This window comes from Sciurus vulgaris (assembly GCF_902686455.1).
Source record: "Sciurus vulgaris genome assembly, chromosome: 18".
Classification (NCBI taxonomy): domain Eukaryota; kingdom Metazoa; phylum Chordata; class Mammalia; order Rodentia; family Sciuridae; genus Sciurus; species Sciurus vulgaris.
In genome coordinates this window covers 14825605-14886229 of record NC_136479.1, presented here as the reverse complement: position 1 = coordinate 14886229, position 60625 = coordinate 14825605, and the positions used below count along the sequence as shown (strand labels likewise).

Here is a 60625-nt window from a genome sequence, read left to right as displayed (position 1 = left end):
TCCTACCAGATTGGAGTTCCAGGAGTTTGACTAAACCTTCCAAAAGCGATCAACTGATTGGCTTATGCTGCATTTTGGCACAGTGAGAAATAGATCCAACAAGATTATCCCCAGATTTCCACAAGTGACCTGCTCACTCAAGCAGTTGTGTTGGAAGAGCATCCTCCACGGGCTCCTTTCCTTTTACTACCATAAAGGTTGTTTAGCAATCCATGTGATTCCACCCACTTCCTTCCATGTGGCCCCACCCACTTTCTTCCATGTGGCCCCACCCACTTCCTTCCATGTGGCCCCACCTACTTCCTTCCATGTGACATCACTCATTTCCTTCCCTGTGGTCCCACCCACTTACTTCCTTGTGATTTCACTCACTTCCTCCCATGTGGCCCACCCACTTCCTTTCTTTTGGATCCACCCACTTCACTCCTCTTCCGCCAGTCACCCTCCATTTTTCAGCTGCAGAAGTCTCATAATTCATCTTTCCTGCCACTCTGTACCTCTCTTCTTCCCCCCACCAAATTTCATATTCATACAAATGCTGGGGTAATCTTTTAAAAAACCACAGCTCCGAGGGCTTCCAACTCTGCCATTTCAGCCCCATAGTGGCATCTTTATTGCTTTTAGGATAAAATTCAGTCTGCTTACCTATCTGCAAGGTCCTGGATGGTTCCCCCCTGAAGAGCTCTTCTCCTCTTCCTGCTATCTCACTTTCTAGGCCCCAGTCACACTTCTCCTCAATTCTTTGAACAAACCAAACTCTCCCTGCAGTATTCCCTTTGCCTGAGATGCACTCTCCTCAGAGTACACTCCCCACCCCCACCTGGCTCTTCATAGAGCTGCATTCATCATTCGAATCTCAGCGCAGTCATTGTCACCTCAAAGAAGCCCTTGTGGACACTAATATTGGACTATTTAATACTAATATTTGAACTATATCATTGGGCAATTGTGAGCTGCCTGTTCCCCACTCCCTGACCCAGGACGTCAGCCCCATGAAAGAGGGCACGTGTCTCTTCTTTCTTGCTGTGTTCCCAGTACCTAGGATTCTGCTTGGTACATAGCCAATGCTCACTAAATGTCCATGGACCAAATACCTATCTCAGGCAGCACCCTGTCTCCCAGAGAGACGTGATTTCATGGTCACCCCAAAAGGAAGAGATGAAGACAGTGTCTTCAGATCCAAATCAGAGCCTGTATTTGTTTCCTGCCGTTGCTCTGACTAACACAGACTTCATGGCTCAGCAAAAACACAAATTGGTTGTCATAGAGTTCTGGAGACCAAAAAACACATTTCACTGGGCTAAGTCATCACGATGGCTTCCTTCTGGAAGAATCCCTCTCCTTGCGTTCTCTAGTTCATGGGTGCCGGCTGCATTCCTTGGTTTGTGGTTCTACCCAGGGATCACTCTGACCTTTTGTTTCATCCTCACTTCTCCTGCTTCCTATGATTCTGCCACCGAATCTCTCTTATGAGCGCCATGTGATTGATCCAGCCTGCCCGGATGATGTCTCCTTCTCAGGACCCTTAGTCACACCTGCACAGTCCCTTTTGTCCCATAAGGCAATATTCCCAGGTTCCAGGGATCAGGATGTGGCCATATTGGGATGGGGGTCATTATTCAGCCCACGACACACACCACTGATTTGTGTCATTCATTTCAGCCTGTTAAGACATCTGTTTAAAAATCAAGAGGGGCATTAATTTAGGGACTGTGGCCTCTGTAAGTCGCCTGGCCCCCTCTACTTCCCACCTGTCACCTGGGCAAGCTCTCCCTGTCCTGTTTTCTGACTTCCAGAGCCCATTTCCATCCCGCCCCACCCCCAACCTGGCCTGTCTACATCCGGACCAAGCAGGGGACAGCCTGGGGCCCTGGAACTTACCTGTGCCAGGCACCCTGACATGGCAGGTGTTAGTATTCAGGACACGGTGCAAGGCTCACCTGCTTCCACCTTAAGGCCAGGTCCACGGAGACTGCTGAGACTCGGTCACGTGGAACAGCTGCTGACCAGCCACGAGCCAGAGCACAGGTGTGCACCTGAAGTCCTGCAGGTGTGACTGCAGCCTCTAGTACAGATGGGGAGGCAGTATAGGTGCAGGGGGCAGGTGGCGTCCCAACACCCACGGACAGCTCCTTCTAATCTCTTGTGTTCTGTCTGATCAGTTTTCTGACCCTCCATTTCTTACCTTCACTCTGCTGAAAAAGACCTAAAAATCACTTGTCATTCTAGGGCCCTTTTATGGCTGAGCATGGATTGTTCTCTACCCTCAAGGAGTACAGTCCATCGGAGGGGTAAATCAGAGTGGGGTTTAGGGTTGAGTCTGGAGTTAGCTCTGACTAGCTGTGTCATCCTGGGAAAGTTACCCAGCCTCTCTGAACTTCGGTCCTAGCTCCTCTAACAGGGGTTGCTGTGATGCACTCTTTCCCATGACAGATTTAAAAACACACTGCGTGACATCCGAGAAGCACTTGGTAGGCAAGAGCTGTGCTGATTATTAACATTAAGTCTCTTGTCTGTGTTTGAAAGTTGGAGAGAAGAGTATTTCAAGAGATCAAGCGAGGTTCATGCAAAAGCAAGTATTTAGTGAACACTGCCCTGGAAATAAGGTGGGAAGTATCGATGGCATTTGGAACACGGGGATCTTGGATGGTCTTGGTGAGCAAGGTCAACGGAGCTGGCTGTCCACAGGGCATCTAGCTGTGATGGAGAGAGAGTGCACACAAATCCTTCAAGACATTTGGTGATGAAAAACAGCAGAAAGGGCAGAAAACGGTGGCATGGGTGTGGGATGGGAGGATGGTTTTTGTAGAAGGGGTGGCAGATGTGGACACTCCAGGAAGGAGAGCAGAGTGAGGAGCCAGGAGGAAGGGTTAACGGAAGGAGAGGACAGGTCATCGGAGGACCTGGGCAGAGACCTGTCACAGGCAGGGCAAGGTGATCTTCATCCCAAGAGAGACGTAGGTAGATGGGGAGGATGAGGGGGCCTCAGCTCAGGGGCTCCAGGGAAGTCTGTCATGGCGTCCCCAAGAGGAGGGGTGGGGAGAGAGGTCTGAGGAGAGTGGGAGACACACTGCAGGGCGACCCGACTGGGTTGACAGAGGACAGCGCTTACTGTTTTAAAATGTAGGTTCTGTTCTTATTCAGGTGTGGTGAGGCCAGCTGGGCAGAATGTTGCCAGGGGAAAGATGCCTTGTTAGGCTCCTGGGTCCCGAGAGGAGGGGACAAGCCAGGCCGTGGAGGGGAGGGGCTCACGGGGAGGTGCAAGGGGAACACGGTGGGTCAGGACGCACAGGGCGGGAGAGAGCCTTTATTGGGGTGTTTACGCGAGGAGAGGGAGAGGCCGGTTCGAGGTCAGAGATGGTTCCCTTTTTGTGTTCCAGTGAGATCTGGGGCATGGGACCTGTGTCCACCTTTCTGGTCCCCAGCTGGCTCATGGGGTGACTAGAGTGGTAAGAGAGCCCCTGAGAGTGAAGACCCATCACGAGGCAGGTGGGCGCAGGCTCCGAGTGGCGGGCTTGCCTGTGAAAGGCCCCCTCACAGGCAAGGTGGTGGCCACCTCTGGAAGCCAGCTGACTATCCCAGGAGAGCTGCCCCCATGGCCAGCCAGGCACCAAGGTGTGGAGCTCGAACACACAGACCTGAAAAGACTCCAGCGCCAACCCCCTTCCCCCACCCAGGCAGCTCTGGAAGCCACTGGAGTGGCCAGAGTTAAACCCCTTCAGGACACCCAGCCCGGGGTACGTGGGGCCTCCCCAGAAAGGCCCCAGCTATTAATGGCTAGTTCCAGAAAGAAGAATAATTGGTAATTCAACAAACAAAGGGATGATAACATCCCTCGTCACCCAAGAATTGCCAAAGTGAGCAACAATGAGACACTTCTTCTCTTTTGGGCAAAGATGAGAAAGTTGGCCAAAATAAAAGCAGCCCTGCCCGGGGCTGGTGAGTCCTGCGGTTGGGTCTGGCAACTAATTTCTAAGTACCTCTGTGTGGTGCTCTTTGGGAAGAGGTACCCATATTCTTATTGCTGTGCCAATATTTTGACTCAGAAATGCACTCTTGTGCAATCAGCCTCAGGTGTTGATCCCAGTGCTAAGGACTACTGCCTGGGACGGAACAAAGGAAGCCCCCCAAAAGTCATTGAGGTGGTCCTGGTTCTATTTCCTGCTCAGCCCAAGTTCACAGATGTTCGATTTTTCTCAACATGATGACATCCTCTATTCCACTGACTTTCAGGTTGCCACGTGGGACTGGGTCAGGAGACATAGCTCTCAACTACTCAGCCTCTGTCATTTTCTACCTCTGTGGTTGTCCATCAGCAAAGCAGCATTTGCAGAATTTCCACCAGTAAAACCATCCGTGTGACTTTACTCACATCATCTCCATTAACCATCACTGCATCTCAGGAGATGGGCGATTACATGTTGTGGACAAGGAGGTCGCAGTCAGGGAAATTAAGAAATGAGCCAGCTGGCACACCAAGATGGCAGACCTAGGATTCAGACCGGCAGGCCCCCAAGTCGGGGTCTATTGAAATCACAAAGTTATTCCTCTCCCAAGGGCCCTCCGTGCTTTGGAATTCAGCTTTCTTGTGTTTCAGGATGGATGGGGTCCAGGGACATCTGAAGTGTCTTCTGCCTCTGATTTTCTACCATTCTTGGCTCTTCTCTTGCTCATGCCTGGACCCTCGAGGAGCTGGCTGATCTGGTGAGGACAGAGTGAAGGAAGGGCATCCTCCCCAGGTCAGGTGCCCACCCAGCAGGGACAGCGAGCATCCCTTTTATCCTAAGGCAGCCTGGCTTCAGATGCTGGCATCTGCCTGACTCTTTGGGTCCACCCCGTCCTTGTCAGTGACCAAGAAAAACCCTGGGCACTGCCTGCCCAGTTAATGTCTAACTCAGGAATCTCTTGATGTCAAAAGGTGCAAAACAGAGACCTTGTATTTCCAGGCACAGTGTGACCCCAAGGTCAGTCATTTGGTGTCTCTAGTAATTAGGGGAAAAACAAACACCTCGCAAGTTTGAAAAAGGCAAGCATTTTGCCAAAAGAAAAAAGAAAATTTCCACCCCCAAGGAAAAGATCTCAAGAAATAGAACCAGAGACTAATTGGAGGAGAGAGTGCCCACCAGCAGCGAATGTGTGTATATAAACAAGAGGCACACACTGTGACGGGACCAGCCCTTCCCGCCTGGCTTCAGGTAAGGCACCCTATGGCTGGCTTCTCCTGGCCCAGCATCTGCCCCATCTCGTTTTCTGTTTGAGGGAGGTGGGAAAGGAAGTTAAGTGTTTGGATACTGGGGATTTAAGTCATTTCCCTGCTGATTATTGGCTTCATGATCTGTGGCAAGTCAGTCTCCTCCTCATGGAACCAAAGTTTTCCTATAACAACAGCTATTATTTTTCCATGCATCTGATGAATAGTTAAGCATCTACTAGGTACCAGGCACAGGAGATATGGTAATGAGCCGACGTGAAATTCTTTTTAATTAAATAATAGAATATGTCAGCAAGCAATGCACACACTAAGGATAAGAGTAGTTTGATAGAACGTGGATTGGGTGTGTGTCTGTGTGTGTGTGTGTAGGGGGGGTGCATGTACTTAGTCACAAAGGTCTGGAAAACATGGCTCTATAGAACACAAGTCATTTGAGGACAGGGACTTCTCAGAACTGAGTGTGGCACATCTGAGACACTCGATTTGTGGAAGCAGAGACCTCCATTTCAAAGATGAGAAAATCCAACCTCAGTAAACTGAAATACCTTGTCCAAGGTCACACTGGTAGTGACTAGCCACACAGGGATTTCAAACACCGTTGCAGACTCAGTAAAAATTGGGGTAATACTAGCATCCACCTAGGATTATTTCACCAGTTGGGTGTCATAATAAATGCTCACTCTAGAAACATTGTAATGTGTTGTGGAGGTTGATCATCTCAAGTCATTTCTCTACCATACTTGAATTACATGAAGACATGGATTCATCATGTTTCTTGTTCTCCTTGGCACCTAGCTTGCTGTTTGGCACATAGTAGCTACTCAATAAACATCTGTGGAATGGATCTGAGCAAGCTGAATATTTCCAGGCAGGGCACCAGGAACTGGCTGTTAAAATCCAAAGCTACCCCGTCTTGCCACTTTGTGCAAATGAGAGATTCAGTTCTTCAAAATGCCCACTGAGATCTGGGAACCAAGGGCGGGTTGTGGTTGGGAGCAAGGGTGACACAACAGAAGGGACACGCACCAAAGCCAGGGCTGCCACGCTGCACAGCATCTGTCATCCCCATAAGTGACTCCTCCTGGGGCTGTGCAGCTTAACCACCAATGCTTTCCCCCCGAGTACAGAGAGGGCGTTAGAACCTGCATTTGTCCCGTCCGTCTGTGATCACGGGACTTCTGGTATCTGAAACAGGGAGGAAATCCCAAGGGGCCAACCTGTCCTTGCCTTAGGGCCACTGTTCCCAGGACCAGAAGCAGCTGTGGAACTACAGACAGGATGGGGCGTCTGTTCTCTCTGGCCTGGTTGCTGATGGTCATGGTAGCAACCCCTTGGTTCATCAGAGCGGTAGCCACTGACTCCTCGGAAACAAGTAAGTGTGTGTGTGTGTGTGTGTGTGCGTGCACACAAGAACTGCACAAGAACTGCAGTGTGCCCTTTGTGGAAGCAGTCTTACTCCCTCTCCTATCTTGGCTGGGATTTCCACAGTCTTTATTCTAAGTCCATTTCTTAGACTTCAATGTGCACGGGACTCACCTGGAAATTTTGCTGAAAGCAGCCGGGCTCAATAGGTCTGGAGTGGGGCCTGACACTTTGAATTTCTTGCAAACTCCCAGGTGATACTGATCCTGTGGTCCCTGGACCACACACTGAATGCAAGGAGCTGGAACATGGCTAAGGCCTGCCAACACTTGACTTCCCCTTTCAGCCTTAAAAGGCCATTCCGTGGGTCAAGCATTGCCCTTACCCACCTTCAGCCTCTCTTCTGAGCACAGCAAATTAGATTGTTGGGTCACAGTTAAGAGCACACCCTCTGGTCCTGCCATCTGCATGTGTGTCATGGCTCTGCTGTTCCCAACTAAGCAGGGGACTTAATCCTTCTGAACCTCAGTTTCCTCATTTTTAAGATAAAGATAAGTAAAAACAGATTCTCAAGGGGCCACTGGGAAGGATTCATGAAGACAATGAATGAAAAGTGTATGTCCTGCTACTTGGATATAGTAAGTGCTCACTGAACAGCAGCTCATTTTTTTAAACTATTATTTTTTGTGGAACAATGTACAACGGCCCTGCTAGGTGGACTTGGGGAGGTCTTCAGAGAGGCTCATCAAGCAGGAAAGGGGACCTGGACCGAAGGCATAAAATGTGCAAAAGCCAGGAAGGTCCTAGCAAAGCATGGGGAATTCTGTGCATTGTCCCTTTGGATGTGGGACGGCGTGTCAGGAAGACGATGTGAAGGCGATGCTTAAGGTAGAAGGATGGACTCGCGGCAGCTCAGACATCATCAGGGAGATTTGGGAGGAGTCAGCAAGGGTGAAAGAACATAGGCTCCTTGGGAGGAATCTTTGGTTGGCCATTAGCCCGGTTGCTCCTGCTCTGAGGCTGGGCTCTTCTGTCTGCAGGAAGGTGCTCTGAATGTCACAGCAATGCCACCTGCATGGAGGACGGGGTCGTCACGACGTGCTCCTGCCAGGCGGGCTTCACCGGTGACGGCCTCGTGTGCGTGGACCTGGACGAGTGCGCCACTCCGGGGGCGCACAACTGCTCGGCCAACAGCAGCTGCGTGAACACGTTGGGCTCCTACGCGTGCGTCTGCCCGGACGGCTTCCGCCTGACGCCAGGGCTGGGCTGCACCGACGTGGACGAGTGCGCTGAACCCGGGCTCAGCCGCTGCCACGCCCTGGCCACCTGTGTCAACGTGGAGGGCAGTTACCTGTGCGTGTGCCCCGAGGGCTACGCAGGGGACGGCTGGCACTGTGAGTGCTCGCCCGGCTCCTGCGGGCCAGGGCTGGACTGCGTGCCCGTGGGGGGCGAGCTGGTGTGCGCCGATCCGTGCCGGGCACACCGTATCCTGGACGAATATTGGCGCAGCACCGAGTACGGGGCTGGGTATTCCTGCGACACCGACCTGAGAGGCTGGTACCGCTTCGTGGGTCCGGGTGGCATGCGCCTGGCGGATACCTGCGTGCCTGTCCTGCGCTGCAACACAGCCGCGCCCATGTGGCTCAACGGCACGCACCCGTCCAGCGACGAGGGCATCGTGAGCCGCACGGCCTGTGCGCACTGGAGCGGTCACTGCTGCCTGTGGGACACGCCCGTCCAGGTGAAGGCCTGCGCTGGTGGCTACTATGTCTACAACCTGACGGCGGCCCCCGAGTGCCATCTGGCCTACTGCACAGGTGAGCCAGGCCCCTCCTCACCCATCCTAGACAGCAAGAGCCCTGCAGGGGACAGGGGCGCGTCTTTGCTGACACTCCGTCTGTCTCTCTCTGGACCTTGCAGATCCCAGCTCTGTGGAAGGTACCTGTGAGGAGTGCAGTGTAGACGAGGACTGTGTATCAGATAATGGCAGGTGGCGCTGCCAGTGCAGACAGGACTTCAACATCACTGGTAAGGACGGTGGAGAGGAGGCGGTGTGTTGAGAAAGCGGTCAGCGACTAGGGGAGGGGACATTCCCAGGGGGATGGGGCCCCTGTGGCTATGACCCAAGGGCTAAATATCCAACCTGAAAAGGAAAGGTCCCCTAAGACCCATTAAAACGGGCAAGAAGCTCTCCCTAGCTCCCTGTGCCCTTTTAGTTGGCTCCAAAGCTCCCGGGGATTGGGGACCTCACACTCGGTCTTCCTTTTGAGGCCCCCACCCTGCAGTGGGCATGCAAGTTGCTGCCACCATGTGGCTAGAGGCTGCCCTGCAGCTCAGGCCCCACCATCTGGATCCTGTGCCTGGGCAAGGCTCTGGCCCTCTCCGCTGGCTCGTGCTTCCCAGATTTCAGTCATGATTTCTGTCACAGCCCGGTGCCCATTTCACAATTCTGCTGTCTCCACACATCCAACCGAGGCTGTGAATTCCATTACTACTACTTCACATTTTAAAATTTGTTCTTATTAGTTACACGTGATAATGGAATGCATTTTGACATATTGTCAACTATGGAACCAACTAAGGTGCCCCTCGACAGATGAGTTTTATTATTAACCAGTTTTCTTTCAAATTGAATCTCATCTTCCCATTCATTCGGGTCATTGGTGGTCACTAACACGTTTGCAACTTAGTAACACTTTAGAAAGTTGACTGTAAAAACAAATCAGCAAAAAGAAAGGTATCTCAACAGTACTATGGTAAAGCAATTTTCTAAAAACACTGAGAAATTAAGATGTGCTTCAGCCGTTGAACGTTCTAGCTGGTTGTCCTTGCCTGAGCCTAAGGCTTGTTCCCTGTTTAAGAGGGGAAGTGACAAGTATGTAGTAATAAAGACATGAGCAGCGAGAACTGTCCCCTTCAGGTAGAGAGAATGGAAAGAAATTGTAGTTAAATTTCCCTTTCCTTTTTCTTTTTAAAATTGGATTCAATGTTACTTAATGCTGGACCACCCAAAGACCCCCAGACCATCCCGTATTTTGCATTCAGCCTGCCCGTAGGGGGATGTAGGCTGTATGGTTGGTCCTTGGACCTCCCCGGGATGCTCAGATGCAGTCTTCTGTCCCCATCTCTCCAAGAGGAAAGCATGACACGTCAAGGATGAGCACCCCAGCTGGTGCCCAGTCCAGCCGTCTCGACCGGACCCTCGGGGACTGCTGGGCACCTGCACTGCACACACAGGGCCCCATCCTGTTCTTCCTGACTTTTCAGATCTCTCCCTCGTGGAGCGCAGGCTGGAATGTGGGGCCAACGACATCAAGGTGTCCCTGAGCAAGTGCCAGCTGCGGAGCCTGGGCTTCGACAAGGTCTTCATGTACCTGCGTGACAGCCACTGCTCTGGCTTCAGGGAGAAGGGCGAGCGGGACTGGATGTCTGTGGTGACCCCCGCCCAGAATGGCCCCTGTGGGACTGTGCTGACGGTACGCCCGGGTCAGCCTGGGGCAGGGTCTGAGTGCTGCCTGGCTATGCCCCGGGTCTGCTGCTTAGCGGCCGTGTGAGCATCCATGAGTTCTTTAGCCTGGCCGAATAACTGAATTGGAGCTAACTGAGCATTGTCACTGGTCAATGCATCTGAAGTGATTAGGACGGTGGCTGGGGCTGAGTGCCCTGAATACATGTTACCTTCAAGTAAAGAGGGGATCCAGGTGATAGGTGCCCACTTTACAGATGGGAAAAGTAGGGTCAATGGCAGTGATTGCTCCCAGCCAGTAGGGGTCAGCGTTGGGACCAGAAGCAGGTCTGTTGGCTTCCAGTGGCCCCCGGAGGCAGGGTACCTGGAGAACCAGGACCTTGCCCACAGAGGCCTCTACGGATGGGGCCCAGAGGTGAAGGCTGAGTAAGAAGCATTTGCTTCTTTCTGCCTCCCTAATCCCCTGAAAGAAAAGGAAAGAAACAAAAAAAGAAAGAAAGTAATTGATTGTCATTTGCCAAGGACGCAGTGTGAAATTCCACTAGTGATGACTTGCTGTACGGTCTTAGTCTTCAAATGAGGAAGCTCCAGGTACTGGAAAGAGGCCAGGGTTCCTAGCTCCCCTGTGCTGCAAGAGATTACTCAGTCACTTGGAACCTCTGTCTCTTCATTCACCAAGCAGGGCTGCAGCAACCCTGCCTCCTAGTATCACTGGAGAGACTAATGCAGTGAGGCGGAAGAGCCTTTAGCTCAGGGTCTGGCACGTGCCTTGAGCTCATAAATGCCTGCTGCTGTCGTGACTTTTTATCAGAGAGACCTGGAGGGCAGCTTGCAGGTGGCCAGAGACAACCTGTTTCAGCACTGAAGTCTGACTAAGATGCTCTTGATTCTTTCTCCCACTCCTCACCCTCTAACACACACAGAGGAACGAAACCCATGCCACCTACAGCAACACCCTCTTCCTGGCGAATGAGATCATCATCCGCGACATCAACATCAAAATCAACTTTGCGTGTTCCTATCCCCTGGACATGCTGGTCAGCCTGAAGGCCTCCCTACAGCCAATGGTCAGGTGCGGCCAGGGAGGGGCTCCAGTGCACCTGGACAGCCCCACCCATGACCCCTAACTCATAGGCTCTTCTGCTCTGCCAGCTGACACCCATAGGGAACTGGGTTTGAGGGCTGGGAAGCAGGGTTGCTTCGTGGAGGAGCCCAGCTAGGAATTCTGGAGCCAGATTCAAGTTCAGCCTCAGTTGCATTTTAACCAGAAGTCTCTGGGGGGTGCACACCCCCTTTCTGGATGTCAGATGTGGGTTGAACAATATTTGTACTACTTTTCTTGGGAGGGCAATAGTGTTCTGCAGATATGAATCAAATATTAGAGTCTCTGGCTTTTCAGAGAGGTAGGATGGTTGGACTGGAGGGAAGGAGGGCGAATCTCGGAGTCCCCATGGAATCTCAGTGCCCTGCTATGAACATGGAGAAAATCATATCCTATATTTTGAGCACAGTTTCCCTTCTCTGTAAATTCAGAATGTCTGATTAAAGGGCATTTACGAATTATGCTCTTTGGAGGTGCCTTGGTGGGGTGGGGGTTGCTTGCAGGGACGAGTCAGAGAATTCCAGAGAATTTTAAAAAAAGAATTCTCTTTTTTTAAAGAGAAAATGCTGTTGCTAAATAAAATGGAAAGTCTTCCAATAGGATGATTCACAGGCTGATGATGCTGACATTAAAGGGATAGTTATATTCATAATTAGCATTTATTGAGAGCTTACTATATGTCAGATAAAGTCCCATACATGGGACATCTCATTAAAATCTTATAGTAGCCCTAAGAAATGTAGATATATTATGATTATTCCTTTTATACTGATGTGGACAATGCGGCTCAGAGGCGTCCGAGTCATTTACCCAAAGTCGAAAAGTCTAGTAGGTGGCAGAGCTGGGATTCAAACATCGGGTCTGGAGCCCCTGCTGGAGAGTGACCTTCACTTTGAGGCTCACCCATGGTTACAAGTTCTCCAGGCCAGCCAGACTCAGGGAAGGGCTCTGGGCACAGATGAGGGTGTGCGGCTGGCTGGAGGAAGAAGATTGCTCACGCCAGGCTGTTGACAGGAGTACCACGTGGACAAGGTGTGTCCTGGAGCAACCTGGTCATGTCCTAGGCCTGGGAGGTGCCGGGGAGCCAGGCCTCGGCCATCAAACCTTGTTTGGGTTTGAGCTAGAACTCTCGCCTGTGACTGAGCTTCAACCTCACTGAGTGTTCTCATGCACTTTATTTCACGTGACAGCGTCCTTTGAAGGATCGCCCAGTGAAGTTCACAGTAGGGGGACTGTGTTCAGTGAGGTCACCCATAAGCCATTTATAAAACCCAACCTTCTGACCTCCGCTAGAACGTCACCCTGGAGCTCTGAGACTCAGGTCTGCCCTCCGGATGGCCCTTCACGCTTAACCTGCTGTTAAAGGAGGAAGCCAGGTGATTTCCTCCAGAAGCTGTGTGAGCCATCTTGAAAGCTCAGAGCGGTTGTAGCAAAGGCCACCAAGTGAGGGACTGGGCATGTCTCTCAAAATGCGGTCTCTGGACCCGCAGCGTGGGCGGCACTGGGAACTTGTTAGAGATGCAGAGCCCCGGGCTCCCCTCGCACCCAGTCAGAACCTGCTTTCCAGCCAGACCCTGGGGGGGACCCCTGCATACTGGAGGCAGTTTGCAAAGTCACGGTGGGTGGCTTCCCTTCCTCCTGCTGGATGAGGATGCAGATGACTGCCGGGGACTTGCAGGGAGGCTGAGTAGGCAGGGCCGCCTCCGTGGGTGCTCCCTGCGGGTCCTCTCACCAGCCCTCCCCCCGCAGCGCCCTCAACATCGGCGTGGGCGGGACCGGCGCGTTCACCGTGCGGATGGCGCTCTTCCAGACCTCTGCCTACACGCAGCCCTACCAAGGCCCCTCGGTGGCGCTGTCCACCGAGGCCTTCCTCTACGTGGGCACCATGCTGGATGGGGGGGACCTGTCCCGGTTCGCACTGCTGATGACCAACTGCTATGCCACCCCCAGCGGCAATGCCACGGACCCCCTGAAGTACTTCATCATCCAGGACAGGTAGGCCACGGGGCCTGGGGGGGCCGTGGATGGGATTCAGGGAGGGCTTGGGACTTGGGTGGGGAGAAGTGCATCTTTATATTCATTATCCTGAGGCTAGAATTTAGCATTCCCATCGTCATGAATATTGACCAAAAAAAGAAAAAAAGAAAAAAAAAAAAAAAAAAGTCATAGGAGAGTTCCAGAGACTGTCAATGCTCACCTGTACTTTTAAAAATTTGTTCTAATTAGTTACACACGACAGTAGAATGCACTTATACATCATACACAGATGGAGGATAATGTCTCATTCTTCTGGTTATCCGTGATGTAAGTCCCACCAATCACATAGTTATTTATGTACACAGGGTAATAATGCCTGATTCATTTTACTATCCTTCCTTCCCCCACACCCCCTCCCCTCCACCTAAAGTACCTCTATTCTTCCCTAGCCCCTCCCCCATTATTGTGAATTAGCATCTGAATATCAGAGAAAATATTTGGCCTTTGGTTGTTTGGGATTGACTTATTTCACTTAGCATGATATTCTCAGCTCCATCTGTTTATAGGCAAATGCCATAATTTCCTCCTTGTTTAAGGCTGCATAATATACCATTGTGTATTTATATCACAATTTCTTTATCCATTCACATGTTGACTCAGCTATTGTGAGTTGAGATGCTGTAAATACTGATGTGGCTGTGTCACTGTAATATACTGATTTTAAGTCCTTTCGGTAGTAGGAGTGGAATAGCTGGGTCAATGGTAGTTCCATTTGGAGTGTTCTGCGGAATCTCCATACCACTGTCCATAATGGTTGCACCAATTTGCAGTCCCACCAGTCAATACTTTTAATTACTATAGTACTAGAATTTCCACTGGACCTTACCATTGAATGCACTATCAAATATTTGGTCACAAATATATTTATATATATAATATCTATGCAAATATGTAAAGTACATATCAAAGATTTTACTATTTTAAGAAATGTGCTTCCATTTGGTTTCCTTTATCATCCTTAAAATATGTTATTGCCTGCTTTTTAAAACATCGCATTTGAGGCGGGTTGCATGAGCTTCCCCAGAGCCCCAGGGAGCTCTGTGAAAATGGAGACAATCCTGATGGAAAGGCAGGCGCAGAGCCGTGGGCAGCCTGGCACCTGCCCGGGAACCAGGAGGGGCAGGCACAGTTAGCTGAGGACCCATTGAATCTGAGAAGACACAGGTGTGCTGCCTTTTACTCGACAGGCTTTAGAAAACTGAGCATGAGCAAGAACATTGCATTTATAAAGCGAGCAGATATTACGGAAGCTCACGATGTGGCAGGCTCTGAGCATCCTGCAATGGACAGAAGAGACAATAAGCTCTGCCCTTCCACGGCTTATATTCTGAAGGGGAGATCAACAACTACGTGAAATCTATAGTGTGTTAGTGGAAAAGGGCCGTGGAAAGACGAAGCCGGGCAAGGAGAGGGGTGTTTGCAATGTTAATAGCACAGTCAGAGAAAGCATCCCAAGAGGTCCCGTCTAACCCATTCCCATTTCACAGGGGAGCTTCTTGGCCAGGTGCTGATCAGACCTTCAGCCCTCTCTGTTACTTGGAATATCCCTTTGCAATAAAAAAGAATGCATAACTATTTTAGGTCTCACTGAAAGTGACTAGCACTCTCTTGTTCACCTTCTTCTCATTTGTTTGATCATGTTCTATTAATGGCAAGAGGTACTGCTGGCCAAGTGATTGACATTTGTGGTCCCGATCTAAAAATTCTAGGGAATAAATGTATTTCCTTAAAAAAATATAAGTGGGTTTAAAGAAAAGGACTACGTAAATAATAATACAGATGTTGGAATATGCAGGAAGATATTCGTAAAGGTTGTATCTAGGCCCCAAAGACTGGAATTTATCGCACAGAGCAGCTGAAGAGTGTTGAATGCATTTTCTGGATCAGAAGTGCTGGCTTTTAGATTGCACTAGGATCAAATAGAGAGAGCACTTACAGAGCACCACATCCTGTTCGAAGCACTTAGAAAAATTACCTAATTTAATCCTCACAACGATCTTTCGATGCAGGCTGCAATTATTAGCCCCCATGTACAGATGGGGAAATTGAGGCTCAGAGACATTAAGCCAGTTTCCCAAGGCTGCACAGCTAATAGGTGATGGTGCCATCTTTGAACCCAGGAAGTCTGGCTCCATTGCTTAACCAAACACCTTGTATGACACGGCCTCCCCTCACCCACCACCAGGTGTCCACACACTGAGGACCCCACCATCCAGGTGGTGGAGAATGGAGAGTCCCCGCAGGGCCGGTTCGCCGTGCAGATGTTCCGGTTTGCTGGAAACTACGACCTGGTCTACCTGCACTGCGAGGTGTATCTGTGTGACACTCTGAACGAGAAGTGCAAGCCCGTGAGTCACCTCCCCTCCCTCCGCCAGCTTGCCAGTGCCCCATCCCATGACCGGAGGCGTTTGGCCAGAGGCCTTAAGAAGGCAAACACCTCTACCTGCTCCCCCTTCAGCACCGGGACAGCAGGGACAGCGAGACGGGGTGGCCAAGGCCGAGCGGGAAACCTAAGCTGCTGGGAAATGGGCTGGGCTCAGCCACGGGCACCCAGCTGGAAACCACTCATCTTATCCACAAGCTTATCTCCAGTAAGGGCAGCTGCCAGTCTAAGCACTGCGCCCCTTACGTGCTGTAAGGTCTGGATGCTTCACAGAAGCTCTGTAAGGGATGTTGACCAGCCCTGTGTTCAAGGGGGACTGGGGATCGGAGAACTTAGAGACCTGCCTGAGACCCTGACAAATGATAGAGCTGATCTCCTCCTGCCTCCACCTGCCTCAAGCCCCAGCCCAGGCAGGAGGATGCTCCAATGCCGGGGTCACACCAGCCTCCCTCACGGAAGCTGCTCTGTCCCCCTCTCCCCGTAGACCTGTTCCAGAAGCCGATTCCGAAGTGGGGACTTCATAGACCCATCCCGTGTCCTGAACCTGGGTCCCATCACACGGAAAGGTAAGGCGGCCACTCCCTCCTTGAGGCTCCTAGCTGGGACTCTCTGGAGAGGAGGAGATGACAGAGTCTGGCACCTTAGGATCTTACTGGGAACTGAAGAACTCAGAGCAGTTTCTGTTCATTCATTCATCTATTCATTGCACAAATACGTTTCTTGTACCTACTGTGTGCCAGACTCTGTACTAGTGGTTGGGGATCTGTGATGAGCCACAGCACAAACCCTGCACGTGGAGCTTTCGGATCAGTGGGGGAGATGTTATTCCAATAATCCCACTTAGACACGTCTACTTACAATTGTTCTATGTGCAAGTGAAGAAAATGTAAAAGGAGCCCTGAGCTTTTGGGACAAGGGAACCTAGTCTACTGGATTGGGGAGAAATAAGGCTAAAATTTGGAAAGTGAAGCAGTATCAACTAAGAGGGACAGGGAAGGAGGGAGGGAAGCCGAAAGAGTGGGTACAGCAGGCGCAAAGGGCCTGTGGCAGGAGGGAGCCCAGCCTGCTACAGCATCTGAGAGAAGACCAGGCATGCGGAACGCTGTGGGAGGAGCTGAAGCAGGGGAAGCCAGACCACGTGGGGCCTCTTAGCTCACGCTAAGATTTTAGGTATTTCTTCTGAAAGCCTCGGGGAAGCCCCTGAAGGGCCCAGAGCAGGACAGTGACGTGAGTAGATCTGGGTTTCGGAAAGATCACTCTGACCGCAAGGAGCAGAGCGGATTAGAAGGGGCTGCTTTCTGGACAAAGCTCATGCCTTCTCTTCTCATGGATCCTTCTGTGTCCCCCCCACCCCAAAGGTGTCCAGGCCACAGTCTCAAGGGCTGCTTCCAGTAGCTTGGGTAAGTTTAGGTCCCCTCTGCCCCGAGACCTGCTGGGAACGCTCCTCTGGGCTTCTGGGTGTGCGGAAGAGCCTGGCCTACTTGGCCCAGCACGGAAGAGGCGCGCAGCCTATGGAAACGCCGGGTCCTGGGGCCGGCCGGGCGCGCATGCGCTCATGCTGCCTCATGACTGTGCCCGGGGACCCAGGTGTGTCCGGACACCTGTACGAATGTAGCTCGCACACACACCTGAGGTCACGTGCACATTCGCATTTGCACACTCAGAAGCACAGGCACCTGCAGCTGCGTGCACATACATTTGCACATTCACACACATGCCTGTTGCGGACCTCCACCCCAGCGTGTGCCTGCTCCAGACCTGCCCGTCGGCACTTCCTCCTGGGTTCATCTCTGACACCTTTTATGGGATTCACTTGACAGGTGACAAATATTTGCTGAGGTCTATTATGTGCCAAGAACCAGGATTAGTGCCGGGGTGAACACATCTCACACACACACACCTGTTTTTCTGCTTTGAGTCTCCTCTGACAGCAAAGAAAAGGAACTGCTTACCCTGGCCCTTGATTTTCAAGGTCACTGAATTGTCTGGGAACCTAGATAGAGAACCCACGTGCCCGTCGCCTTTCTTGGCTCCCCGCACCTGGATCCAAGGGGCCTTTTACACCAGCCTGGGGTTTAGCCCGAGCAAGTCCAGCCCAGTTCTGGTGAACTTGGAGTTGAGACAGCAGGGCGTTCCTGAGAGCCCTGCCTCTGTAAACAGCCTCTGGGGTCTCTAAGGAGGACGGGTTGGGCTCTGCCTGGCAGTGCCCTGTGGAGGGGGTTCCCTTCCAAGGGAGGGTGGCTGCCCTTCCAATCATCCACCTGAGGCCCTACTTTCCTATTTTTGCACGCCTATTTCTCACTGGTCTTCTGGGCAGAGAGGAAAAAAATTTCCTGCTTCTCACTGACCCTCCCAGAGAGGGTGTCCTTTCCTTACTGGTCAGTTTGTCTGAGACATCTGACGTTAATTTGCACAAAAACACAACAGAACTGCCGGTGGCTCTACTAATTGCTTTTCTTTCAGAGCTCCTGACCGTCTGGCTGCCTCTGCTGGTCTCGGTGGCCTTGACCCTGACATTTCATTGATGGACAGAGTTTGCGGCTCTCAGCTTACTTCCTGCCGGCCAGGAGGGGAGGCGCAGGCTGGCGCCCCAGCCACAGGAGAGGGAGCCCACGCTTGTACGAGCCTGCTTGTGTTTCTGCCCCTGAATCCTCGCCTGTGTCTTTAAATGCTGCTGGCCCTCTAAATGGGACTTGTGACGTGTTTGTACATGAGGCCCCATTTCCTTCCAGAGGGTGGCAAAATAATACTTTTAAGAGCTCCGCCTTTGAAGTCATTCATTCACTCAACAAGCGTTTGCTGAGCACCTACTAGATGTAGGGACTGCCGTGCACTGAGGATCCTGTGAGGAGGAAAAGCAGACCAGTCCCTGTCCTCATGGAGTTCACAGCTTGCTCAGAGAAAGTGGGTTCAACCCAGCTTCTGCTGTGTGACCCTAGAGGAGACACACGATGCCCTGAGTTTCATCATTCATTTATGCAGGGAGTGTTTCCTGAGCTGCTACTATGTGCCAATGCCAGGCACTATGCTAGATGCTGGGGCTCCAGTGGTGAACCCAAGGCAGTGAGCAAGTCAGACTCAAGCCCTGCCCTCCTGGAACTCCTGGTAGGAGGGAGGACACTGGAACCAGGAATCCCGAGGAGGTCAGGCATTCCGGAAACGGAGGCCTGAACAGGCAGCAGCAGCTTCTGCATGGGGGGTGGGGTGGGGATGATCCCTGGAAGGGCTCATTCGGTGTGCCAGGGGCACACTTCTGAGCACCTCATCTGTGCCAGGTGTTGTGCCAAGTGCTGGGAAGCCCTGGTGATAGACAGGCACAGGCCCCGCCTCCAGGAACCTCCCCATCCTTAGGGGTGACAAGGGACAAACAAGGAGATGCCGGGCCTGGCACACCTTGGACTTGTGTCCCTCCCAATGCAGAAGCTGGAGACCTATTTCCAGGGCTTCATGGGCAGTGGATGAGCAGACCCCCTTCCCCCCCTGGCAGGGGACATTGTGCAGGGGATCCTCCAGGAGGCACAAGCAGAAACCAGGAGGTGACTGAGACCCGGGGGCAGCTGTCCCAGGGGTCTCTGGACGTCTTGCCAAGTGGGCCAGAGAACCCTGGTGCCAGTGGGAACTTTCTGTCCAGGTGCAGCTGCTCCCCAGACTCCAGCTGGGCCTTTCCAGGGGAGGCCAAGGCCTGGCCGATCCCAGGGAACACCACACGTGGGTGTCCACGGCCAGGGCCTGCGTCAGAGGCCCTCTGATCACTCGCCCGCTGCCTTTGCCCTGAGCTCTATGCAGGAAGATGCCGGCGGAGCCCGGCCCCTCCCACAGCCAGTCTGTGGCCCGTTGGGCCCGCCTGACCACGTGCAGACTCATCCATATTTTGACTCGGGTACGAGAGAAAATAACAGAAACATCTGGGCCAAGAACCATGAAAACAAGGCCCCCAATCAAGGGGGAAATGTACAACAAAATTAATTCTTTTTCCCCTTTTTGTTTTCTATCAGTTACTTATTCAGCTGGGTATAGCCCACAGATACTCTGGGCATAAACTTAATACCAGGTACTTCTACAGGTGCCAAGGAAACGTCAAGAAACTTACATTTAAAGGCGGGGGGCAGGGTCCATCTTAACAATGACCTTGTGAAATGTGACAGATGGTGACAAGTACCCTGGAGAAAAAAGAAAACAGAGAAAGGAGGGAGGGCAGAGCCAGGGGTGGCATTTTACAAATAATGAGGCAAGGCCTCTCTGATAAGCAGAGGTTGAGAGAAATAAAGGAGCCAACTAGGGGAATATCTGAAAAAGAACATTACAGGCAGTTGGACCAGCAGGTGCAAAGGCCCTGAGGTAGGATCTTGGGTCTTGCCACCAAGGTTGCCCACCACTTGGAGAAGTGACTGACTGGAGAGTGTAGGGAGCATGCACATTGAGATTTTGTCTGATTGTTTACTTGATGAGTACTTCTGGGTGGTGTTAGAATCCCTGTCCACAGGATCTTACGGTCCTCAAAGGGAAACAGATGAGTTATCAGGCAATTGAGCAGGATTAGAACGAGGCTTTGGAGACCCAAGAGCAGAGGAAGGGAGCACTGGCCAGCCTGTGGAGTGAGGGAAGGCTTCCTGGAAGAGGTGGTAAGTAGGCAGAAGCTGGGGATAGAGGGGTCCAGGCAGAAGGAAAAGCATATGGAAAGGTTAGGAGGAGAGGAACGCAGATTGACTGGAGCAAAGAATGTAAAATGGAGAAATAGTAGGTGAGGTAGAAACCGTGGCTGGGGGTCAGATCCCAGGGAGCATACAGTACTGGGAATGGAGGATAATGCAGAGATGGTCCTGAGACCCGGGTACTGAGATGGTGCTAGGAGACAGCAGAAGCAAAGGGGTTGGGAACAAAGGCAGAGAGACCCATTAAACAGCCATGAAAGTCACTTTCTGAAGAGATGATGACCTGCATTGGGATGGCTGAAGTGGACATGAGAAGGAAGGCTAGATTCCGGAAATACTCCGGAACTTGTAAAGGCAGGGTTGGTAATGGCTGGAAATGGAGGCTGAGGGGGAGTGGGAGGAGCGTGGAGGGGAGGGGGAGGAGCTCGAAGAAGAAAGAGCCCCATTTCCAGTGTGGATGATGCAGGGCCAGGGTGCCTTTGGCTGAGGTGGGGGACACGGTGAGGAGGAGGAGAAGGAGAGGTTGAGGGGAATCAAAGGGAGCTGATCTGAAGCTGCTGAGTTTGTGGTCCCTCAACATCTCGACCCAGGCAGAAAGGCTCGACGGCGATCCAGTGGACGCACCCGAGCTTCATTCCGAGCGTGGGACAGATTCGCATCTCACCAGCCTGCAGATGGTGCTTGCAACCACTAGACAACTGGACACCTCCCAGGGAGAGCATCCCGAGGGACAGGAAATGTGGGACCTACCAGTATGTTCAGGGCCAGCTGGAGGGAGAGGGCCCTAGAGCAATAGTGGGGATATGTAAATAGTTTAGGATGATTAAAAATGTTCTGTTACTGGGGAGTCAAGGAAATCAGGGTAACCAGAGGAAGCAAATCCAGCAGTAAGGGGACAGAAAAGAGTGTCTGCCGGGCTATTCCATGAGCAACCTTAGCAGGGAAGTTCTAGCCACATGACTCACCTTGGAATGGAGGAGTCCGAAGAGGATGGAGGGGCCGATGTCGTACAGGAGGATGTTCTAACCAACATTTCTCCATCCCTCCCATCCCCTCTAACCACTCAGCTGCTGGGAACCGCCCTCCTGATCACTACTTTGGCGAGATCCACGTTTTCAGATCCCATGCAGAATGTGGTGATTATCCTTCTGTGCCTGGCTTATTTTACTGACCATAAGTTCCTGCAAGTTCATGCACCCTGTTGCATATGCCAGGACTTCATCATTATTTATGGCCAAGTAATATTCCATTGTATGTACATACCACATTTTCTTTATCCATCATCCATTGATGGACACTTCAACTGATTCCATATCCTGGCTATGGTAACTAGTCAGTCCTGCAGTGAATGGGAGAGCACAACTATCTTCAACATTCTGGTTTCTTTTCCTCTGAATGTGTAGTAGGATCACTGGGTCACATCGGTTGTTTAATTTTTCCAAGGAATCTCCATACCACTTTCCACAATGACTGTACCAATTCATTTTCCCACTAACATTTATTTTCTCTTGTCTTTCTGATAATGGTTATTATAATGTGGTGAGGTAAATTCTTGGGGTTGATCCAAAGGTACATAATGATAGTTAGATGGGAGAAATAATAAATTTCAGCAGATCTGTTGTCCAGCATGATGACTACAGTCAATGACAACATATTGTATTCTTGAAAAGTGACGGTGGATGTTTAGACCATCTCACTACAGAAAAGAAGAGCTACGTGAGGTAATGCATTTATTAAAGAGCTAGATTTAACCACTCCATGGGGCGTGTCCAGGTCAAAACGTCATGCTGAACCTGATGAAAAATACAATGTTATCGTCACCTTAAACCAATAAATACAACAAATCTTAAAAAAAAAAAGACAAGAAGAGGAGATGGCCTTGGGTAGGGAGGACTGGCGGGCCAATACCTTTATGTTAACAGGGAAGGAGCAAAGGTCATGGGCTGTGGCCCTGGTTTTCTTGACGTAGGACACAGAACACCTGTTCAGAAGTGTGGGGTGACTGGTGGTAATTGTCCCAGATGCCACTTATGAGGCCGGGGCAGGTTATGAGTGATCCCTGGGGAGGCTGAGGTGGTACCTGGCCAATAGAGTAGAGGGATATGCTGTGGGTCCAGCTGCCCTAAGGTCCACATTTGGGGGATTGCTCCCCATTAGTACCAGGAGTAGAGAAGCCGGCTTGTATCCAGATTGAGATCTTGCTGGAGGGTATTGCCAAGGTCAAGATCCCTGAACTTCTCACTCCCAAGAGCTTTGGTTCCTTCAAGAGTCCCAAAGAAAGAGAGAAGAGGTAATGGCCGTTGGCTCTCCAAAAGCCTTGGCTCTTTTTGATCCGCCCTAGGATTTCCACCCTGGCATACAAGCCAAGTCCAAGCTGGTGTTTAAAAGTCCAAGATCTTCTACAGCCCTGTCTCGGTTCTCTACCTTCCAGTCTTGAGGGGAGCCCCCAGAGCAGAAGGAACAGCAGGAGAGGTTGATACTCACTCTGTCCAGGAGCCTTGGGATCCACGTTGGCCATTCCCAAGTGCCTCCGCATTGGTTCTCTGAAGCTGGGTAGATTCTGTGGGCCAAGAATAGGAGGCGCCCCCCCCCTCCCCGGCTCCCAGTTCACTCCTCTGCACCCACCAACTCCAAGCCGACTGCAGAAGTACCCTAAGATACCTAGCTAGAGACCCTGGGTACACTGGTCATCTATTATGAAAGTGCCTGTTTCATTGGTTACCTCTTTCCTTTGGGTATTAAACCTCCTTTTCATTAGTGTTTGTTTTCTGGGAATAAATATGACCCCAGCTTTGCGGGTCTATTGTGAGGATTAATGTGAGAGGTAATGGTGGCGATGAACTTGACGGTGCCCTGTGTATTCAGCACTCGGTACATATTGCGGCTGTTTACAGAGAAGCATTGGTGTGAGGAAGAAATTGCTGGAAGGGTTTACATGGCAGGGAGGGCCAAGGAACTTTCTATCACCAACCTTTGTGCTAAGTTGCTTATCTTTCCCATGCTTGATGAACCCAGCGTACACCTGGGAAATTAACTCCAGTCCGACCTTCGCGCCAATCACAGACAGCCACATGGGTGGGAAATCGCATTAAAGACAAACCACAGCAGGCTGCGTTCCCACAGCCGGCCAGAGGAGGACCGGGGCTCTGGGTTCTCAGCCCAAGGTGAGTCCCGCTCACCAAGCTTTCTCGCCAAGCTTTCTCCTAATCCTGGGGGGCTCACCCTTTTGACCTCTTGGACTCGTTAGGGTTCTTTGTTTCTAGAAGCTTCCAGAATCCGGCAAGGAGTTTGGACCTTAGCCATTGTCAAGAGCTCCTGGATCACTCTGTGTCCAGCTCAGCCGTGGTTTTGGTCACCTGCTGGCTGCTCCAAGCCTGCAGATGCCACCCTCCCTTCTGCCCCAGACACCTCCCCCAGGAAGATGGGTTTCCACCTGGGACGGCCTCTAACAGTCGCAGTCCTGGGTGCTCCCCTCTCCCTGTGTGTTCATGACCTCATCATTTCTGTCTTCTGAAGTCTTCCAGAGGCTGTGAGAAGCTGTCCACAGACTTGCCCTTTTAGGGAAAGGGTTTTCCAGAAGAGTGAACGGCATTTGGGCGTTGGAGGCTTTCCGAAGCTCCTTATCCTACCTCCCTATCCCATGTCTTATTCATTCTTCCATTAACTGGGGTCCTTGAGTGCTAGGTTCTGTGCTAGGAGTAGGGTCCACGGGGCCTGGTCTGCTAAGGACACGCACAGAGGGCACCCTGGGGACGCTCAGCAGGACCCGATGCAAGGCTCTGCGGGAGGCAGCTCTAGATTTGTCTGCAGGCCTTGGCAAGCTCTAGAATCCTCTCCCTCCATCCAATTTCCAGAGAGAATTTCCCTCCACCTGCACAGGGACCTCCTGACACCCTTCTAGAAAAGTTTGCAGCACTGCAGACTCTAAACCTAACTTTGCTTCACCTGCTGTCAACTTCGCCCCCGTGGTGGGTCCCCCCTTCCCATTGCCTCACTGCTTCTGCGAGTCACACCTGCAGGCCTGTTTCTGAGAGCGCAGCCTCTTAACCTGGCTCGGATTGGATGCACTCGGCTCCTCCAGCTGTAAAACGGGAGCAATCGCACCTTCCCTGTAGGATGGCTCAGAGCCTGAGACCAGGTCAAGTGTGTGAGGGGCTGAGTCCAGATGGGGTCACATGATCGATGCTGAACTCATTCGAGTCCCCATCTTACCCTTGCACCACAAAAGGGAGCTCTGTTGCTCTGATCCTGCGGGCTTTTCCTTTCCCAGGGCTGCATGGAGAGCCTGCGCTCTGTGGAGTGAGCTGCACGTCTCACCCTGCGTGAAGGATGGCTGGCTCTGACCCCCTGTGGCTGGCCTTGGCCTCCTGCTTCCTGACCCTGGCCTCTACAGTGCAGCAAGGTGAGTGTCTGCTTATCCGGCACCTCAGACGTCTAGAAAGACCCACAGAAAAGGTACATGAGGTCAGTGAGAGGAACAGGCAGGTCTAAAGCCAAGACTCCGAGCTCGGTGTCAGGGAGGATGTGATGAGAGAAAAGGAAATCAAGTCACAGTGTGTCCACGAGCCGAATTAGAACTTACCCTGGAGAGGAAGGGAAGCATCCGGTCAGCGGAGGCCAGGGTGCCTTCAACAGTCCATGATTCTATTGTGAGGGTGGACTTCACCGGGAAGACCCGGCCAACACACCCTGGGCCAAACGGGGGAAATCCTATGGACTGTGTCCACTGTGTGTCCACTGGCGGGGAAGAATGTCCATGCTGCAGTAAGAGGAGAATGCACGGAGAAGGGTTGAACAGCCCTGATCCGATTTTTTGTTTTTGTTTTTAGAAAACAGCATTCTACACAGACACACAGACACAGACAGACACACACACATCTGTGCATGGGAAGACCCTGAAGGGTAGACAACAAATTCACGGTCACTCCTGGGACTGGGGTGGGCTTAGGACAGCTTCATTTTAGAGCGGAAGCCAGCTCTGTGACAGCTTTCACTTCTCCTTTATTCTTTTGAATGATGTCTGAGGTTGTTTTTCCAGGAAGCCTGCCATTACATTTATGAGAAAGGAACAAAGAGCGCCAGGCAGGACTTTGGCAGCTGGGTTTCCCAGGGAAGCTCTTTGGAACTCAGGGTGGGGCACAGGGGCTCATGCAGGACAATGGCCCCTGATGGCCGTACTGGTTGTTAAACCTCTCCTGGGCTCTTCTGAACGACGGCCAGCAGAGTCTGATGCTGAACTGACGGCTCATTTGCCTGTTGGACTCATTAGTTCTCAGCACCTTCAGACTGGGGACAACACCTCTGGGTGGGGGAGTTGCTCAGGACACCCAAACACTCTGTCCCCTTCCCAGGTTACAGAGACCCCAGAGAAGCCAGTTCCCATGGGCTGGACTTGGCCTGTGGAGCCCCGGGCACCCCAGAGGCCGAGATCTGTTTTGACCCCTGTGAGAATCACACCGTCCTGGACGATCCCTCCCGGAGCACGTTGAACTCTGATGACCTCCAGCAATGCGACCAGGATCTGAGAGGCTGGTACCGCTTTGTGGGCGAGGGAGGAGCAAGAATGCCTGAGACCTGTGTCCCAATGCTGCGATGCCGGACGGCCGCTCCCATGTGGCTAAACGGGACCCACCCCGTCCTTGGGGACGGCATCGTCACCCGCACCGCCTGTGCCCACTGGAGTGACAACTGCTGTCTCTGGGCATCTGAGGTGCAGGTGAAGGCCTGCCCGGGCAGGTACCACGTGTACCGGTTGGACGGCACCCCAGATTGCAATCTGAGATACTGCACGGGTGAGTGGCAGCTGTGGGCGGGGCGGCCTATGAGATGCTGGGACCCCCAGAGCGCGGGGATTGGTCCGCAGGAGGCGGTGCACCTCCTGGCACCCCGAGGAGAGCTCTTTAAATAAAGATTTCAATAAAGCTAGAAATTCCACGTTGAGGGTGGAATCTCCTGATTTATAAACGCATCGTAGAACAATGTCAAGAACTCAGGCTCCTTCCTCTTTTGATTCCATTCGGGTGGGTTCAGTTACCTTTTAGAGCCTCAGTTGTCCGATCTGATTAAAAAAATGGATGATAGCAAAATATCAGCTAAGCCACGTGCTCACCATGCTGAGCCCTTTGAAAGTATTGACTCTGGAATCTTCCACCAGCTCCATGAAATAGGTCCTATGTAGTTACCCAGGTTAGGGCACAGAGAGGTCAGGAGACTCTCTCCATAGGAGAGCTGGGATCTGAGCCAGGCACTGTGGCCCTAGCATCCAGGACTCTGTCGCCAGGCTGCTCTGCTCCCCTTGTAACCTCAGAAAGAATGCCTGGCAGCTTCAGGGCTGTCGCTCACCCCGCTGGATGGGGAATCTGGACAGCTGAGTTTGAGGTTGACCCTTCCACTGGGCATCTCACCCTTGGCCCACCTCCTGTGCCCTGGAGGAATGAGAGGGTTGGACCTGGGGGCCTGGGATCCTCCCTGCTTTGCATCCTGATCTCCTCTTTCCTGGCCCCGCCTCCTAGACCCCACCACCGGGGAGGACAGGTGTGAGCCGGGCTGCCGCCCCGAGGAGCAATGCCTCCCTCAAGATGGCATCTGGAGTTGCGTCTGCAGACAGGAACTCAATGGCTCTGGTGAGGAGATCACGGGAAATGGCGACTGCTGTCCTAGCGGGTAGGGTGGGAGCAGGGAGCTTTGGAGGGTCACAACAAGGTGTGGATCAGAGTCGGGGGGCATGGACTGAGGTTGGGGGGGATCCTGTGGGTTCTCCAGTCCACATGCTATAAAGCTGGGGCATCTGCAAAGATGAGAAGGCAGGGCTAGAACAAACTCCATGTCAGGTGCTGGACCATGGCCGGGTTGGATCCGTGAGGGACAAAGTTACTGCAGACGAGAACTCTGCAGGCTGGGGATGCGGCTCCATCATAGAGGACTTGCCTAGCATGTGTGAGGCCCTGAGTTCAATCCCAGAACTTCCAAAAAATAAAACATCTACATGGATGGGAGCTGAATGCTGCTTTCAAGTATCTACAATCTTCATGCTAGGAGCACGGGCAGACTCCTGGGACAGGATGCAGATAGTAGATGCTCAAGAAAGAGTTTTTGAGTAAGTGTCGAATGCATGAACGGACACAAAGGCTCAGAACCTGCTCAGATGTGCTGGCTTCATGAAATAGTGTATATCAGGCTTTGATTCTAGTGTGGAAAGCAGGGACCCTTTGCTGAACGAAAGATTCCAATCCCCGCAGGGGAACTTAGCCAATCCTGTGCATTAGATGTTCAGAAATCCTAGCCTAGAGGCCTCTCTGCCCGTCTGAATGTGAGTCCTAGACTATGCAGCCTTCTGGTGGTCATAGTGGCTTGCTCCCTGCCCACTGCTTCTAGGCCTCTGTCCACTCTGTCTGTCTCTTCTTGGCTTTGTAGATATTCAGAGTTTGCAGCCTCAGCTGGACTGTGGGGCCAGCGAGATCAAGGTGAAGGTAGACAAGTGTTTACTGGGAGGCCTCGGTTTTGGGGAAGAGGTCATCGCCTACCTCAGGGACCGAAACTGCAGCAGCATCCTGCACAGAGAGGATGGGAACTGGATGTCTGTGACCAGCCCCGTCCAGGCCAGTGCCTGCGGGAACATTCTGGAGGTAAGTGGTGTTCACTCCCTGGCTGCCGAACAGTGGGGTTCAGGCTCAGCGGACCCATCTTAGTAGCTGAGAGATCTTGGGCTCTTCGCTTCTCTCTGGGCCTCCAGGATCATGTGTGAAATTCAACACGCTGGTTCACACAGAGCCTAGGGTAGGTTTGACACTTGAGCTTCATAAATGTGAGCTAAGATTATGATGATTTTAATCAGGGCCTCGCGGGAGGGAGGCACAGAGCACCAAGCTTGCTGGGCCCGGACTCTTCCCTGGGGTCAGTTATTTATGATTCTGTTCTTAATCTGGCTTCCTCATTCCTCTTCCTATAAAGAAGAAGGAGGCCCCTTGAGGTCAGAGTGCCAGGTGGCTGTGTGACCGAGGACACTCACTCTGGAGTCAGACAGATCGGAATTCCACCCGCACCTGCCCGCGTCCATGTAAACATATATGTGGTTTTGTTTTTCTACCAAAGAGTAATGGAACCCATGCCCTCTACAAAAACACTCTCTCGTTGGCCAGTGACTTCATCATCCGAGACGTCATCGTCAACATCAACTTCCAATGCGCCTACCCGCTGGACATGAGGGTCAGCCTGCAGACTGCGCTTCGGCCCATTGTGAGGTATGGTGCTGACCCTTGCCCTTTTGACCCATAACGCTGACTTTGGCCTCTCTCACTCCCAGCACCATTTATGACGTCCACACAATGACACTAACCCCTTTTGGGAACTCCCACTCGTTCAACTATTCACAAAATTTGTTAATTGTACATTGGGTTAATTGTATATTTGTTAATTGTATATTGGGGACACTCAACGTGAGCAAGGCGCACATGGGCTATTTCCTGGATATTAGAGATTATTATCATGAAGCAATGTCATGCTATGAAACAGTGCTTAGAAATGTGCTTCGGAACACAGAGAGAGAACAGGTCCATACACCTTTAAGAAGGGCATCCAACAACTGTCGCCAGTTATTTACAAGTGAGATGGATGCAGTGTAGGAAGGACCCAGGATGCTCTGGGAGCAGGAAACAGGTGTCCCAACCCTCATCTTGGTGGGGTGGGGATCACGGGGGCAGGAAGGCTTCACTGCAGACTTGGGATTTAAACTGAGACTGCCTTTGATTAGATAAACAGTACCCGTGTCCCACCAGAAATAAAACCAGTTAACAATCTGGGTGAGATTTGATACAGGCCAGGCTGTTGTTTGCTTTGCTCATTGCTGTGCCCCTGTGCCTGGAACCGGCCCTGTCCAATCAGGTCCTTAGCATTTCTAAGCTTGCCAGGGGAACTTCCGAACTGTTCGAGATCCAGAAATCCAGACTGCCTGTCCCATTCCCTCATGAAACTCCTGGACTCACAGAGTGGCAGAATCAGTAGGATTGGAAATTTTTGAGTTCAGTGGTTTTCAATTATATTATGCTGGAGTTCATGGGTCATGGAGAATCAAAATGAAAGACACTAAGTCCCATTCTCCAGGTGACAGGATGGCATTGTGTGCTAACCTTTATGCAACCCACCAGAGGCAATCAGTGGAGATCTCAGAGACAGAGGGATCTCTGTCATTTTTAGTGCCTAGAAGCTAGTAAATGCTCAGTTTAAATGAATGATTGAATGGTTCTTTTAGAGATAGGAGATAAACCTTTGTCTCCATAACCTCACACAAGTATGGGGTTTGATTTATGTTGCTCTCTCTGGTCAAAACCTCATGTGCCCGTTCCTGTGGTTTTCCTTCCCTCAGTTCCCTGAACATCAGTGTTGAGGGGCAGGGAGAGTTCACTGTCAGGATGGCCCTCTTCCAAGACCAGAACTACACGCATCCTTATGAAGGGGATATGGCTGTGCTGTCGGTGGAGTCCATGCTCTATGTGGGCGCCATCTTGGAGAGAGGAGACACCTCCCGGTTTAAGCTGTTGTTGAGAAACTGCTATGCCACACCATCGAAAGACAAGGAGGACCCTGTGAAGTACTTCATCATCAGAAACAGGTATCAGGCAACTCGGGCTGGGATTTTCTTTGGGTTTTAACAGAGTTTGGGGGAGAATATCAATCTCATTTATGCCTGGCAGTTGTGGAAGTTGGTTTAACTCTTTGGGAAAATTTTGGTATTACATATTGTAACCTACCCTTCTGACCCACGAATCTCACTCCTGATATTTTAGCCTAAGGTATTAATACATAATAGGTGGGCAGGGTAAAGAAATGCTAATTGTTTTCCATTTCAATATGCTTGATCATTCTGACAACAGGCTCATTGTTCAAAAATAGTCCCTTATACAGATATTAGCGTTGAACAACATAAAAATGATACGAGAAATATTAGGAGAGAAAATATCATTTGAACTGATAAAAGCAAAGGAATATAAATATCTACAGATCATGCTTCAAACCATAGTAAGATATTAGATAATGTTTCTCACTGAGCTCAGCTACATGTGAGGCACCGTGCTGAGCTATCTACACGGTTGTACGGTTGTCTCATTAAGTGCTCACATCAACTCTGTGAGATGAATATTCCCGTCTCCATTTTGCAGTAAGGTTAAGGAATCTGCCCAGGACCCTTTAGTTAGAAATTGGGGAAGGCTGGGATTTAAAACTAGTCTGCCTCACTCCAGAGATTGTGCCCCAAATAATTTAAATCATGTGAGTTTGAAGAAGAAACAGAGGAAACAAAAAAGTTTATGCTACCATCATGGAAGGAACCAGGTGTGTGTGTGTGTGTGTGTGTGTGTGTGTGTGTGTGTGCTCAAGTCACACCTTTTCTCCTTTGCCCCATCAGCTGCCCAAATCAACACGATTCCACCATCTATGTGGAAGAGAATGGGGTATCCTCGGAAAGCCGGTTCTCAGTCCAGATGTTCATGTTTGCTGGGAATTACGACCTAGTTTTCCTGCATTGTGAGGTTCATCTCTGTGATTCCCTAAATGAGCAGTGCCAACCGGTGAGTGGTCTCTTTGGGTGGGACTATTCAGAGCCTGGCATTGGGCCTGGCACCTGACAGGTTCTCTATATATAGTTTTTAGATTTATGGAGGGAGGGATGAATGGATGGATGGATGAATGGGCAGATGAATGAGGGAAGACAGGTTTGTTGGATGTATGCCTGAAGGCATGGAAGGACAGATGGGTGGCCAGATGCACGTGAAGGATGCATAGATGGACTTCAGGCATTCCAAAAACTCATTTATAAGCAAGTACTGTGTCCCCAGGAGGCAGAACTGTTTTCCTTGGCATGAGACCTATTTTGAATAATTATAATAATACAGGTTGAACATCCCTGTTCTGAAAAACTGAAATCCAAAATGCTCTGAAATTCAGAACTTTTTGAAGGTGGACATCAAATCAAAAAGTTTTGGATTTTGGAACATTTTGGGTTTCATATTTTCAGATTATGAATGATCGACTGATAAAGCTTGTGCAAATATACCCAAATCTAAATAACTCCAAAATTGAAAAAAAACTTCTGGACCCAAGCATTTTGGATAAGGGACACTCATCCTACACTTGACTTTTTTAGTGCTTCCTCTGTGTTGAGCTTCATGCTAAAACTATTGCACACCTTATCAAATTTAGCACAATGTCTCTTTAAGGAGGTTTTTTAAATTGACCTCATTGTACAGAAGAGAAGTCCTTTGCCCAAGAACCACACACAGATGGACAGTATCAGAGCTGGAATGTACCCCAGCTGAGCTGTGGTACGGCTCTTACCCCCACTGGACCCTATCTATGAATAGTGCTGTCTGTGCCTGTCTGTTACTGACATGCTTCATTGCAATCTTTTTAAATTTAAATGTTTTAAAATTTTTTATCTTTCAAACCAGGTATGTCCTATTTAATCATCATGGACAGAAGTCATTTGCCCCAAATTACACAACTGAAAAATAGTGGAGATGAGAGTCAAACCTGGATTTGGTTGACATGACAGTGAGAATTCTCTGGTTTGGGAAAAACTTAGCCTCAGAATTAGGGTCAAAAGGCAGGTGGGGCCCAGTTCCTGGGCCAGAGCTGCCAAGGCAGGGGAGTCTGGGTAGGAACTTTGCCTTGAATTAAATCTGGTTATAATGAGAGTTCTCTATCCTCACAGTCTTGTTCAAGAAATCAACTCCGCAGTGAAGTACCGGCCCTTGATCTAGCCCGGGTTCTAGATTTGGGACCCATCTCTCGGAGAAGTAAGTGGCCCAGTCCTGATAACAAGGCCAGCTGGCCAGGTGCTGATACTTAACTTCAGATGCCTGGGGTCACCCACACAATCACTTGGGGTTTTTCTGACTTCTTGGTTCTGCCCCCATTGCTGGATCTATCTTTCCATGATACACATAGACTTTGCCATTTGTGCTGGGTTTCCTGTGTGCTAGAGCCCTGGCCAAGCTCTTGACTTTCAATGATTGACTTAATCCATCCATAACTGTGTGCATTTTATAGGTGAGAAACCAAGGTTTGGAGAGAATAAGGAACCCACCTAAGATGGATCTGCTCATGAGTAGTGGGAATAAGGCCTGAACCCAGCTTAGTCTGATTTCGGAGCATGTGGCCTTGACCTTCTTCCACCTGCTCCAGATCCCCACAACTCAGTCCCTTTTGGGTGAAGTCTAAGGCTCCTGCTTAGATACAACTCTATTTTCTGGTGAATAGTTGTTTCCAACATTCAGTTGCTGTATTCTTGAGTGGGATATTAGGGGAAACTTTCCAACTGCTCCCCAAATTTTCATCCATCCTACACATGGGTTCATAGTACTGTTACAGTTTTTATTTCCACCACAATGGAAGAGTCAAGTAATGCAAAAGAATGAAATCATTTTTTTTTTGCCCTAAAGAAATTAAGATGCAGTAACATTAATAGCTATAATAATAATAATAATACTTTTTTGCACCTGGCACCATGCCAAGCAGCTTTATAAGCATTAACACTTGGAATGCTCCAGTAGCTCAAGGAAGTGAGCACTATTGCCAAGTCCATTCTCCACACGAGTGAACAGAAGCTGTCTCATGAAGGAGACTCTGCCCTGAGTGGCTCTGCCCCTTTATGGGTCCTCAATTTGGTGCCTTCCGTGGTGCCCAGGGTAACTGGGAGAGGGAGAGTCAGGAACTTGCGCTTTGGAATCAGACATACTGGGGTTTGGATCCTAGCTCTGCCACTGATGGGCACAGTCAACTTTGCAAGTCCCTTAACATTGCTGAGCCTCAGTCTTCTCATGTGTCAGATGGAGATGAGGACAATTTCCTCACAAAATCTATGAGAAGGATTATGTTTTAAATGTGTGAGCTGCATTTAGAAATGTGCCCACTGGATACATGGCCTCCAGGGTGTAGGCTGTGGGTGGTGGCGGCCACCAGGTCAGGGTCTGGAACAGAGGTGGTCCTAGTGCCGCAGTCACCAGAGCAGGACTGAGGAAGCTCTCACCTTCTGCTTCTGTTCACAGGTGCCCCATCTCCTGGCATCATGAACGGAGCCCCTGGCACTGCAGGTACATCCTGTCCTCATGTCTCTCCTGTGGCTTTCCCATCTCCCTCTCCTTCCCCTCTTCAATTTAGTCCCTTCTACCTGCCAGACCCCATGCTAGGGACTGTGCATGCCAAAATGGATCAGAGCCCAGACTGGCTCCTTAGTCTAGCAGAAGAGACAGCCATTTAACAGCAAATATTTATCAAGTGCCTACTGTGTGCCAGGCATTGTTCTAAGTGCTGAAATTATGATGGTAATTATGAATTGGCGCATGCCCTCATAGAACTTATTATCTGAGAAACAGACAATAAAAATGAGCAAAAGCTTATTTAGAAATAAAAAAGATGATGTGACAGAAAGTTACCCACATGGCTAACAAGGTCTTAAATCAGACAGAAGCGTATTGCTCTCACATGTAAGTGAAACCTAGAGGCAGGCAGTTCAAGGAAAGTAGATTGGCACCACAAAGTCATCAAAGATCTAGGTTCTTTCCAGATCTCTGCTTCGCCATCTTGGAGATATGACCATCAGTTCCATGGTCCAAGATGGCAGCTGGAACTCCAACTCGCCTATCTAGAAATCCAAATGGAGAGAACATGGAAGAAGTTAACGAACACTGAGGAACATTCCTGGAAGCTGGCACTATATACATACTTACATTCGTTGACCAGGGCTTAGCACATGGCCCCATGTGACTGGGTGACCATATATCCAACCAATGATCGATGGTTTTATTATCAAAGTAGAAAGGAAGAGTGAAGGTTAGGATGGATAAATGGTCAGAAGAACTATCAGAGGAAGTGATATTTGACTGAATGAGAAATGGCAAATGGGCAAATCTGAGGAGAATGGAACCCAGAAGCAGAGGGAACGTCAGTTCGTTTCATAGGAGGCTGGCACATATGGAAGTTAGTGACGAGCTAGAAGATAGTACAGAAGGAGCACAGAGAAGACTAATCTACTGTGTTGGAAAAGGTTGTAAAAGAATTTCATCAGGCAGTAACAACTGAGCGGGGTTTTGATGAATGACTTAGAGATGGATGAGCAAACAAATCAAAGAAGTTTATTTTGGACAAAATGGGAAGCTCGTGTATTAGGATTTTGCTACTCTTCAGAATGACCTGTCTTGTCAAGCACAGACCTGAAAAAATTCCCTCCATCCTCAAATCCCCAACTACACTACTGTCTAAAAATTTTCTCAATAAGTCCAAGATGGCCTCTTTATGCAAACATTCAGACAATCCTAAGAGAAGTCATGTGCGTGGAAGAGAGTGGGGGCAGCTTCAAGTCAGGGACCTCAGCCCCAGTCCTTCAGGTTAGCACAGTGCCTGGGATGTCCCAGGAGAGTCTGCTTGAATTGCCTCATTTCTTGGGTAGAGTGTTAGGAGTCTTCTGGAAGAGCTCGGTCTGATGTCGAGGCAGCAGGCCACCACAAGAGGGCACTGTGGTTTTCACAGTTTGCTATCTGCCGTAGTTGTTTCTGATATTTTAGAATTAATAGACTGTCCATCTCATATTTCATCATTATAAACTTGTTGCCATATACTTGCATGCTTCTGAAGATTATGGTGGCCCTCTCCCTTCTTCTAGGACATCAGCAGCAGGTCACTTTGAATTTGGGGGTGGGGAGGGGAGATGTTCTAATTTGATAGTATTGTGGAAGAGGGTGCACATACTTCTGTTAGGCCCTCAGAAAATGGTAACTCTCATCCAGGATCTGCACCCTTCCTTAACACTGAGTGTACACCAATGTGCACAAAAGATATGATCCAGCACTCAGGTCTTAGAGTCTAATTTTTTAAACCAGTATTTATACAGTGTTTACCATGTGCCAGACACTGTTCTAAATGCTAGATGTGAATTTACTCATTCGAGTCTTAACAAAAATCTGCTTTGCATACAGGGAAACTGAGGCACAGAGAGGTTGACTATCTTGCCTGAGATGGCCCAGCTAGAGATAAGATTCTAAATTAAGTAGTCAGGTCTCAGAGGCATTGCTCTGTGCCTTTCTGCCTCTTCAGTATTAGTCAGTATAAGTTAGGCTAGCTGCTGTAACAAACAGTCTCAAATCCTCTGTGCCTTTATACAACAGTATCATTTCCCACTAAATCGCTGATGTGGGGTACAGTTCTATTCTGTGTAGTCATTAGGAACTTTGGTTACTTCTGGTAGCTTCTGGAAGCTCCATTATTGAGTCCTATCCTGGATCTTCTGCAGTGTAGCCCTAGAATGGTGAATGTGAGGACATGCAGGATCATGTAGGAGATTTTCCGAACCTGGCCTATAAATGGCATAGATGACTTCCAGACATGTGTCATTGCCTAGATTCAGTCACATGATTCAACCTACCTGCAAAAGAGACTGGGGAAAAAAATTGCCTCCTTGTGTTCCCAGAAGAAAATGGGAAAAGTGGTTAGTGGATAGATAGCTGTGCCTCCACCACATGAGCCCCAAGGCAGTGACCCGGACCAGACAGGAAGGATGCTTTGCCTTTCTTACCCCATGTGGCATGTGGCAAGGAGGCCAGCTCGCATTTGCTGTTGAGTCCCCAAGCCCGGCACTTGACTTTCATGTCTCTTGTGTTTCAGGGTTCCTGGTGGCCTGGCCCGTGCTCTTCCTGCCTGTCCTCCTGGCTTGGCTGCTCTGAGAGCCCGCTGGGTATCTGGCCTTGAAGTCCATGCCGTCCCCTCCAGCAGTGGCTCCCATTCACCCTTCAGCACTCTAGTCCCTCTCCATGAGGAAGTCGTGGTGTTAACAGACTTGAGATCAGGAAGCGGAAGAGCTTTCACAGACCTTAACGCTGTCATGCCTCTGTATTCCCCTTGGCCTGGTGGCCGGGGCCCTGTGGGCCTGTCCTGGGCTGGCTGTCTCTTTTTCTCCTTTACCCGTGGAACCCTGAAAGCAAACTTGTTGGAGTAAAGACTGTGGCTCCAGGCTTGACCGGAAGTGTGTGCATGTCGATGACTTTAGGGGAGAGGCGTCCTGCTGTGGGACAGGGTGGTGAGCAGGTAAAAGGGGTGCTTCCCCCAAGCAGCTCCTGTCCCGACCGCCGATGAATCAGACAGACTGACTCTCGGGTTCTGTCTGCATCCTCTCATATGTTTTCTGCTCCCAACGGTCCCATGGAAACATGTACCAAGGAGATTCTCAAAGGGAAGAGGGGTCCCATTGCTCTGCTGTCCCCCACCCCACCTCAGTGACTTTCTAGGAGCCACACAAACTCCTACCCTAGGCACCTGGATGCTGAAGGAGTTGCGTGGTTTTGGTGCAGAGATGCCGTCATTCCAGAGTACACTTCTCCCTGTTAGGACCCTGGTGCACCTGCTCTGAAGGCCAAACAGGAAGTCCCGGCAAAACCCACTAGGCCCACCCTGCTGTGGGAACATGGCCGCAAAGTCAGGTAGCGTCCCTTCCTGGAGAGCTTTAATGAACCCTCACAAAAATGCCGCCCACAGAGAAGTCTTCCCTTCCCACAGCTACACGAGTGTCCCCTGTCAGGAGCCAGGGTCAGGCCCCTGGAAGCTGAGCCTGTTTACCTGCTGGGAGGAGAATTTTCAGGGTCTGCCTGTTCACAGAGGATATGGTTGCAAGGAACAGAAACCCATTTTGACTAACTCAGACACAAGGCAATTAATTATAAGGACAAAGAAGCACAAAGACCAAGGGCTGGGACTCCATCTCGGTCACACAGGCTCTGGGAGTCAGGTTTGAGCAAATATGAGCAACCGGACTTTGTCTGTCTTTCCATCCGTCACTCCTCCTGGGACCCCATCACCTGCTGCAGCTGCTTACCTGTGTGTGGCTCCTTCATTTCCTGTCTCTGGAGCCGCTCCACCTGCTCATTCGTCACGTGGTTAAGTATGGCCATTCCAGCTTCACATCACTTCCCAATTCAGGGACCCACAGAGACTGGCTAGCTTCTGGCTCTCCCACGCACATCCACACTACAGCGGGGGATCAGCTGGGGTCCCCAGGTCCACTCATCCGAGATGAGGTGAGGGGCCAGCGAATGGGGCCAACCTGCTGGGCAGGCCTCCAACAAATGGGGCTATTTCTTGGATAGACACCCCCTAAGGCCATGAGGATGCTGGCTTTTTAAGAGACGGGTTTCTGGGAGGAAAGGCTTCCTATTTCCCTGTGAGTTGGAGGATTCATACCCTCTACATTCCAAGGGAGATGGTGTGGGTGGGGAAAGTTGGAGAGGGGCCAAGAGGCTGTAACCTTGTCCCTTCTGTAGAATAAAAGGGGTTGAGCTTCAACAAGGTTCTGGAACATTTTTAATTGTGGAGACTTCTTTAAATATATTTCTGTATGGATATCCTATACAAGGAGAAAGAAAAAAGAGCTTCCTCTGACTGGAGTCAGACGGAGGCTTAGCTCTTCCCTTCTGTGTCTCCTCTTCCTCAGGTCTCAACACAGCTCATGGACTTGCTCCAGGTCCCTGAGTGGTTCTCTTTCACCCACCCTACTTAGCATGTGCTGTTCTTGCTGCCTGGAAGGCTCTCCCCGCACTGGGGGTGCCAGCCTCCGGTCTCCACTTTGGGGTCATGTCTTCTGCCAAGCCTTCCTGACTCCCCTGCCCTAGAGTTGAGCCCACCCTGCTTTGTGACCACTTCTCTGTAGACCTTTAGTGTGGTATGAGTCCTCTGCTTGACATTTGTCCTCCGTCCCCAACTCTCCACCCCAGACTATTAGTTCTTTGAGGGCAGAGACTTTGCCAGATTCAAACGTTTTTGAATGAATAAATGAGAAAGCAGGCTGTTTCCTTTCTTCTTTGTTCCTTGACCTCCTAAGTAATCATGCTGTAATCTTCTGGAAGGGGAAAAAATAAATGACTTAACATCAGAAATAAAGGAGACATTCTCACTTGGACAATTATGGTAAAAAAGGCCAAATCAGAATGTGAAGTAGGAACTCTGAGCTCTGCCCCAGACATCCACTACCACCCGCTTTCAGCCTACTTTATGGATGGTCTGGTTCTTTTCACCTTATTCCCTTCAGGGGAGGTGGGTTGGAACTCTGAGTGTCGGTCTTTCACTGAGGAGGGATGGGATGGAATCAACATGCTGCATTTGGCAGACAGTCAATTGAGAGAAGCTTTAATTAATGGCAAGAGGGGAGGAATAAAAATAAAGTCAACCTCTGAAGAGTTGGGGAGACCAGGTTAAGTCAGAATGTAGGGCATCCAGCAGCCAATCAGCAGATGAATCCTAGAAAGTCACAGAGAGGGGCTTTTGGACACACAAGTGTCAGAAAAAGCATTTCGGGGCTGGGGCTGTAGCTCAGTGGCAGAGCGCTTGCCTGGCACCTGCAAGGCCCTGGTCTGCCTCAGCACCATGCACAGGCACACACGAGCATGTGTTTAGAGAACACCCAGAGCACCAGGTTCTGGGAACCCCTGTCTCGGAGTAGCCTTAGCTTCGTTCCAGAGAACATCTTGCAGGTGGCTGGATTGGCAGGGAGGGGCGGGGCCTTTTGGTACATATTTTATTTCACTGTCTAAATCTGGTTCCAAATTCAAGAAGAACTCCAGTTTTAAAGGGCAGAAACCTTGAACTCTGACCCCAGGCCATGAATGCATGTTCTCCCCCTCCTTAGAGGTAAAGAGGGAGTAGCCGCCCTAGCAGCTCAGAGGGCCACCAGAGAAATAAAGGAGGTAAGAGTTACGAAGTCACTTTGCAACGTGTGAAGAATCGTGCATGAGATCACACCATCATGCTGCGGCTGGCACTCCCATTTTCATGGGGTAAGCTGCTTTTCACATCTCTTCACTTTGCCCTTGTGACCAAGACGAGGCCACCCTTAAAAATCTTTTCCAGAGACAGAAGTCATGGGAACATGTAGGGTAGGCCCTTTCTCCCTCAGCACCTGGAATCTTTCATGAACCTTCGTATGTCCAAACCAGCCTGCCAGGCGTTTTCTACGCAGTCTACAATTTAATCGACACAGCTCCACAGATGGAGGCTGTTATCCATTTCACAGAGGAAGACACTGAGGTATAGAGAGGCGTAGGGACCTCCCCAAAGTCATAGCATTTATTGACTGCCTCTATTTTATTTAATACCTGCCATGTATTTATTGGCTATAGATGGGTCAGTACTTGTCATTCTACATCTTCAAGGCGAATAAGGGAGATTCAGCAACATCAGGTAGCTTGCTCAAGGTTGCATGGTTAGGAAGTGATAGGATCCAAGGACGGAAATCAGATTTACGTAAATGCAACATATGCAACTTTGTCTTTGCCACGCTGTCTCCCTGCGTATCCCATGATGCTCTGCAATGACCAATAAAAACCTACCTCAGAACCGTGTCAAGTTGTGCACGTATGCACATGCATTGCGTAATGTGTGTGTGTGTTCATGTGTGCTTCTATGTATGTGTGTGAGTGTATGTACGTTTGTGTGTCCGTGGGTGGCGGGCCGGCAATCACAAGTTCATTCTGGCAAAGCTGAAGGATATTAAAACCACTCTTCCTGAGACATCATTAAGATCCCTTCACCCTCAGCAGGAACTCGGAAGAATCATTGGACCCAAGGGACCCGGAAGAGCCGTACAAATGATCTAATCCAATCCCCTCTCTCTGTCCCCAAGGAAACCAACACCCAGGGTTCAATGGGCCAGAAGTCAAGAAATTCATATTTCAGTCTGACTTCTGCTGATGTGAGAGTTCAAGAATGCCACTTAACTTTCCTTGAGTCATCGGTAAATTAAGATAATGACACCCCGTCTGCCACACTTGATGATCTAGGACTCTGCTGTTGACAAACCATCCCTGTCAAATCCTCAGCCTCAGCACAACCCTCTTATCCAGCCTGGGGCTGTTGCAAGACAAATTCCTACTGTAAACTTGGCCTCTGAGTCCTCAGATTGGTCCAGAACCTGGGAGAGCGACCCACTGGGCAGGCAGGGAGGGGGTTTGCAACTTTGCCTGGAGAGAAAACTCCCTCCCTTGGTTCCTTCGGGCTCTTCCTGAAGAGCCAGGTGAGCCAGCGCCTGTCTGGGTATCCCTCACTCTGCAGGGGCTCAGTGGAACCCTACCTTGTCACTGGGGCGCCTCTCCAGTTGGGGATCCTCAGGGAAATAAGTAGCACTCAGGGTCTTGTCCTCAAAATAGCCATGTCTGTGTTGCTGGGCTGGTGGTAACTGCAAGTGTTTCTGTGATGAGCCCACTGGTGTCACTTTGTAGCCACAGAATGCTTTTGTTGTGTTTTATTAGCATATAACACACAGCTCCTGGGCACACCTCATGTGCACAGCTTGGTAAATTCTAGCAAAATTTTTTTTTTGTGTGTGTGTGGTTCTTTTTCTTCTCATTTGAGAGACCGGAGATTCGAACCGCGGTCCTTGCGCATGCTAGGCTTGCGCTCTCCAGAAGGAGCTATTTATTCAACTCCAATCCTAGCAAAATGAACCCCCCCCCCCCCCCCCCCCGGAAGCAGCACCCACTTCAGGAAATGGACTGCTGGCCGCTCCTCAGAGACCCTCTCGCCCTGCCAGTCCCTACACCTCTCTGGGACACCCATTTCCCAACTGCCAGTACCCCACATTAGCTTTTGTCTATTTTTGAACTTCATATAAAAGGACTCATACAATAGGTATCTTTTCTATTCAACCTCTTGGGCTCAGTGTTACCTTTGTGAACTTGGTTCACATCTTTGTGCTTAATTAGACTATGGTCATTCCGATGGCTGACATTTTTCTATTGGAGGAACAGAACCTAGTTTATTGGTATTTATTGATCCATTCTACTGTTGAGGGACAGGAGGGGTGCTTCCGGTTTTTAGCTAGATGGTGACAGGCTGCTTAGGGGAGCACGTGTACCCGTTTCTGTCGGGATGTGCATGTTCAGCTTTAGGGACACTGCCAAGCAGTTTTCCAAGATAGTTGTGCCCTTGGTCATAATGGATTGAACATTCTAAGACTGATTAGCTTCCAGGATCTGGTAACTACTGACTGTATCCTTTGGTTCCTTGACACACCAAGGTCTCTGTCTCTCTCTTTCCCAGGGAGGGACAGCTCAGGCTGCTCTCTTGGCTGTGGTATTCTTTCCAAAGGATCTTCCCATGGGTGAGTCTTCATCCTTCAGGATTCATATAAACATTTAGCTCATGCTCCATAAATGGTTAGTTCCAAACAAATGTCAGCTAAATACTGTTGCTTTTGCAATCATTTTTTTTTTTTTTCTGGTACTGGGAATTGAACCCAGGGGCACTTTACCAGCGATCTACACCCAGCCCTTTTTATTTTTTGAGACAGGGTCTCCCTAAATGGCTGAGGGTGACCTTGCACTTCAGCCTCTGGAGTCGCTAGAATTACAGGCATGCACTACTGCTCCTGGTTATTGCAATCGTCTTTGAGTCTCACTTTTTGAAATTCTGTGATTTCGGGAAGTCAGATTTCCTGCCTCTTGTCCCCTATGTGCTAACGCGGTTGTGCCCCGAGGGTTCTGCATCCCCACGGGAAAGAGGCAGCTGCAAACTGCGTCTGTGTTGTCCCTGTTCTCTGCCGAGCCGCCAATAGAGGGCACTGTGGGAACGCGTGGGAGGAAGGCGGCCAGAGCTGGCCAGAGTTCCTACGACTGAGCTGGAGCCAGAAGGGACTTAAAACCCATCTAGACCCAAACCTTCATTTTACAGATGAGCAAGCAGATACCCAGACAGGAGACGTGACTTGCCCACGGTCACACAGCTACTGCGTGGTGAGCGGAGATGGCGCTTGGCGGCGTTCGCGGAGGAGGCGCCTGCGCTGGACCAGACAGCTGCCCGGGCGGCTGCAGCCTCGAGGCCGCCAGGCCCCTGTTTGCGAGCCCCACGGTGCTGGGGGTTTTCTCCTTCCTGCTTCCTATTCCATGAGAGAAAGGCTCCTGACATTGGAAGCAGGACAAGCACATGTAGATTCTACCATGAGCTAATAACAGCTGCCGATTATTGAACTAAGTGCCAAATTTTTATGCTGCGGTCAGTGTGTGGTCTGGGGGTTCAGTTATTACCTCTCTTCTGGGAGGTTTCTTCCCCTATTCTCCCCATTGAAGGAGACTGCTCTTCTCCCACTTCCTGTCTGTGACATCACCCAACTCTTAGAATTATTTTAATAATCATTTTGCTTATTTCCTCCTCTACCTATTTGTTACTTGCTTCAGCTCCTCCTCTCCCCAAAGTAGACTCCACACTCCATGAAAGAAAGATTCCGGAGCCAGACAAACCTGGGTTCAAATGCCAGCTTGCCCACTTACTAGCACAGTTGCCTGGCATTGGTCACTGAAGCTCCCCGAGGGAGCTTTGTAAAACAGGGACTCATGCTTGGCCAAAGCTCTTGGTTCCTTTGGACTCTGACTGCCAGACTGAAGGGAGGAGGGTGACCCTTCATCTGTTGGAGAGAGTAACTTGACAGATGCTCTGGAGAGGCTGGGAACGTAGTTCAGTGGTAGAGTGTGTGCTTAGCATGCTCAAGGCCTTGGGTTCCAGCCCCAGCGCTGCAAAGAATAAAACTCTCCAAAGGTCTAAAGCCCTAGTCAAAGGCAAAGACATTGATATGGCCCCAGCTATGGAATAGAAAAGAAGAGAAAGTGGGTAGATTTGAATCCAGGTCAGTTCTGGAGCCCACCCTGTTAATCATTACGTCGTATGCCTCTTGACTCTGGTTGCCTCTATCCCCTGAGTGTTCTCTGGTCCACTAACAAAGGACAAGTCATTGAACTTGGGCTTCAACAATTCTTCCAGGATTTCTCAAGCTCAGCACTATTTACCACTTTAGAGTTAAAGCCACTGAGGCTCAAAGAGGTTCCATGACCTGAACACAGCTGAGCAGAGTCTGAAACAAGTCTGACTCCCCAAGTCCAAGTTCATCTCACTATGGTTTGTGCTTAGAGCAGCTCTTGCTGGCAACCTCTGGACTCCAGCCAGTAATTACCAATGCACTGCCAAGGAGTCTTCAAATTCATGCTGAAGGACCCTGTAGGATAGATTCATGGGATAACTCCATCCATTTTGGATGTGTCTGTGTGTCTACTTCCCAGCACCTCCTGGGATTTCTTTCTATCCCCAAGCTAAATTCCAAGGCTGTCACTTCCCCTTTTCTTGCTGATGCCTTCAAATATGTTTATATCCCTTTGGCACAGAAAAGTCCTCACCCTTGGCAGCTGGAGTGATGAATGACATGGTGGCTTTTCACCTCCCATCAGCACTGGGAGAACAGATTACCAGTGCTAAGAGTTTCTTCCCACACCTCTTGGAACTCCCTGCTGTTGTGTTTTATGTGTCTCTCTTTACTCCTCTAACTTGTAAACCCCGGAAAGAAAGAACCATCAAATTCACATATCTAGTGTAGAAGCTGGCACTTTAGATATCATATAAATGTTTGCTGGATGGGTAGATGGATGGATGGATCCATGGATAGATAGGTCAATGGGTGAATGGGTGAATGGGTGAATGGATAGAGGGATGGATAGGTTGATGGGTGGAAGGGAGGGTGGAGGGATGGACGGAGGGATGGATGGATGGATGGATAGGTCAATGGCTGGATGGGTGGATGGATAGGTTGATGGGTGGATGGATGGGTGGATGGATAGGTTGATGGGTGGATGGGTGCATGGGTGGGTGAATGGATTTATGGGTAGGTCAGTGGATGGATGGATGGATGGATGGATGGATGGATGGATGGATGGATGAATAGGTCGATGGGTGGGTAGATGGATGGGTAGATGGATGGATGGATGGGTGCATGGATGGATGGATAGGTCAATAGGTGGATAGGTGGATGGATGGATGGATGGATAGGTCAATGGGTGGATGGATGGAAGGATGGATGGATGGATGGATGAATAGGTTGATGGTGGATGGGTGCACATGGGTGGGTGAATGGATTTATGGGTAGGTCAGTGGGTGGATGGATGGACGAATAGGTCGATGGGTGGGTAGATGGATGGGTGGATGGATGGATGGATGGATGGATGGGTGCATGGATGGATGAGTAAATGGATAAGGGACAGATGGATAGGTAGATGAATGGATAGTGAGGGAATATCCCAGATGACTCTCAATAGAACTATTTCTTACCATCATTCCAATCCAAATCCTACTCAGCTCCTATTCAGAAAGACATACAGTTCTTCTAATGGGCTCCTCATCTCTACTGTGCCCCCTGCTAAAATCTGTGATTCATGCAACACCCAGGAAGGTCTCTGAAAAGCACATCTCATCATGCCAGCCTGACCCACTCTACCTAAAACATGCCAGTGGCTTCCTACTGGCTTTAGAATAAAATCTAAATCCTCCGAGGGCTTCCATGGCCCCGCAGGCCGTGCTACCTGACGAGGTCTGGGCACTCCAGCCATCTTTCATTTTCTCCAGTGAGCCCAGTCCTTCCTGCCCTGGGGCCTGTGTCTGAACTTGCTGTTCTCGCTGCCTGGAGTGCAATTTTTGCACAGCTGACTCCTTCCTCCTTCGGGTCTTAGCTTCAGAATAAATCCTTAGGGGAATCTCTACCACCCCACCCTTGGCCCAATCTAAGTCACATCCTGTGTATTTTCTACCTGCTTTATCCACATTCGTGGCAGCCCTGGTTGAACCCTGGCAGCGTTGTTAGTTAGTGTCTGACTTCCCAGCTAATCGGTGAGCTCTGCCTGGGCAGGGGGGGCATGAGCCATGTCAGCCTTACGCACTGCAGTACCCTTGGTACTTAGCGAAGAGTCAGTGCTCCAAAATAGTCTTAATAAGAGGCTGGACGATGAGATGGGCAGGCATGGGATGTGTCTGACTTTTCATCAGAAGGAGCATGTGTGAGGCCAGTAAGCAGGCCTCTTTCCCTTTCACTAAGCATGGCTAATACATAAGTTTAGGTACAGAATCATGGAACCTGACTATCTGGGAGTTTGATGGAACCTCTTGATCATGAAGTTCAGCTTTATTTTACATTTGGACAGAAGGAGCCTGAAAGTAGAAGACACTTCCTTGTCCAGGGTCACTGTGGTAGGGACTATCAGTTACCTGAACAAGGACATTTTCTTTGTCCTTTTGAGCAGAAGCCAGATTCTGATATTGGTGGTGGTATGCCCAGGTTTTCAAGAAAAAGAAAGACCATATTTGCCAGCCTCCCTTTTGGAGAGGGAATGTCATGTGACAGAGTTCTGGCCAATGAGATGTAGGTGGGATTGGTTTGGTGTGGCTTCCAGAAACTCTTCTTCAAGGAGGGTCTGTCTTGACAGGCATGCCCTTTACATGCCCCCGCCCAGCTTTCTTCATCTGGAATACAAGCATGAAGGCCAGAGCTGAGGTGGCCGTTCTGTGCCCATGAGGCAACCTTAGGGATAGAAGGTACATGTTAAAGAGAGTAGAACATCAAGTTAGGAGTTTGGAACGCTGCTGACATCTGGGACCTACCGATTAGCCGTGGAGCACCTACTTCTGCATTTTATATCACAGAAGACAAAATTAATCCCTTATTTTCATCAAGCCATTTTTGTTTGAATTTTCCATTTTATGCAACCAACTCTATCCATGATGATATGGCCACTAACAAGCTACTGGCACATCCAGGACTTGAAGTCAGAGACTCTAAACTGAATGTCCTTTCTTTGTGCCACCAGGAAGTTGGTGCATGGGCCACAGTGGGCTTGGTTAAGAAGGGCCACCCTGGAGACAGTGCTGGAAAGCAGCTACTCTGTCCAGAATAGCAGCAGCAACTGGGAAGTGGTTGGTTTGCACATTCTTCAGTTCCTTGCTGACCCACTGACTGGATCAGAAGCCCCAGGATGGGACTTGTGTTCTCGCAAGCTTTCCAGAAGACTCTATTGTCCACTGAAGTATGGGATTGACTATGTTGATACTGTTGTGTTACTTAAGGAACACCCAAACAAAGCAGGTCCTTTCTGCAGCTTGGTGAGGCTTCTGTGGGCTGCAGAGGGTACAGAAGTCACCTCCAGGGCAGAAAGAAAGAAGGGAGCCCCCTTGAGTTCAAGAATACGTGCATCCCCACCAGCAAAACAGGCACATTACACTTGCATTTTTATTTACCAGCTATCAGAGTATGGGCTACAGATCAGTAGCATTGACTTCACCCTGAAGTTCGCAGAAAATGCAGAATTGCAGGTCCCATCTCAGAACTACTCAGAATCCGCATTTCGATATGATCCCCAGGTGGTTCACACGTGCATTCAACTCCTCAGCCCAACTCAGTTGGAGACTGAGGACAGGGACAGGGTGGTTTAGGTCCTGCTCCCTGAAAGTACCTGCCTGAGGTGCTGGGGGGAGGAAATGCACCCGTGTCTGGTGCCCAAAGGAAACCAGGACACAAAACTGACAGGGTAGCTTCGCCGAGGCCCCTGTTCCCTGTCCATCCACCCACCCTCTCGTCTTGCTCTACCTGATTTCCTCCTAATGCCCTCCTCGCCATCTTAGTGGTTGGGAGAGAGGGTTCTGGAGGTGGATCTGCCTCGATCCAACCTTACAGCTTCTTGCTGTGTGATCTTTGAGCCTGAGCCCTGGCACTGCCTTCACGGCGTTGTCATGGAGATGAACGAGTTAATGCCTCCGGGACACCTAGCCCAGAGCGTCCCAATGCTGGATCCATATCAGCATCACCCGAGGAGTTTGCAAAAAGTACGGATGACTGGGACACCCCAAACCAATTAAACAGGCACCCCCAGGGATGCAGCCCGCGTTCCTATTAACAGATCAAACAAGAACCTCTGCGATCTTCCGAAGGTGCAGCCACGACGGAGCCGCGCACCTACAGCCCTGGCAGGCACGAGCGAGCGCTCCGCCGCAGCTGGCTATTGCTAGTCATGCTGGCTGCCCTTCCGCGCACGCGCCAGCCCGGCTCGTGCCTCTGCCCAGCTCTATCCTTTGCCTCAAATGACCTGCCCTCTCTAATGGCCCGACTAACAGCTCCTCTTCCAGGATTCCGCAAGGGGCTGCCACTTCATGCAGTCTTCCTGATCCCTCCAAACCGAATGGACCGCTTCCTCCTCTGGGTTCCAGTATAATTAAGCTGATAAGAAAAATACTGACTTTACCCTCTTACAGATTATCTAACCTATCCTGAACACCATGTTGGGCTGTGTGGATATTTTCTTTTCTTTTCTTTTTTCTTTGATTTATTTATTTTTCACTCACCACAAACATTCTGTAAGGTTGGATGCATCAAAAATCCCTTGGGATAGGTGAGGAGATAAGGGTTCGTAGAGGCACAGTGGCAGCTGGATTTTGGGGTGCATGCCTGTAATCCCAGTGGCTTGGGAGGCTGAGGCAGGAGGCTTGCAAGTTGGAGGCTGGCTGCACAACTTAGTGAGACCCTGTCTCAAAATAAAAAAGTAAAAAGAGATGGGGAGGTCGCTCAGTGGTTAAGTGCTCCTGGGTTCAATTCCTGGTACAAAAGGAAAAGAAAAGAAAGGAAGAAAGAAAGAGAGAGAGAGAGAGAGAGGAAGAAAGAAAGGGAGGGCAGGCAGTGACATGCCTATAATCACCCAGGTAGAAAATTGTGGAAGTGATATTTGCACCCAGACCCAGGTCCTCCAGAGCTTGGGCCCTCCCCACTGTCCCACTCTGTCCTCACTCTCTGCATGCCTGTCTCCTGTCTCCTCCTCCAGCACATTATGATTTTCAAGAGCAAAGACTGCATATAATTTATCATTGTATTTCTAACACCTGGGACATATTAGATACAGGATAATGACTTAATTAATCCGCTATGAAGATAGAGTATGATATGCAGCCACCACCTAGCTTGTGCCAGGCCATCTGCTCACCACTCTCCAAATATTGGGGCAAGAAAGTAGAGAGCTGACCTGAGAACCAGGCCCTGGGGTGAGAGCCCGTCCCCGGACCCCAGCACGGGTGACCCCTGGCAAGTCATGGAATCTTCTAAGCTTCCTCTCTTTATCTGTGAATGGGGACAACACATGACCACTTTACAGGGTTGAGTTATACACAGAAGACACTCTGCACAGTGCCGGGTACACAGCAAGGGCTTACTCCGTGTGGGCTGCCGTGAGCATCTCCTGCTGACCTCATGGTCACTGTTACTGTGTTGTTATTTTCTTTTGGGGCGAGGGACCTGCTTCTCAGAGGTGGCTGCTTGTCAGAAGACACACAGCTCCTTAGTGGCAGAGCAGAGACCAGAGCCAGGTCCCTCTGGCCCTGGGGTTCGAGCTCTTTCTCTCCAGGTTCTCTCAGGCAGACAGAATGGCTCGGTGACCTTCATCCCACCACCGGAGGCAGCTCTGGCCGAAGGAGCGGGGAGTAGAAGGACTTGCTGGAAGGGTTCATGCTCGCCAGGCCCCTGCATCTCCCTGGTTCCCAGGAGAGGACAGCTGGCTGCTGCCACAGAGGCAGCTTGAGACTCCATGGCCTGGAGGGCTGATGGCCACAGAGTCAGGAAGAGTGGGCAGTGGGGTCTGGTCACGCCCAGGGAAAGAGGGGACGCCAGAAGGTGGGAGATGCTATGCAGGGGAGGGGTGGTGGCAGCCCAGGACGAAGGCCAGGGACAGAAGGAAAGGTGGCCAGGACGGTGGGGGGCAGGGGACCAGGGCCTACAGGAGGGCTCCTGGTGCGAGCTGATCTCTCGGTGTGGAAGAGCGGTTGCCATGACGACGCAGAGCCAGATCGATGCCTGGCGCGGGAGGGAGCCTCCGGCGCCGCCCACTGCGCCCCTGCCCCCCTGAGCGACGGGGAGGGACTATCCCCCGAGGACCCAGGCAGCAGTGACCCACAGACTGCCCCAGAGTGTGTCCTGGTGAGGATAAAACAGGGTCCTCCTGCTTCTGAGGACCTCAGCTCAGGAGAGATGGGATGAGGACGGGTTTCCCGAGGGGGGCGGGCCTCCTGGCTGTTGTCCCTAAGGTCGTGCAGGAACCCAGCGTCCCCTCCCTACCCTCAGGCGCAAAGTCAGCTCCGAAAGGGATCCTGAGGCCTGGGTCCAGATTCCTTTCAAGGCCTCCTCTTTCACCACATGGAAAAACCACCCCAGGAAAGAGATTTTCTCTGAGGTCCTCCCAGCCAGAAAGCAGAGGTTTCCACCTATTGTCCTTATGAGGCCAGGTCACTCTTTAGTGTGACCCCCAGGAGCAGAGCCCAGGGAATACCTGCCTGCCTCAATATGTCTCCCCACAAGCCAGTTAGAAGGGTCTAAATTTCCAGTCAGGGTCCTTTCTTTGAACTTCCTGTAAAAATTCAGCGAGTCAATGGCAGCAATGCTATAGAGGCCACAGACCTGGGGTCCAACGTGAGTCCTCCACTGAGTGTATCTTTAATCCTGGCAAGTTATGGGACTTCTCTGAACCTTTGTATCCTTCTCTGAAAAGCAGGGACTGGAAGAATTTTAATATATTGGAGTACTGAGGTCATTAAATGAGGTATAAAAAATAAAAATATATTTAAAAGAAGTCATTATGTAAAGCTCTGAGTCATGTGAGTGGAACATTAGCCCTGGCAGGGAAGGGAGTTTTGGGAAGCTGGTGGGATGCAGCGAGCCCCTCCTAGCCGCTGGGTGCTCTCCCAGCATCACCCAGGGTGGGCTCCTCATATCATCCCCATTTTTCAGATGGAGAAACTGAGCCTCGGAGACATTAAGTATACTTATCACTGAGAACACACTGAACTCCAGGAACCTGGAATTTGGAATTTGAACTTGGGTCTCTCTGCCTCTGCAGTCCTCCCTGAAGTTATAGTTGTAAAGCAGTTTCCTGTCAGGAGGGCCAGGCAAGGGGGCCAGCCTGGCATAAAGATGGAAGAAGATTTGTCCTGAAGGCAGTGGGCAGCAGGTGGGTGGGTGAGAGACTGAAGATCCACTTCACCCATCTCCCCTGTGGACGTCCCAGGAGAACGTCCCAGTGAGCGCAAGTTCGAGGGGACAGATGGACGCCCGGGGGGTGGGGTGTGAATAGACAGCAGCAGTATGGCATGGCTTTTGGCTAAAGAAGGGAGGGCAGGGCAGAATGGTGGGCCAGTCACCTGACTCGAAAGCAACACGCCTCTCCTCTTTCTGGTTCACAGGACTTTCCCAAAGGTTGCACCGGGGCGGTCAGACGCAGGTCCCACTCGGTCACTCCCAACTCCCTGCAAAGTCTGGCATCCCTGAGGTGCAGAGGGAAGCCATTTCAGAGCAAAGCAAGACACTGATGTAGAGACCAGGACTTCTGCAGAGGGGAGGAAGGAGGGAGACATCCTCAGTTTGAAACGGGAGGGCCGAGCGGAAGGACCGCACAGGTGCCCAGAGCTCCCAGGAGATTCCAAGAGACCCAGAGCTGTCCAGTGCCTGGCAGCGGCCCACGAGCTTCCACCCTGGAGCTGAAGCAGTGGGTGGGAGGCTGTGGGTGGGAGCTGGCCCTGCCGTGAAAGAGAGGGGCGTGGGGAAGAGGCTGGCACGGAGGAGAAGCCAGTGAGCTCTGGGCACGAGCAGCGCCGTGCATGCCAGCCTTCTGCTGCCTGCTTTGCCATCTCCCAGAGCAGAAAGTTCTGCTCTTACTCCAAAAGCAAATAAATGCGCTGCACACAGCAGAATCTTGCAGGTTAGGGCGCTCCTTGTATCTGCTGCTGGTCCCTTGCAAGCTGTTTGACTTCCCAGGATCAGTGTCTCCCTCTGAAAAACAGGCAGAGGGGGCATCTTCCCTGGAGGGGGCGGCTGGGCTTGAATAAGATGACACGTGAATGGTAACTTAAAATGACTGCTGTCCCGCAACTCCGACATGCAAAGGGGTTTTGTGAGTTCTCCTGGAATCTTAGGGATCTCAGGGCAGGGGGTGGGATGGGCTCTGAGGTCCCCAAGGAGGACACGTCACTGAGGTTGGGAGAAGAGACTGTGGAACCTGAGGGAGGTGGACGTGGTGTCCTGTGAGGGCGGAGGGTGTCCTTTCCACAGGGCAAGGGGACATCAGTCCATTCTACTGATGAAGGGACTGAGGCTCAGAGAAAAGTTGTTACCCAAGTCCACCTGATCACCAAGTTCCACCAAGTGGCGGGACCAGAGTGCAAGTTCAGATGTTTCTGCTTTCCAAACTCAGGCCTCCCAGATTCAGCCCCCAGAAAGGGAGGCACTTGAGGGTAGGCAGCTCTGGGTGCTGGTCCCACCATTACCAACTTGGGCAAGGGACGTCACCTCTCTGAGCCTGTGTCCTTATCTATAAAGTGAGGCTTAGATAAGCTGTCCTGCAGAAGAGACCTGAGCAGTGTCAGGTTCAGGATGGTGTATCAGGAACAAGATCTTCTGGGAGCCAGAAGCCCTGGACTCTGGTCTTGCCTTGCCTCACCTTGCTGTGTGACCCTGAGCAAGTCACAGTCTCTCTGATCATTAGAGCATTAGAATTCCCAGGGAAACTTAAACCATCAGAGTCGTTCAGCTTTCCTTCTGGAGATTGCGGATCAGCGGGTTGGGCAGGAGGCCTGCACGTTGGAACTCTTTTCAGCCCCTCAAGGCACTGAGTGTATAATCGGAGTCGAGATGATAACAGTGCTTCTGCAAGACTGGCCCCTGCACCAACAGCATCAGCGTCACCAGGGATCTTGCTACAGATGCAAAACCTCAGGCCCCTGTGGACCTACAAAATCAGAAATCTGGCGATCGGACCAAGGGATCTGTTTTTAATAAGCCCCCCTGATTCTGATGTGCACTCAAGTTCAGGGGACCCTGGGCTCTGAGGTCAAAGATCCTAGTCATATGCATCAGAGGGGGAAAAGAGGGTTAGGTAGGGGCAAGGGTGACATTGGTGACATTGGAAAAACGGAGTTGCAGGGGAGAAGAGATGCAAAGAATCCAGAGATGGCCTCGGACTTTCCCTGGGTGGTTGGCGCTGCAGTTCAGGAAACCTCAAAAATTTAAAAGGTCTAAGAAATCAAAAAGGTCTCCAAGGAATTGCTTCTCAAAACGGGGCATGCGGTGGGAGGGGTTGACGCAGCAAATGAGGGTGGGGCATCTTCCTGGAAAGTCCATTTACCAGAAGACGTTTTAGGGAGAAAAAAAGTTGAATTATTTCACTAATGAGTAATAGAAAACATGACAGTTAGATTAGAGCAAATGGAGAGATGGTGGCAGCAGGTGTCACCTGCCCCTGGGCTTCTGAAGAAAGAAAGCCTCAAAGCCGTTTCGGACCTTCGGTGTTGGAGACCCAAGCTTAGAGCCCAGGGTGACCAGTTCCCACTTCCTACCATGGAAAATGTGACCATCAACGAGTAACGTGATGGATCTGTGGAGTCGTCAATGGGTTGATTGATTGAACAAATGGTGGAGTCCATTCCTTGTGCCAAGCACTAGACCAGACACCAAGGATCTGCCAGAAACAAAACCAGGCAGAGTTTCTCCCCCCAAAAGCTTATAGTGTAGTGGGCGATGGGGGTGGGGGAGGCAGGGTCAGACATTAATCCGATCTTCACACAAATGGATTGATAATGGCCAATTGTGACCGTGTTCTGATCAACGAGAACACATAGAATAAAGTAAGGCCAAGAGAGATCTCAGAGCAGGGGGCAGGGACCAGACCTGCAGGGAGGTCGGGAAAGGCTGCCCAGGAATGTGCCCTTTGAACTCTGACCTGGAGATAGATCTGAGAAGCACCCTGTCTGCCTGTGCTTCTCAGCTAGACTGGACATCCCTTTCTCCTGACTCAGTTTAACCCTGCCCTTCCCAAGGGACTGCATCCATCCAGTCCCCTCCAGGAATCCTGACCCTGGGCTCTCCATCCTCTGAATTTCCAAGGTTCCTTTCCCAACACCCGCTGGAACAACCAGCTCTTGATTTCTGGTATTTGGGTTCCACCTACATGATGTTTTTCATAACCAGGTAACACCAACACAAGAGTTGACTCAGGTCCTTCCATCTGAAAAAGAACAATATATTTTAAAAGAAAGTTATTCAACATCTTTAAAGGAAAGCCAAAAATAAATAATGCCAGGAACATGCCATAAATAAAAGGTAATTGTTAAAATGAGTGCCTACGCCTTTACTATAAGGGAGACCAGCAAGAGTCAGAGTGGGTGAAGGGACCAAGCTCCAGGAGACATTAGCATTGTGATAGGTCAGAAAGGCGGAAGAAAATGCAAAAGGGAAAGACATTATCACTTTGTGATTTGCTACATGTCCATCTAGCTTGTGAAATGACTTTACATGCTGGGTGTGGTGGTAGGGGCCTGGAATCCCAGTGACTCAGGAGGCTGAGGCAGGAGGATCACAAGTTTGAGGCCAGCCTCTCCAACTTAGCAAGACCCTGTCACAAAATAAAAAATGAAAAAGGGCTAGGGAGGTGGCTCAGTGGTAGAGTGCCTCTGGGTTTAATCACCTGTACCAAACAAAGAACAACAGCAACAACAACAACAACAACAACAAAAGGAGAGACTTTAGGTTAAACAGCCTTTAGTAGTAAACAGCATTGAATTCTGTTCTTGTGGCTGGTGTGCTGTTTTGATTTGATTTGGGGAGGGTACCAGGGCTAACAAAATTGCAGAATCCTGCAGGACACAGCTCTCTTCTCTATTCCATAGCACCTCAGCAGGTGTTCAAAAGTTTCTTTTTCAAGAGGAAGGATTTTTGACCTGCCATGGCCCACAGGGCTGTGGTTTATTGAGTCCTTAACCTCTTCTTGACCTGGGCTGCATCTTCACCTGCATTAGTGTCTTGCGTTTTTTCCACCACAACCCTGGGGACAGAGGTAGCATCGTCATTTTAGTTCTACAGAGGAAGAGACTGAGGGTCCAGGCAGGAAAGAAAGAATTGGTGAGGCCAGTCCAGGAAGTAAGAGTCAGGCTGGAGCTCTGGTCTGGCACTCAAGTGCCTCTGGTCAAGGGCCTGTGGTCACCGTGGCCAGATAACTTAGGCCATTGGGACACAGGGGGGTGTTCAGAGCTGAACCGTTCGTTCCAATGAACAGTGCTCACCTTTGCAGAGGACACCCACCCCAGAGGATTCTTCTGAAAATAAAATGAAGACCTAGATGTGAAAGGAGGAGGAAGGAGAAGAAGAGATGCTGTGCACCACGGACAGCCACCCGGCCGGCCCCTCCATCTTGAGACTCTAACTTGTGCAGCTCGGCTGACTCTGCGGCTCCCAGACACTCTGTTTCCATGCATCGCCGTGACGCAGTTTGCCACATATACTGCCTGTATTCCCGTTCATAGTAAAGACTTGAACTTTATTTTTGATGCATTTACTTGTTGAAAATGCAAAAGCTACAGAAGGGCGTGCAGGCAGGTCTCCGACTTACGGGGGCCCAACTCACGACTTTTGTCCTTACCATGGTGTCCGGATCCTTTGCATTCCCTAGAAATGGTACTTCGAATTTTGGATTTGGTTCTTTGCCCCAGGGTGGCGATCTGCATCACTTTGCTCTCTGGTGACACCAGGCAGTGGCAGTGAGTCACAGTTCCCAGTCAATCACGCCATCCCGGGGACAGCGACTGAGATGCGCCGGCATGCCGTGTTGCTCTGCTGTGATGTCTGGTCTGTTAGGTGTATTAAATGCAGTTCAACTTATGACATTTTCAAATGAAGTGGATTTGTCATAACACAACCCTACATAAGCGAAGGAGCAAGACCTCTCCGTCCACCCCGTCAACCCACTCACCTTCCAGACACACTACCAATGTCTTGTGTGTCCTTCCAGAGGAAGTCTACGTGTGTGCGTGTGTGTGTACACGCATACCTTTTCAAAAACAAATGAGAGACGAATGAAATTTTTTTAATGCACCATAAAACCCCCCAAAATGAGAGCTTATCAGACAGAATATTTGGCCAATTGCTTTTATAAATTAAGAATACACCGTAGAGCTTGCTCTGTGGCAGAATATTCAAAGCCTTCTTTTAAAAGCTGCTCTGCATTTACTGCCCAATTCTTTGGCTAGTCCACAATTGATGGGTACTGAGATGGTTCTCAATAGTTTGATATTATAAATAATACAACATTAATAAACTTCCAATTGTCTTGTGAATTCTTATATCATCTTTCCACTGTGTTGAAAAAAAAATTCTCCAACCAGGAAATCACAGGTTAGACAGGCTAATTATTTACTTTTCTAATTCATGTGAAGATAGATAGATGAAGTTGGTTGTTGTAGGGCACGCCTGTAATCCCAGCGGCTCAGGAGGCTGAGGCAGGAGGATGGCAAAGTTCAAAGCCAGCCTCAGCAATTTGGTGAGGCTCTGAGCAACTTCATGAGACCCTGTCTCTAAATAAAATCTAAAAAGGGTGGGGATGCAGCTCAGGGGTTAAGTGCCCCTGGGTTCAATCCCTGGTACCAACAAACAAACAGAAACATAATCTATAACTATCTCAATAATGGTGCTACTCCTATGTGTCACCTGTCATTTTGCTTAGCTCTGATACCATGTAGCTACTTTTTAGGAAACACTGGCCTCCGGGATAGGTTCCAAAGGTCTTCCCTCTACTCCCCTCTCCAGACTCATTTCCCAGTTGTCCTGTATTCTAGTCCTGTTGGATCACATGCTGCCTTAGATCTACCCCTAGTCTGACCATGCCCCAGGACGTTGCCGGCTGCTCTCTTGCAAGAGCCAGCGTGCTTTGTACCTTGGACAGCTCCCACCCGCCTCCAGTCACATCACAGCCCTCCCCTCCAGGAGGCCCCAGCTGCTTTCTTCATCCAGACACCAACGCCCCGCACGCCCACACACCTCGTGCCTGCTTCCTCCCACGCAATCAGCACGTAAAGCTAGAGTGGCCAAGTGGCTGAGGGCACTGTCTGGAACACAGTGACCGAGAAGTCACCCAGTGAGAAGTTAGGTCCATCTCAGTCCATTCTGAACTTCCAGACTTTTCCCATCATCCTTTCTTCTTTAACATCTCTATGGAGATATAATCCACACATCCCACAATTTTCATCTAAAGCGAGTGATCCCGTAGTTTTTAGTGTGCTCAGCCCTGGACCACCTTCGTCCTTAGCAGCTTCAGAACCTTTCACCACCAAGAAAGAACCTTCGCGACCATTAGCCTCGCTCCCGATTCCCTCCCTCCCTCCTCCATCTTCTCCTCCCACCTGCTGCTCCCAGGAAATCACTTATTTACTTTCCCTTCCATCTGACTATAATTATGTGTCCTTTGGCCAACATCTTCCAAGGTCTCCGCCCACCTTCCCGCCCAAGGCTCTTTCCCAACATTCTAAACACCGAAGTCCTCGCAGCAGTAAGGATGTCCTTGTGGCCTCCCCCTTCCTCTTGTTCTCCATCTCCAGACACACTGGCCTCTTTGCTGCTCCTCAGACACATCAGGCAAGTCCCCATCCCCCCGGCCATTCCCCTCTGTCACCTCTTCCCCCGATCATCACCTGGCTTCTCGGTTTCATTCGGAACGCTGCTTGTCATAACCCCCGGGCCATCCGCAGCCTCGATCCCAAACTGCTTGGCAGTTCTTCACTGTTTAAAGCGTGTGGCTTCCTAGCAGGATGCTGATCTTTGCTTCTCTGCCCCACTGAGACGGAGGCTCCGTGAGGACAGGAAGTCCAGTCCCTGAGCCTGTGCCCCACACTGAGTGACAGTCAGTACGCACTGGGTGGACTGATGAGGGACTGCAGGGTTAAGTGCAGGGCAGGGACATTTTTCAGGTTTAGCACATGTTTAGAGAGGACCAGAAAGAGCCCAGAGGGAAGAAAGAAGGCAGGAGAACAGGAAGTCCAGAGGAGTATTTGTCATTGCCATGATTCTTTATTGAGGTGTGATTTATATCCACAAGACCTGTGGGGGTAAGTGTATGATTTTGAGAGTTTCTGTAAATTCCTACAATGCGCATCCATCACAATAGTTTCAGGGCTCTTAGCAAACCCCAGATTCCCTCCAGCCCATTTGCCTTCAATCCCTGCTCACAGTTCCAGCACCAAGTGACCTCTGATCAGCTGCCTCATTCTCTGATTTTGCCTTTTCTAGAAAGTTCCTGTCAATGGATTGTGCCTTGTGTAGTCTCTTCTGTCTGGTTTTCTCCATGGTAGGTCACCCTGATTTCAAGACTCACTCATGTCAGCCAGACACGGGCTGCTCATTCCTCAGTATTGCTGGGTAGCATTCCTTGTATGAAGAGGCCACATTTTGCTTATCCATTTAGAAGTTGACAGGTGTTTATTTTGCTTCCACTTTGGGGCTATCATGAAGGATGTTGTCATGATTTCCATGCACAAGTTTTGGGGTGAGCCTACGCCCTCAGGTCTCCGGGGGAACACCTACAAGTGGAATTGCTGAGTCATACCATAAGTATACGAGGACTGTGTCATCCTAAGACGCAGATTATATTTGGAGTCTCTACGCGGGCCTTTAAATATGGTATAGGAAAATGCACGTAAAACTCAGCGTGAGCAGCAAACTCAACTCCAAGTCTGAAGTGTGCTGGCAATTCTTCATGCCTGGGCCTGAAGTCCATTTGGACCTGTTTGATATATCGTCTGCAGGGAGACGGTGAAATTTGCCAGCCTTCAGACTAACAACTGAGCCTGATTTTTCACCCAGTGATTCTAAAGAAGTTTCGTCTTGGCAAAGGATCGGGAGAGGAACAGTTGGTGGAATCGATTGTGGCAAAATGACGTGAGAAGTCACACATTCTATACCAGCTCAGGAACACAAACAGGATCGGTAACCTGCAGTGAATGAATTCAGCTCGGGGGGACTTCCTGGCCCACCAAGGGGCTTCTATCCTGGCCACCGTCCCCAACAGCAGAGGACTCGAAACCTGGGCCTTTGCTTCCAGTTCTCAGATTCTGCTATGGGTATCCCCACAAATCCTTTCTTCAGGTTTTAAACTTTGTTGTCATGAGACTCATCATGAGACAGAGCAGACTGGGCTGTAGGGAGCATTTACAGAAAGCTTCTGGCTTTCAACTCCTGGCCTGCCGCAGCTGTTCCTCTGATTTCAAAGCCTTCAGCCCATGAGGGTTGACATCCAGGTGGAACCTCAGGGTGGATCTCCCAGCCCTGCCCCCAGCCTCCCTCATGAGAAAATGAAATGCTTACCGCCGCTGTCCTTAGAAATCTTTTGTAGCATAAAATCTGTATTGGTCCTGGGATATATGATTTTGGCTTCAGAAGTCAATCCCTGATGTTCTCAATTGAACAATGCCCATTTGGAAAAAAATAAAATAAAAATAAAAAAGCAGACTGAATGCAGAGCTTCTCAGAGATTTGGATAAATACATATCCTCTCAGAATGGTTCCAGCCTCCGTGCGAAGAAAAAAAGACACTGAGAAAATGATCAATCGAGGGGACAGGGTTATTTAAGGAGTTTTTGTCTGATGTAGCCAAAGTTCTAGCTGAGAAAAGGGCAATGGAGGCTGTGGTGAAGGTCTGAGGGGCTGGGAGGTGTGCAGAGTGCTGGCAGTCCTTGAGAGTCCACTGGCATGGGCTGGGAGTGGAAGCAACAGGGGCCTGGTGGCTGGGCTCTGTTCCCTGAGGACAGGGATGCACGGGTGTCTGAGAGAAAAAGGTCCCATGCTGTAACTCTGGGTGCTCAGAGACCGTGGTAGTCCATCCTGTGTTGTGTCAGCGGCATGCCTGATGCTGGTCCTGTGTGAAGAGAAGAGGTTGGTTTGGCGCTCAGCATTGGAGGCTGAAAGTCCAACGTCGCCCAGCCCCAGCTGTTCAGCATCTGGCAAGGTCCTTCTGGAAGAGAAGCAGAAAGGGAATCGGCCATGTGCACAGAGTGCCAAGGCGTGGCGTGGCCTCCACTTCTAACAACTCACTCTCGAGGACGACGTGAAAGCCTTCCGAGGTGCTCCCGCGATCGAATGGTCCTCTGCTCGCCGCCCCCCACTTAAAGTTCTGCCCCTTGTTAACACCATTACGTTGGAGACCAAGATGCCAGCCTAGGAACCTCTGGGGGACAGTCACTCCATATCTGAACGAAACCACAGACACACTGGGGTAGAGGCAGGGAGAGGGCGACCTCTGATTCACTCTCCTGTGGCGTGTGGTGGGGCCCTGACTTGACACGATGGTGGGGAGGCAGCACTGCTGCGCAGGCCCAGCTGCAGGGCTGGGTGGCCTCACTTCCGGCAAGGGATCCAATCCGTCTACACTTTGGTTTCCTCATCTGTAGTGTGAATATGCTCCTAATGACTACTTCTTAAATTTACTGTTAGGATAGGGGCAGTGCTCACGTGAATATGGAGACGGCATTTGCGACACGTGCGGTGTCACTCGATGCTGTTGTTGTTGTGGCTGAGGGTCGCCGGCCTTGGCGAGCAGCCACCGACACCATCGCCGGGTTATATATTGGTGATGTCAAGGGGGCTCCCGCAAGAGCTGATGAGAACTGAAGTCTGGGAAGTCTCCTTCAGAGCTGGGTGAACAACCCCGCAGGAGAGACCTGGCCCCCAGCAGGGAGAGCTTGAAGGCTTTTATTATGCAGATGGGGTACCAGCCAGTGAGACAGGAACTGCCACTCTTGCCAGTGACTCCTTATGCTGTCAGCTTCAGGGGCTTGGGACATATGAGCTACTCCAAGAAGAGGCTGCTGTCAACATCGTCAAAGAAAGAACAAAGTTACCAAGGAGCTTAGCAGCTGAGAGTAGAGCTCCTTGCATTCAAATCCCAGCTCGGCTACTTCCTGAGTTTGGGGCAAGTTAAGTTTCTTGGTGTCTGAGTTTTTCTCAAGAGCAAAATGGGAATAAAGACAACAATTCATATCTCATAAGGTTCTGTTGAGCTCTGAAGAGATCAATAGCCTAAAGCAGGCACAGTGCAATGCCCAATAAGCATCAGCAATCATTATAGTCTCGTGTAAGACAAAGGAAGAAACGGCAGCTGCAGGAATATGGCCTTCTTACTCCTGCCAACAGGGTGGATGACCCTCTTGTTCAGCTGAAGGCAAATGTCTCCACAAGCTCGCTCTACTCACAATGGCCTCCTATCAGTTCCTAGAACCTGCCTGGTTTTTTCCAACTTGGTGACTTTGTACGTTTTCCAAAAATCCTTTTCCTCCTGCCCTTACCCTGGCTAATTCCTCATCATTAAAATCCTGCTCGAGTTTCAACTGCAGACCATCGCCCTTGCCCACGAATGTCTAAAGCAGACCCCGGCGTCCATCCACATACACCCAGAGACGTGCTCTCACATCCCCCGTCAAAGTCCTTCCTGGAATCCATTATGTTCTAAAATGTCATTTGTCTTTGCTTACTGTGTCTATTTCCTGTTAGAGTTTGCTCCCTGTGTGAACAGGAATCTGTGGGCCTTGATTACAGTGGTACCCTGGGGCACTTTTCCTAAGTGTCTGGCACATAGTAGGTGTTCATTAAATCGTCACTGACTATGGAGGGCTGAAATTCCCCAGCTACCTCAGATGCTGGCACTCACAAAGCAGAGGTCGGTGTACTCTGATCTGGAAAGACACCAAATGTGTGCTTTTACCCAACTCCACCCAATTCCCTGACGCCAGC

At 50.4% G+C, this 60625-nt stretch overlaps 2 protein-coding genes across 4 annotated transcripts; both read left to right on the top strand.

Moving 5' to 3' along the window:
- Window positions 1-5037: 5037 nt before the first annotated feature.
- On the top strand, window positions 5038-18325 carry UMOD (uromodulin). The gene is made up of 11 exons (XM_079120861.1): window positions 5038-5195; window positions 6445-6584; window positions 7615-8391; window positions 8495-8602; window positions 9842-10050; window positions 10964-11112; window positions 12892-13137; window positions 15365-15527; window positions 16047-16128; window positions 16921-16962; window positions 18026-18325. The coding sequence occupies exons 2-11, from the start codon at window positions 6491-6493 to the stop codon at window positions 18085-18087; spliced, it is 1932 nt and encodes a 643-aa protein (XP_078976987.1). The 5' UTR covers window positions 5038-5195; window positions 6445-6490; the 3' UTR covers window positions 18088-18325.
- Window positions 18326-22152: 3827 nt separating this feature from the next.
- GP2 (glycoprotein 2) lies at window positions 22153-36206 on the top strand. Of its 3 annotated transcripts, none has more exons than XM_079120889.1 (11): window positions 22153-23378; window positions 24485-24616; window positions 25566-26006; window positions 26727-26837; window positions 27628-27839; window positions 28306-28454; window positions 29576-29821; window positions 30614-30776; window positions 31919-32003; window positions 33255-33299; window positions 35866-36206. In XM_079120889.1, the coding sequence occupies exons 2-11, from the start codon at window positions 24544-24546 to the stop codon at window positions 35922-35924; spliced, it is 1584 nt and encodes a 527-aa protein (XP_078977015.1). In that variant the 5' UTR covers window positions 22153-23378; window positions 24485-24543; the 3' UTR covers window positions 35925-36206. The 3 variants fall into 3 exon arrangements, with proteins under 3 accessions (XP_078977015.1, XP_078977016.1, XP_078977014.1); XM_079120890.1 differs by lacking the exon at window positions 22153-23378 and adding an exon at window positions 24013-24352; XM_079120888.1 differs by lacking the exon at window positions 22153-23378 and having other exon boundaries at window positions 24013-24616.
- The last annotated feature ends 24419 nt before the right edge of the window (window positions 36207-60625 follow it).

Bases quoted from the DNA above. Each gene is read 5' to 3' on its own strand.
- UMOD (XM_079120861.1), top strand. From the start codon at position 6,491: ATGGGGCGTCTGTTCTCTCTGGCCTGGTTGCTGATGGTCATGGTAGCA. The intron at 15,528-16,046 runs GTGAGTCACCTC...CTCTCCCCGTAG, and splicing joins TGAACGAGAAGTGCAAGCCC to ACCTGTTCCAGAAGCCGATT. The intron at 16,129-16,920 runs GTAAGGCGGCCA...CCCACCCCAAAG, and splicing joins GGGTCCCATCACACGGAAAG to GTGTCCAGGCCACAGTCTCA.
- GP2 (XM_079120889.1), top strand. From the start codon at position 24,544: ATGGCTGGCTCTGACCCCCTGTGGCTGGCCTTGGCCTCCTGCTTCCTG. The intron at 26,007-26,726 runs GTGAGTGGCAGC...CCCGCCTCCTAG, and splicing joins CAATCTGAGATACTGCACGG to ACCCCACCACCGGGGAGGAC. The intron at 26,838-27,627 runs GTGAGGAGATCA...TTGGCTTTGTAG, and splicing joins ACAGGAACTCAATGGCTCTG to ATATTCAGAGTTTGCAGCCT.